We start from the raw sequence: 72,089 nt of genomic DNA, 5'->3' as shown, positions 1-72,089 counted from the left end.
CAAATGGATGCAGAGGGAAGCCCAGTCCGTGGAGGAAATGGGGGAGAAATACCACCCTCTCATGGGGCCTAGGAGTGGGGATGAGCTGCCCCTTTTCGGGGAGCCGGTGCGCGATGTCGCTGGCCAGATATCCGGCCTTCCTCAGCTTTTTTATGTGTCCCTCCATGAAGGAGGAGACCATCCACTTGCCTCCCGCTCCGGACATGACTGGAGAGGGTCGAGGTGGTAGTGCGGACTTGGGCGCTGGAGCTCGAGTGCGCAAGAATGGATAGGCAGAGGAGGAAGAAGGCATGGGTGAAAAGGTGGATCCTTATCCCCTTATATGGGTGGACGCGATTATGTGTCCCCACCAGCCTAGTAAAACTTGCTTATCTCCAAGCGCCGTAATCAAAGGCGCGGTTGGGTTACCCACGCCCGTACTGATGAGAATCCCTAAATAAGGGGACACGATCTCTGCTTCAACAAGACGTGCCAAGGAAACTGCCTCGCACAACGCGCTGAGGTGGGATAATTAAATAGATAAAGGCTTGGCCGTGGCGTGTCGCACCACGGAATACGTCAGCAGATTAGATCTGTGTTAATATTATTATTCTCTGGCAATATGTGGAAACTTATTTTGCAGAGCCGGACACTATCTTTGTGTTCAAGATCTTCTATGAAGTACTTGGAGGAGGAACCCGCCTTGCAATGCCGAAGACAATTTGCGCGCCGGACCCGTCATCATTGAAGCCTGGTTCAGGGGCTACTGAGGGAGTCCTGGATTAGGGGGTGTTCGGATAGCCGAACTATACCTTCAACCGGACTCCTGGACTATGAAGACACAAGATTGAAGACTCCGCCCCGTGTCCGGAAGGGACTTTCCTTGGCGTGGAAGGCAAGCTTGGCGATACGGATATTCAGATCTCCTACCATTGTAACCGACTTTATGTAACCCTAACCCTCTCCGGTGTCTATATAAATCGGAGGGTTTTAGTCTGTAGGACAACATACACATTAGCAATCATACCATAGGCTAGCTTCTAGGGGTTAGCCTCTCCGATCTCGTGGTAGATCAACTCTTGTAATACCCATATCATCAATATTAATCAAGCAGGACGTAGGGTTTTACCTCCATCGAGAGGGCCCGAACCTGGGTAAAACTTCATGTCCCTTGCCTCCTGTTACCATCCGGCCCAGACGCACAGTTCGGGACCCCCTACCTGAGATCCGCCGGTTTTGACACCGACAATGTCCTACAGTCAACGCGGCTCTGATACCAAGCATTGTGGCACCTCGGCTCAAAGCAACCGGTTTACCCTGTATTGCCAACCCAGAGACCTTGTCTTCTGGCAACACATAACATCTTGGTACAGAATACAACCGCTTTATTGATGCTAGCGGAACATGGTTCATATTACAACAAGTTACGAGGCCAAGCGGCACACATGGTGGGGCTAAACATATTGTACATTATTTAGTGAACATAAAGGGGCCTCGATCACGACAACTACATGACAGCGGAACGACGACGAAGCGGGACTCCATAGCACAGGGACACCGATGTGGACACGATCTAGACTCAGACATCACTTCGTTCCAACAAGACTTTCCTGAAAGCGGGCATGACACGCCAGGTCAGTACATTGAATGTACTTGCAAGCTCACAACAAGCATACACATAATGACAAACAATATCATGATAATTAACCAAGTGAATCATTAGTGCAAAATCATACTAGAAATGCAATGATCATGATCTCGTGACTCAAGTCCCTCGGACTTGCTTACCAAACGGTGATCTCTCTTGGATCACAAGTGGACCAACATCTTGGCCTTTAATCGGGTTACCTCATAACCGAACGGTGATCTTTCTCGGATCACAAACTGACCAACAACTTGGTCCTTAATCGGGTTACCTTGTAACCAAACAGTGATCTTTCTTGGATCACCGACGGACCAACAACTTGGTCCCCATCAACCAACTGGTTTCTCAACCATCCTCTTTCCAACAGTGCAAAGTTATTATCTTAGTGTGCAAAATTATTTAAACTTTAACCCATGGTGTGACCTACTTTCGAGCATGTCTGTAACCATGGACTCGGCTATCGATAGATTAAATACACTCTGCAGAGGTAGCGCACTGTACCCACACCACGGAACCCATGGCCTCGCACTCCCATTCAGGTGGACCAACGGCATTTCAACAGAACCCCTCCATTGCCATGACACTCCCCCAGCCACTCCGACTCCCCACTGGGCTAAGTCCTGGGTGGCCTCGTGTCTACCAAAGACACCAACGGCCATCGTCGTGGCAAGCAGCCACCATCATGGCAAAACATAAACGGTCCCAAACGGGTACAAGGTACCATAACAACAACGGGAACACAAGGTAATGCCTGCTTACCGGGCCAGGGTAACGCACGCCCATAACCTTACCTCGTTGGAGGCACCGACCAGAGGCATGACAACGGACCGAATAAAGGCCTTCCCATAAAGGCAAATGTGGTTGCACTGGGAAAAAATTGATTCAGTGGCACCATGACCCGATCAACGATATGTTGAAGTTGAGTTATTATCAGGTTCAACTTAAAGTAAAAGTAATAGGTGTCATGATATGCCATGAAAATACAATCATAAAGCATGCATCACTTATCATTTGAACAATAACAGGTCAATTATATCAAGCACTAACCATACATATCAGAAACTCATAACACTTTTCTGGTTATGATTATTCAGCAAACTAACCATGACAATATCTTAGCATAATTCTTTTCTCACTCAAGAAAATATTAAGCCAACTAATTCTTTGCATAAACAAATTATTTTTCATAATCAAATATAACTTCTAGTGTATTAAACTAACTTAGTTAGCCTTAATCTTCTGTAACAAACATATCAACACAAACAAGCATTCAACAGAATAAATGTATATTTATTTTAGTGATTTAAATGCATGAACTAAATTATTCATTCAAGTAGAAAAATCACAAATATTGTAATGGCACCATAAAAATGTTGATGTGGCTTGCCTTAGTGCATGTGAGGTTCACACTCCTCCTGGTGATCCTCAAGACAAGCTTCACCTTCTGAAAACGATAATAAACATAAAAAGAAAACATTAAGAAACACTTTGAAATTCACCAGAAAATCTAGACAGCAGAGAAAAATCTCATCTTTTGTGTGCTACTAGATATTTTCATAAAGAACACAATGCAAACAGAATCAATTCATTTGGACTTATGGTTAAAGAGTTGTGGCTGTTTAAAGCTCTCTGGTTAAATTTAAATTTGATTTAAATAAAAATGAATCTGGGGGTGACGTCGAAGACGTAAGCCTGCGGGGCGCCTTCACTCGTACCGCTTCAGCCACGGCCAGAGTGGCTGACAGCGGGACCCGCTAGCCAGGTGAGAGGGAGGGGGAGAAGGAAACAGAGCACGACGGGGCTCCACTAGAGCACACGCCAGTGAGGAGGGCATCTTGGCCCGAGCTAGAGGGATAGATCGAAGGAGAACACTGAGACGCACCTGCCCGTACCCGTAGATTAGTTAGGGGTGGTCGGACAGCGTCGGAAAGGACCTCTCCAGTAGCGGCAGAGAGCGGAGGTCGCCAGAGTTGGGAACGACAGCAACAAGAGGCTACACCAGTGGCACCAACCGGGTCAGACGGCACCACTGAACCACAGCAGAGGCTCTGGAAGGGTGGACCGAGCCTGGCAGGGGCTGGAGCTATGGAGACGACCCAAGGGGATCGCTGGCGAGCTCGAGCTCGGGGACGGCGGCCCGAGGCCTGCCCGGCCGGGATACGGCTTCCTACGGTCTTGTGGAGTGTGTGTGGTGAGTTGGTGATGCTCGAGACGGCTGCATTTATAAGCGAGCGAGAGGAGGGGATCGGGCTCCACCGGAGGACACCTGGACACGGTGCCCAGTGATGAACGACATAAGTGATCGAGGGGGAAGGCGACGCAGCTCACGTCACGCGCGCACTATTGGTGGGCGGCGACGAGCACATGATCGATGGGGGTGGTGACAAACACAGTGCGCGGCGCACTGTGCGGTTGGCCGGACCATGCCCGTGCTTGCTGCGGCGAGCTCCAGCGTTGGCGAGCGCCAGGAGGGAGTTAAGGGAGTAGAGACGGGGATGGTCGCGAGGTTTGGCGAGGTGCGACAGCCTGGGAAGCGAGAACGCGACGCACAGAGCGCTCGGCGGCACCCAGAGCGCATCGGTTAGCCGGCTCGCACCGTGCACATTCGTGGTCACCGCGTGCACTTCGGCATAGCGCCACGGCTGGCCCCAATTTCATGTCTGGCATGTAGTCCTTAGTGTTTGGGGTTGAGCCAATGCTTTGAGTCGAGCTCAGGTGCTGTAAGATTGAGTGTTACTTCATGGTAAGTTTCTGGACAGTAACTTCGAGAGTTAACCATGGCCAATCTACTGGGAGTTGGGAGTTGAGCTTTGGAGGTTAGCAATCATCTAGGAAGGTAGTGATGCACAAGAAATTTCAGCAGCATTGGAGCAAGTAAAATGGTAGTTGCTGTAGAAACTGCCATTTCTGTCCAGAACAGAAAATATTTTCTATAGAAAAAATATTCCAAAAAGTGATGCAATATTTTTGCTCAGGAAGGTTCTTTAGTGTCCAAATAATATTCGGGAATTTTCTCAGATTTTTGTGGGCAAGAAAAATTGGGGTTGCTTTGGAGCACAAGTGGCTAGTTAGGGTTTTAGAGGAGAAAATGAATATTTTTCATTTGAGAAAAATACTCATAATATTATTTTGAGGTTGACGAGAGAAGAAATGATGGTTAGAGAGAGAAATGAGTCACTTGGGTGAAAGTCAAAGTGGTGCCCAAGTGTTTAAGTCCAACTAAAGTGATTCAAAACTCCAAATTCAAATCAAAAACCAAATAAAAATCGGAAAACAAGAGAAGGCCAAAACCAGGCTGTCACAGAACTGGTCTACCAAACACCTTGTTGCCATCAAGCATCACTTGACACCTCTACCCCCACTTATTTACATTCGCTCAGTGTTGTATAATATGTTTAAACCATGTGATTCCTTTCGATGCATGTCTTAGTTTTCGTTCATTAGCTTTTATTTGCTCACCGTACTCTATTTTCATTCGCTCCACTGATAGATTTCGAGAGTTTTGATGTTTCTGAAAGATTTAAAACTCCAATTCACCCTCCTCTGGTAGACATACTTCATTCCTACAATTGGTATTAGAGAAAGGTTTTAGTATGTCTTCAGTGAGCTACAAGTCGCACCACAAGATCCCCATCTTCGATGGGACAGACTGTCCCTTCTGGAAGGAGAAGATGAAGATCCATCTCCATGAAATAGATGGTGATATTTGGAATGCGGTGCAAAATGGTTATGCGGTTGAAATTCCTCAGGTTCCTACTGACCACGAGAAGAAACTAATTCAGATGGATGGTCAAGCCAAATTTGAAATTTATGGTCATCTCTCTCGTGCTCAATTTCTTTGCTATCGTCAGTGTGAAACTGTGAAGGAATTGTAGGACATTCCCGAAAAGATCAATGAGGGTGTTTTGACTCGGAAGGAAGCCCGCATTGATACCCTCAGAACAAAGTTTCACTAGTTCAAGAGAATTGATAATGAAAGTTGCTAGCAAACCTTTGATCGACTAAGTGACATTGCAAATGAGCTGCAAGGTCTCGGTGCCAAAGATATCACTGATCAGGAAGTTGTTGAGAAGTTGCTCTGGTCACTAGACAGTTCATTCGACACTCTTGTTCTGATGATTCACGAATGAGCTGATTCCAACGTTCTCAACTTTGCTGATATCATGGAAAGGCTGAGCACTCACGAGGAACAAGAAGAAGAAAAGAGAGATCTCTATGGCACAAGTCACCGAAAAAGTCACGCACTCAAGGTTGTGGCTGAAACTTCTTCAAAAGGCAATGCCGAAGAAGATTTCCATGACCCTTAAACAATCAGCAAGGATCTTGCACTGATCACAAAACGGTTGCAGCACTTCCAAAAGAAAAATCAATTTAAGAGGAAATGATCTAGCAATTCTGGCAGCTCCAAGCCAGTCTTCGTCAAAACCAACTAGAGATTACATCTGCTTCCAGTGCAAAAAGCTGGGACATTTCAACTTGGACTGCCCCCTATGGGAAGCTGAAATTCGTGCTAGTAGTAGGTTTGATCCAGGAAATAGCAACCATGGAAAAGGAAAGAGCAAGAACTATGATTCAGATGACAGGAAGAAAACAAAGAAGTTCTTCAAGAAGAAGGGCAACTCCTTCTCAAAGTCCTCGTTAAGATCTTCTTCACAGAATCCCTCGAAGTCCTCGTCCAACCGCAAGAATACCTCTTGCAAGGCCATGGCTAAGTTTTATAATGCCTTAAATCCTATGTCGAAAACTATGCTAGATACTACTGCAGGAGGAACTATCATGGGTAAGCCCATTGCAGAAGTTAAAAAGTTGCTAGATGAAATGCAAGAAAACAATGCCCAATGGCATGTTGAGAGGGCTACCACCAAGAGAGTTAATGTTGTTGAGGAAAAGAATATGAAGTTAACTGCTAAGATTGATGAACCCATCTCCGTCATGAAAGGTAAAGAAGAGGTAAATGTGAATGCTATTACCGAAGAAGATGTTAATGATGTCAATTTTATTGCTTGTAGTAACTATAATCCCAACTGAAAAATAATGGGTATGCTCCTAGATTACCTTATCCTAATAATAGTGGAGCACCTAATAAGTTTAATGGGATGAACAATGGTAATAGAAATACTCTAGAGAAAACTCTGATTTTTTTATTTCTACTCAAAGTGAGAAAAATGAAATCTTTAAATCTTGAAGAATCATTATAACTTACTTGGTCAATTAAGTTGTAAGATTGCTGGACTCACTAAAGATCTGTAGGCTCTAGATGGAAGAACTAAGAGCATGGAAGCATAGGTGGCTAAAACTTCAGAGAGTCAAACTTCTATTCTAGCCAAGTTTGTAGGTAAACCAGAACCTATACTAGTTGAAGATGTCAAGATGATGAGAGGAAGCGAAGAAAATGCAAAAGAGCTTGCTCAAAGCCATGTGCCAGAATATACTTATACAGTTGCAGATTTCACGAAGATGATAGCAATGAAACACCCACTACCTTAAGTATCAAATGATGAGGTATATAATATCTTTGTCGGTCATGTTGCATCTAAGGTACATGAGTTGGATGATGAAAGAAAGAAGTTATTCAGTAAGTTACCTACTAAACAAGAAGATACCTTTGAGCCTACTATTGAGATTGAGATTAGTTTGAAAAAGTTCAACACTTTGTGTGATCTAGGTGCTAGTGTTTCCACAATCCCTAGGTCTCTCTATGACAGTCTCAGTCTTGGTCCTTTCGTTACAACTGAAGATTCAATATGGCCAATTCTACTTTTACGCAAGCAGTAGGGATTAAGCATGGTGTTATCATTCAAATTAATCATTGCCATGTTATGATTGTTCTTGTTATAGTTGATATACTTGAAGATCCCATTGCTCCTTTAATTCTTGGTAGGACATTTCTTAGGACCATAAAGACTTTTATTAATGTGTTTGAGGGAAATTCAAGATTTGACCTTCCTACAAAGGATCCTTTTATGAGACCTTTCCCCAGGAAAAATAAAATTAAGACATACACCAGAGACGACATTATTGTTACTGTTGGAAGATATGGGCTTGGTGTATTTGTGCCTAAGTGATCATCACTATGGTCGAGCTATCCGGCCAAAAACAAGCACTCCGTCGGAGGTAACCCACGCAAATAAGGTAGAAAAGTAAGTTTTCATTTTTTGTTTCAATAAGAGAGATTTGACATTTATATCGTGGAGGATAAGTTGAGAAAAGTTGTTCTATTGAGGCCTTTGTCATGTGCAAAATTATCGTGTGTCATACTAAAGTTTGAATTTCTAGAAATATGCATATACGCTGTGTTGGAACTAACCTTGCAGGAATCATCGAAAAAGTGAACTTTCATAAGAAATAGGATAAAAGATGGCCTAGCATGAGACCATGGTGGTCGTATGGGCAGTCGTATGTGTCGGCGTTCTGGTAACGGGGGTCCCCAGACTTGCCTGCCTGCGGCCTGCGGCATGGCTCAAAAGGGGGCCCAGCGCGGCCCATCTTCAGCAACACAAACCCAAGACCCTCGCGGGGCGGACGACGTGGAGCTTCCTCAGGCACGACCTCGTCAGGCTGGCTCACGAGGAGGCGGAGAGATCAAGGCGGGGTACCTCACGAGGTGCCCGTGATGCAAGCCATGACGACCGAGGGCGCCAGGCGGGTGCCAGCCCGCGCAGTGTCCTCCTTTCCTCTTTGGTGCAAAGGGGGCAAGCGCAGCCACGGAGTACCGAGGCATCAGGCAAAGGTTGCCATTTCGGTGCAACGAGACCAAGACCAGGAGGACTACGAGACGGAGGTCACCGTGGAGCCCAAGACGGCGTCATCACTAGAGCTTTGCGCAGGCGAAGACTACTTTTGTCAGGATAGCTAGTACTAGCTGTCCCCCTTCAAATTAACCCGCCATTGTTGGCTCCCTTCCCGCTCGATATGTGGGAAGAGGACCAGGGCCCCTATAAATAGGACCAGCCACCCGCTAGACAGACGGGGGAGAGGACGGACGAAGAGAGAGGACCGAGGGCAAAAGAAAGAGAAAGAGAGAGAGAGAGAGAGAGAGAGAGAGAGAGAGAGAAAGGTGACTGAGCTCCTCCCAGCAGTTCATCACCCCAGCCAAGAATAGACCCTCGCGAGGCTGTTCTTCCTTGTATTGTTCATCATCATCAGCCCAAGAGGCAATCCACCACACCACACATTGGAGTAGGGTATTACACCACAACGGTGGCCCGAACCAGTATAAACCCTCTGTCTCTTGTGTTGTTCTTTCCTTAGTTTAGATCCTAGCAAGGCGGAGCGGTGCAGGTAGGTAGGAGACGAAAGCTCCACGCGCACTCCAGTGTTCGAACCTCAAGGGTCTGCCGGAACCCGAAATCCGACATTTGGCGTGCCAGGTAGGGGTGCGCCAGGATTCGTCTTCCACCACCCCGTTCTCCTCCGACCATCACGCCCATGTCTGACGCTCGTCGGGCCCGTGCCAAGCGCCGGGCCGCGCTCGCTTCCCGCGTCGCCCAGACGGCCCCTGTCGGCGGGCGCCTTCGCCGTTCCCTGTCACCTGCCGTCAACACCGCCACCGGCCCGGCGGGGGACGAGCGCCAAGCATCGTCCCAGCATCCATCCGTGCGGCAAGATGGCCGCACCGCAACTCCCTCGCTCGCCCCAGCTGGTTCTTCATCCCGCACGCTCCGCGCGCCCAAGGAGGCTCGAGCTGTACTCATCGCGGCGAACGAGCTCCTGCGCTACCGCCCCGTCGACGACGTCTACGAAGAATGGCTCGACCGCGTCGCCGAGCTCGTCCGCGCCGCAGGGGGCTCTCCTGCGACGTCCGTTCCGCTGCACCGCACCCCGCCCCGCGCGGGCAATGAAGCTCCGGCGGCGCCCCGACCGCCTCCTCCTCAGGAAGGCGCCATGGATCCAAGGTGCGTGGCCCTTGGGCGGAACCCGCTCCGGCAGGCGCCAATGCAGCAAGAGCAGAGCTGTCAAGAAGTCCCTCGCCCGCAAGGAGCTGCCCGGGCGCTCCCTGCTCCAGCACGTCGCGACCATGCTCCTGCTCCCGCGCGTCAAGACCCCGCGCTGCACCCAGCTGCAGCGCGTGGGGACATGCAAGACCAAGCTCCCCGTCATCCAAGGCCTCCCATGGCCACAGCAGGCTGCCATGCCTTCACCGCCAAGCTACGCAGCGTCGCGTGGCCCGGCAAGTTCAAGCCAGACTTGCCTCCTCGCTACGACGGCACGGCTGACCCTGCGGAGTTCCTCCAGCTCGACGAGCTGGGCATCGAAGCTACCAACGGAGACGAGAAGGTCATGGTGAACTAGTTCCCCATGGCACTCAAGGACGGGGCCCGCACCTGGCTCCTGAACCTGGCTCCAGGCACAATCTCCTCCTGGGACGAGATGCGCACCCGCTTCATTGCCAACTTCCAAGGCACTCGCGATCGGCCACCCGTCGTAAGCGACATGCGCCGCATCAAGCAACAGCCCAGGGAGACCCTGCAGAAGTACATCCAGTGCTTCAACAATGCGCGCCTCAAGATTCCAAGGGTGACCGAGGAGGCCATCATCTCGGCCTTCTCCGATGGCGTGCCCGATGTCAAGATGAAGGAGGAGCTGGCGATGCATGAAGACCTGTGCACCTCCTTGGAGCTGTTCAACCTGGCAACCAAGTGCGCCAGGGCCGAGGAAGGGCGTCTCTCCCTCCTCGAGCTGCCTGCCGCAGACCCAGAAGAGAAGAAGCCCAAGACCAAGGATGTGAAGCGCAAGGGGGCTACCGTGCTCGCAGCAGAACCAGACACCAAGCGAGGCAGAGATCAGCCCGAACCTTCCAAGGGCGGCCGGTACTGTGTGTACCACGACCTCCACACCCACAACACCAATGAATGTCAAGAGCTCCAAGCCGTGCGAGAAGGAAGGATCGGCCGTCGCCCTGACCGCAGTGACTGGGGCTACGGCCGAGGAGGAGGAAGGAACGCAAGACGCTGGGAAGACCGTGGCCCACGCCAAGGGTGGCGCGACCAACCTCGCGAGGATCGCTGGAAAGACCCGCCTCGCGAGGGAGGCTGGAGGGATCAGCCTCGCGAGGGGGACTGGAGGGATCAGCCTCGCGAGGATCGCCCGCAAGGCAACGCAGGCCTCCCACCGCTGCCGCTGCAGCCAAGAAGAAACGAAGACCGCCACCAGGATGAGGGGGCTGGGGGCTTCCAAGAGCCGCGCGCGATCGCCTGCATCTTGGGCGGGGCACAAGCCCCAGCCTCCCAGCGCATCTTCAAGCAGTTCGCCCGCGAAGTGAACGCAGTCCTCCCCAGGCTCGAAGCCACGCGCCCTCTCAGGTGGTCGGCGTGCACCATCACGTTCAGCTCGGCAGATCAGCTCAAGTGTGCGGCTACAGCCGGAGTCCTCCCGATGCTTTGTTCCCCAATCATCAGCAACATGGTGGTCACCAAGACCCTCATCGATGGCGGGGCAGGGCTCAACGTCCTGTCCGTGGAAACATTCAACAACCTCCAAGTGCCCTACAGCCAGCTTCAGCCAACCAAGCCTTTCTCTGGTATCACCGACAGCTCCACGGTCCCGATTGGGCAGGTCCGCCACCCTGTCACCTTCGGGGCACGCGACAACTACCGCACCGAGCTCATCGACTTCGACGTCGCTCACATTCGCCTGCCGTATAACGCCATCCTTGGGTACCCAGCACTGGCCAAGTTCATGGCCGTAACTCACCACGGCTACAACGTCCTCAAGATGCCAGGAAGTGGCGGAGTCATCACGGTGCCCTGTGAAGAGAAGGACGCGGTGTGTTCCCTGGAACGAGCCTTTCAGGCCGCGTCACTGGAAGACCCGGATCGTGGAAGCAGGAGGCCTCCCGAGACCGCCCCTAAGAAGAAGACATCGTCCGGCCTGACCACTCAAGAGGCAGGCCCCTCTTGGCCCGCGCCTTCCCAGGGGGAACCTCCTTCCATCGCATAGGAAAGCGCGCCCAGCGCCCTCCTCAGGCAGGGCTCGGGGGCTCTCCCTTGGAGGGCCACCGACCTAGCTAGGGTCACGAGGGAGGCGCTTGGGCACCACATGGAGGCTTGTTTCGAAGCACGTTTCCCTCAAGAAGGGGCAAGGCAAGGAGATCCAGAACCTCAGGAGTTCATCAGCAAGGCCATTCAGGAGCTACAGGAGTCAAGAGTCATGAAAGGCAGCCGCCGCCTACCAGCAGTGGCTCCCCATCCAGGCGAGGATGGTGGGCTGCGCGTTTGCATCGACATACCAGGGCTCAACCGAGTCGCCTCTCTGGAGCGCGTCTGGCCCTCGCGAGTGGGGCGCTGCGGAGGCCCACCCCACAGCTACGTTCGCATGCCTTACAGCCTGTCGAGCGCGGCTGACGCGTACAAGCGCCTCATGAGGGGCATCACGGAGGCATGAGAGGCCAGGCGTTCCGCTGCCCTGGCAGGGATGGAGATGGCCCGTGAGGAGCCGCCAGCGCCTCCAGAGCCTCCCGAGGCCCCTGGGCCTTGGGGCTCGTCAGGATCGGCTCCCGCAGCCCACCGAGCCTGCTACATCAACGCTCCTTCGTGCTCAACATCATCAGGTGACACCTTTCTAGTTTTACTTCCAGCTGGGAGCGCCCCCCAGGGCTACATTATTCCCAGGCCGCGTGGGTCCGTCCCTGCGGCGTGTATCCCTTTTTTATTCCATGTTGTTAGCTTACCTTGTTGGGGGCGCCCCTCAGGCTGCATGATCCCCAAGTCGCTCGGGCCTGACCTAGTGATGTCCGCATTCCTAGCATTTATTTGAACGAATCCACTCCTTCGCGGCTAATGTGTTTTACCTAGTTGCCTGCTCAGCTGACGCCAACTAACGGAGCTGCTCCCAAATGGCACGACGCTTGCGCATGGGTCCGTCCCTGCAACACCGACAAACGTGGATGGCTGAGCTCTGGCCGCGGCAGCCCCGCACAGCTTCACCTCATCAAGCCTTCAGTGCCTCACTACCCCTCAGAAGCAACCAACGGCTGACTGTCAATTGTCATGGCAACCCCTTGTTTTTTCTATGGTGGACCTGCAGGACCTCCTGAAGGAGCTGCGTCAGGGAAGGCCCTTGCGGTGTCTCTTTCACCCTCGTCCGCGCGAACCGCTTGCACGTTAAAGGGGGGGTGCCCGAGCATCGCGACTCAGGGCTCCTACCGGCTCTCCAGCCCTCACCCTCTGGCCTTGACCACGGCATCGCGACCTGGCATACCAGCGACGGCTGAGACCCGCTCGAGGGCCGGGACCCGAGGACGTAGAGCAGAAATGGGAACAAAGGCGAGAGGGGAGAGACACGCGAGGACCTCGCCGAGCAACCTCGCGCCTGCCGAAGCACGGACCCGGCGACACACCAGAGAGCGGCCCCTGATCCTCGAGATAAGTCATCACCCGGAAGCGCCAGCTACCGTGGCACCATCCCCACACCTAATGCCATCCCGTGTTAGCGACGCCACTCTCCTTTCTCACCAAACGATGGCTGCTTGGGCGCCAAAGGGGACCTCCTGAGGATCGCGACTCAGGGGCTCTTACCGGACTCCGGGTCGCTCACCTCCTGGCCTTGACCATGACATCGCGACCTGGCATACCAGCGACGGCTGAAGCCGCCTTGGGACTAGGACCTGTCGGCGCAGAGCACCAAGCCCTCATGAGGTTCGAAAGGGAGGACTGAGCTAAGACGGAATGAGCAACTCACACAATTCTACGACAGGGGTTATATTAACAAAACATGATCACATGCACCTTACAAGCCCCCACGGGACGCATTTTTGATTCCTCGTAGGGAACAGATCCTAAAGGGACACAAACTACGCGTGTCCCAGCAAAAGACGCCATCATCAACAGTGGGCCGTCAAGCACCGACGCCAACCCCATCCAGATCAGGGTCGGCGGCGGCCTGACGAGCCCGCCCTGCTCCAGGAGCGGCGCCGGCTCAGGGGCTCGTAGCTATCGTCGCTCGTCTCCGGAGTCATGAAGAGCTCGCCGGAGTCGCTGGAACCTCCGACGCCTCCACCACCTGGGGAGCCGCCAAGGGAGCGGTTGGCGGGCCCAGTCCTCGTCGCGGCAGGGTCCTGGCCACCTTCCCCGGGGCAGCACTCCAGCCAGCGCCCGCTCGCATCAAAGACCTTGAAGAGCATCACCGAAGCACCATCGTAATCCAAGTGGACCGCGAAGACGCCCCTTACCCTGCAAACCCGGGCGATCTCTCTCCAGCCCCGAGTCATGTAGACCTCGCCCGGGACAACGACCGCGACCTCTGCCTCGGTCGCGAGGGTGCTGCAGCCGGTGTGCTGCAGCTAGAGCTCCAGGGGCTCCCCATGCGGGATGATGGAGGCGAAGAAGGGAGGAAGGCGGATCCACGACTGAAGAGGAATGGCGACGTGAAGCACGAACTCTCGGGAGGAGCCCTCGGTGTGGACCCTAGGAGGGACGACCCACACCTTCGTGACCCGCCGATGCCGACGGCGGCACCGCCCGTGGCGGTCAGCATCAGCTCCTTCAGGGCCCTCGACGTGGGCGAACAATGGAAGCGGGAACCCCGGCGGTGCCCGCTCGCACAAAGGCCTCGACACCACCTGAAGGGCCCCCTCGTCCGAGCCATGGGGGGCGAGCCGTTTCTTCGGTGGGAGTGGGTCTGGTTCCTCTCGGGGAGCCTTTCCCTTCTCTGCCATCGAGAACCGGCGGATCGGAGCCATCGCAGCAAGACGGAGCAAGGATCGGGAAGAAGGAGAAGCAAGGAGGGATGGACTGGAAGGGCGCACGCTGTTCCGTACTTATGGCCGGCGGAGGCCAACCGCCTACCTCCACGATCGCAGGTAATCATGACCCACTTTTCATGCAGGGACTTGTCCAATCCGTGCAGTTGCCAAGGCGCCATGGGGAAGTGGAGGCGCCCACGTCCAATCAACCGCCACGCGGCGCCCAAGGCTGCAGACTGTTAGGGCCCGTGACGCTTCGCTCTTGCCCTTCCGCCTCCCTGCACGACCAAGTCCTGGCGCGCCTTGGGCCCGGGGGCTACTGTCGGCGTTCTGGGAACGGGGATCCCCAGACTTGCCTGCTTGTGGCCTGCGGCGTGGCTCAAAAGGGGCCCCAGCGCGGCCCATCTTCATCAACACAAACCCAAGACCGTCGCGAGGGGCCAAGCCTCGCGGGGTGGACGACGCGGAGCTTCCTCAGGCACGGCCTCGTCAGGCTGGCTCACGAGGAGGCGGAGAGATCAAGGCGGGTTACCTCACGAGGTGCCCATGATGCAAGCCATGACGACCGAGGGCGCCAGGCGGGTGCCAGCCCGCGCAGTGTCCTCCTTTCCTCTTTGGTGCAAAGGGGGCAAGCGCAGCCACGGAGTACCGAGGCATCAGGCAAAGGTTGCCATTTCGGTGCAACGAGACCAAGACCAGGAGGACTACGAGATGGAGGTCACCGTGGAGCCCAAGACGGCGTCATCACCAGAGCTTTGCGCAGGCGAAGACTACTTTTGTCAGGATAGCTAGTACTAGCTGTCCCCCTTCAAATTAGCCCGCCATTGTTGGCTCCCTTACCGCTCGATATGTGGGAAGAGGACCAGGGCCCCTATAAATAGGACCAGCCACCCGCTAGACAGAGGGGGGAGAGGACGGACGGAGAGAGAGGACCGAGGGCAAAAGAAAGAGAAAGAGAGAGAGAGAGAGAGAGAGAGAGAGAGAAAGGTGACTGAGCTCCTCCCAGCAGTTCATCGCCCCAACCAAGAACAGACCCTCGCGAGGTTGTTCTTCCTTGTATTGTTCATCATCATCAGCCCAAGAGGCAATCCACCACACCACACACTGGAGTAGGGTATTACACCACAACGGTGGCCCGAACCAGTATAAACCCTGTGTCTCTTGTGTTGTTCTTTCCTTAGTTTAGATCCTAGCAAGGCGGAGGGGTGCAGGTAGGTAGGAGACGAAAGCTCCACGCGCACTCCAGTGTTCGAACCTCAAGGGTCTGCCGGAACCCGAAATCCGACAGTATGGTGCGTGGGTGGCACCAACGGAAATCAACTAGAGGCAATAGAGTCATCGGCAACGTATCATATGAGCAAAGCCGCTCATATGGATAGTCATATGAAGATTCGACAGGAATAGAGAAGAAGTCCAAAGCAAACAATGGCATCCCATATGAGCATCAACACTAGTATGGATGCTCGTATGACACCTTCAACCAGAAGATTAAATCAACAGAACAAAAGACGAAATTCTATATGAGTGTGCCTTCTGACATGACTGGTCGTATGAGGTAAGCATATACACAACTATGGCTTTAGTGTGAATGATGACATTCCATACAAGTGTTTGCGCTCGTATGAGTGCTCGTATGACACCCTCGAGGCCACAAGGATCCCGAGGCAAGAGGTAATTCACCCCCAACTCACCTAGTTCTTCTTCCTCCTCCTCCAAATCCTAACATAACTTTGCCCGATCTCCCTACTCGTTCGATTTCAGTTCAAACCCTTCCGCTTCGATTTGCGATATGTTTCTCCTTCGATCCCCAACTTATTTCTCGTAAATCCATGTTCCATGTACCTAGCATTTCCATGTTCAGGGTGTGCATACTTTTGATCCAAATTTTGATTTTTGTTTGCATTAGTTGATGTTCTTAGAGGAGTATGATGTTGTAATTGATGTAGGAACACTATTATATCATTCTACTGGACTGAAAATTTATTTTATAGAGATGTTTACAAGGAGGTCCACATGTGTCACTCGCGGTGATGCACCGGGCTCATCTACGAATGCCACACAAAGGCAACTCGTTTTCACGTAGGGGTCATCTTCATCGACCGTGAGACCATGAAGAAGTACAAGAAGCTTCACACAAGGAAGGTGAAGGCTACCAAGTGATCTTGCGAGGCCACAATAGCCAAGTTGGGCATCCGTAACGATTTCAAATTATTATGTGATAATGTCAGGTTGCATCATTTTGTTTACCAGGAATGTGAGACATATGAACGATTGTTTCTTGAGTTTCCTAGTACTCTCGCGCATAATGTTGGTATTTGCCAAATGTTGATGAGGAAGAATGGATAACTTTCCACCTCATGGACCAAGACTTCAACATCACTCTAGATGAGTGTTGTAATTAGTCTGGCTTTACCAACAACCATGATGTCATCTATCATGTTTACGATTTTCTTGAACCACACTCGAGGCAATCCTTCTATCCGATGAGTCACCATGGTACAAAGGGCCAATTCCAAACAACGTTGTTAGAACAAGTTGATGAAAGCAGAACTCGCCACCGACGAAGAAGAGGAGCATCCCCAAGATGAGCAACCACAAGAAGCATACACCTCCTACATGGATATTTATAGTATTCAAGGCTCCATCAATAATATGAGCAACCTCGCTGAGTCCCTACAAAGCATGTTTGTCTACATGAGCACCAGCTTCTCCATCTAGAGCCAAGGATGGGCTCCTAACGATGCCGCCACCACAATGATCTCACCGGTTTGGGGTTGCAAAAGCTTAAACTTGGGGAAGGTCACTACCATGTCTACATCAAGATGTGGCGGTGTTATTTTCGATAAGATGTAATGAGGTTGTACTTCAGCTCGTTGAGCTTGAAACACTCGTGTTGGTTTGTTCCAACACTTCGCTTTTTATTTGCTTTCATTTTTCTTTTTGCCGTTTGTGATTTTTTGTACTCAAAGTTAGCTTTCAAAAATCCAAAAAACCAAAAATACAATAAGTTTTGCTTTGTTATTTTTTTCCTTTGGATGTTGTTTGCATTCTTGTTTATAATTCAGAGGAGTTGATATATGCCTAACAACAAGGAATGCAATCTTAAGGAAGAGAAGTGTGTACATTCATGGTCGTGAGGGTATGTCCTATGACTCTTGTCTTTTGCGCTTGAATTACTTTGATGTGTTGAAGTGGGAGTGAGTCTTGATAGTTAAAAGAAAGGTTTTGTTCTAGTAGATGAAATAATTTTGTAGCCTTTCTTCTGTTTAATCTAGATAACCAAGACTTGTCATGGGATTGTTTTTGAAAATAAAGTCATGTTAAGAAGGAATAACCATGCACAAGAGAAAGTCTTCAGAGACTTGGGTGTTGAGGAATTTGTAGACAACATGTTGTTAGAGATACTCAACCCCGTACTGTTAATTTTAATATACTCAATAGCACTTGTGGATTAGGTTGTCTACAGGAACCTAGTCGAAAGGTGAAAGAGATTATGCCAAAAATATCTTTTGTATTTCTTGCATGGTGCTTCAACTTCTCGCTGGTGCTATGGCCTTGCTACTTTATCCACATATACGTGTGTAAATCTGGCTTTGACACCTTTCCTGATGTTATGCTGAGAACTCCTCTGGCCAATAGACGATCCACCAGAGTTTTGGCTACGAGTTTGTTACCATACGTAGTGGCAAAACTACATCAAATGTTATTCAACTTTCTCTTGAATGTGTGTATATGTGGTAAATAACGGGTACTGACCGCAAGAACTCGAGAGAGATAACATATTGGTCCATAGTACCCAAAGTTAAGGCATTGTGAAACCTTATGCATGATCACTTATTTGGCATAATCCCGTCACGTGACAACAACAATTTCAGCAAACAATGATTGAAACAAAGTGCTTGAGAGCCTTGATGATGAGTCACTCGTGGGTGTGTTAGAGAGTTACTCTAGAATCATGTTGTATTTACATACCTTTCACTCCCTAATTTATGTTTTCATTGCTCAAATAAATAAAACATGTTCCATGCATTCCCGGCAAGTAAGTGTTAACTAGAGGAAATAGAATTAAGTGCTACCATGTTATTTTATCTAGCTAAGCAATGAATATATATTGACCATCTTTGCTTCACTAACACTTGCATAATAACCATGCCACCGCTACAGCTATACTAAGTTTTCAGGTTAAGAAGTGGAGGGCTATCCAGGCATGCCGATTGTAAGTGAACCAAAACCTTCTTGTTATTTTGGTTTAGACAATTGAGTTCCTTATGATTCAGAATTCTTTTTATGTTGCTTGAGGACGATCATTGTCACTTTGGGGTATAGGGTTTGTAACAATAATAGGTGCATACATCTTGTAGACACGATCAAGAACACAAATATATTCATGAAAGCATAATAGGTTCAGATCTGAAATCATGGCACTCGGGCCCTAGTGACAAGCATTAAGCATAGCAAAGTCATAACAGCATCAATCTTAGAATATAGTGGATACTAGGGATGAAGCCCTAACAAATATGACAACGATTACATAAGAAATCTCATCCAAATCCCATCTACCTCCATATGCCTATAGAATATTACACACACATGGATTTGAGCATCATGAAATTATTGATGGAGAAGGGTTGGTGATGACGGTGATGATGAATCCCTCTCTTCGGAGCCAGAAACGGACTCTAGATTAGGGCTCCCGACGAAGAACAGGAGGTGACGGTGGCTCCATATCGTAAAATGTGATGAAATTTTTCTGTGAATATTTCTGGAGGATATGTGAATTTATAGCGCTAAAGTCAGGTCAAGGTGGTGGCCAGGGCCCCCACATGGGCAGGTGGCGCGCCCTGGGAGTTGGTCATGCTACCTGGCCGTGTGGCGTCCTAGTGCCCCCTTCGGTACTTCCTTGCTCCAAAAATCTTTATTTATTCCAAAATAAAGTTCCAAAAAATCCCGTCCAATTTCAAGCACTTCTATTTCTGCACAAAAACAACATCATGATAGTTATGATGAAAACAACGTCAGTTCAGGTTAGTTTCATTCAATTCATGCAAATTTGAGGCTAAAACAATAACTCAAGTGTTTGGAAAAGTAGATGTGTTGGAGACGTATCATCGAACACCCTCGCCCTCCTCCTTCCGCCTGCACCTCTCTCCCGGCATTCCAGGGCTCCTAGCAACCCTCCTTTGGTTGCTCATGCCTCTCCCCTCCCCACATATGCGGGTGTCCATGCTATGAAGGTGGTCGACGAAAGTGGCGGGTTGTAGAGGTGGATGAAGGCGACGCACCAACAACGCTTGGCCGAGGAGTGGCAGTGGGGCGGGGTTGGGCCACGGTAGTGTGACCACGGGACCTAGAATTTTCCTCTCCCCAAGAACTATATGTATAGCATGGTCTCTATATTGATTCTAGGTGGATGTCTTTAGAGGAGTCGCAAAAAAGGTTATGAATAGAGTGGTTTTATGTCTATTTAGCAGTTTTTAGAGGGTATGGTAAAGGTTTTTTGGGGGGGCGTGTAGTTCTATTTTTTGTGAAAATGATCTACATATATTTGTAAAGGTTCACTACAAACACAAAGCATGATAACCCTCAAGTATAGGGGATCGCAACAGCTTTCGAGGGTAGAGTATTCAACCCAAATTTATTGATTCGACTCAAGGGGAGCCAAAGAATATTCTCAAGTATTAGCAGCTGAGTTGTCAATTCAACCACACCTGGAAACTTAGTATCTGCAGCAAAGTGTTTAGTAGCAAAGTAATATGATAGTGGTGATAGCAGCAACAAAAGTAAAGACATCAAAAGTAATGTTTTTGGTATTTTGTAGTGATTGTAACAGTAGCAGCGGAAAAGTAAATAAGCGTAAACCAGTATATGGAAAACTCGTAGGCACCGGATCAGCGATGGTTAATTATGCCGGATGCGGTTCATCATGTAACAGTCATAACATAGGGTGACACAGAACTAGCTCCAGTTCATCAATGTAATGTAGCCATGTATTCCGTATATAGTCATACGTGCTTATGGAAAAGAACTTGCATGCCATCTTTTGTCCTACCCTCCCGTGGCAGCGGGGTCCAATTGGAAACTTAGGGATATTAAGGCCTCCTTTTAATAGAGAACCGGAACAAAGCATTAGCACATAGTGAATACATGAACTCCGCAAACTATGGTCATCACCGGGAGTGGTCCCGATTATTGTCACTTCAGGGTTGCCGGATCATAACACATAGTAGGTGACTATAGACTTGCAAGATAGGATCTAGAACTCACATATATTCATGAAAACATAATAGTTTCTGATCTGAAATCATGGCACTCGGGCCCTAGTGACAAGCATTAAGCATAGCAAAGTCATAGCAACATTAATCTTAGAACATAATGGATACTAGGGATCAAACCCTAACAAAACTAACTCGATTACATGATAAATCTCATCCAACCCATCACCGTCCAGCAAGCCTACGATGGAATTACTCACGCACGGCGGTGAGCATCATGAAATTGGTGATGGAGGATGGTTGATGATGACGACGGTGATGAATCCCCCTCTCCGGAGCCCCAAACAGAATCCAGATCAGCCCTCCCGAGATGTCTTAGGGCTTGGCGGTGGCTCCGTATCGTAAAACGCGATGATTTCTTCTCTCTTAATTTTTTCTCTCTGAAAGCAAATATATAGAGTTGGAGTTGGCGTCGGAGGGTTTCCAGGGGGCCCACGAGGTAGGGGGGCGCGCCCTAGGGGGGGGGGCGCCCGCCACCCTCGTGGAAAGGGTGTGGGCCCCCTGGTCTTCATATTTGCCGAGTATTTTTTATTGTTTTTTCTAAGACCTCCCGTGGATTTTCAGGTCATTCCGAGAACATTTGTTTTCTGCACATAAAACAACATCATGGTAATTCTGCTGAAAACAACGTCAGTCGGGGATAGTTCCATTCAAATCATACAAGATAGAGTCCAAAACAAGGGCAAAAGTGTTTGGAAAAGTAGATACGACGGAGACGTATCAACTCCCCCAAGCTTAAACCCTTTCTTGTCATCAAGCAATTCAGTTGACAAACTGAAAGAAAGAAAGAAAAACTTTTACAAACTCTGTTTGCTCTTGTTATTGTAACTATGTCAAGCCAGCATTCAAGTTTTCAGCATAGATCATAACTAACCACATTTGCAATAATTCTCAGGTCTCATAATTACTCATATCAATAGCATAATCAACTAGCAAGCCATAATAATAAATCTTGGATGACAACACTTTATAAAAACAATCATAATATGATATAACAAGATGTATCTCGCTAGCCCTTTCTGAGACCGCAAAACATAAATGCAGAGCACCTTTAAAGATCAAGGACTGACTAGACATTGTAATTCATGGTAAAAGAGATCCAATCATAGTCATACCCAACATAAATTAATATTGATGAATGAAAATGACAGTTGTGCTCTCCAGCTAGTGCTTTTTAATAAGAGGGTGATGACTCAACATAAAAGTAAATGGATAAGCCCTTCGCAGAGGGAAGCAGGGATTTGTAGAGGTGCCAGAGCTCGGTTTTGAAATAGAGATAAATTGTATTTTGAGCGGTATACTTCCATTGTCAACGTAGCAACTAAGAGATGGAGATATCTTCCATGCTAAGCACATTATAGGCGGTTCCCAAACAGAATGGTAAAGTTTATACTCCCCCTCCACCAACAAGCATCAATCCATGGCTTGCTCGAAACAACGAGTGCCTCCAACATACATCAGGTCCCAGGGGGAGTTTTGTTTGCAATTATTTTGATTTAGTTTGCATAAAGCATGGGACTGGGTATCCCGGTGACCAGCCATTTTCTCGTGAGTGAGGAGCGGAGTCCACTCCTCTTGAGAATAACCCGCCTAACACGGAAGATAAGGACATCCTTTGTTGATACATGAGCTATTCGAGCATACAAAACATAATGTTTATTTGAAGGTATAGAGTTTGGCACATACAAATTTACTTGGAACAACAGGTAGATACCGCATATAGGAAGGTATGGTGGACTCATCTGGAACAACTTTGGGGTTTAAGGGATTGGATGCACAAGCAGTATTCCCGCTTAGTACAGGTGAAGGCTAGCAAAAGACTGGGAAGCGACCAACTAGAGAGCGACAACAGCCATGTACATGCATTAAAATTAATAAACATTGGATGCAAGCATGAGTAGGATATAATCCACCATGAACATAAATATCGTGAAGGCTATGTTGATTTTGTTTCAACTACATGCGTGAACATGTGCCAAGTCAAGTCACTTAAATCATTCAAAGGAGGATACCACCCCATGATACCACATCATAACCATCTTAATAGCATGCTGGCACACAAGGTAAATCATTATAACTCATAGCTAATCAAGCATGGCACAAGTAACTCTAATCTCTAATTGTCATTGCATGTTTATTCATAATAAGCTGAATCAAGAACGCGGGACTCATCATATTTACAAAAACAAAAGAGGTCGAGTTCATACCAGCTTTTCTCATCTCAGTCATTCCATCATATATCATCATAATTGCCTTTCACTTGCACGACTGAACGGTGTGAATAATAATAAGAGTGCATGTGCATTGGACTAAGCTGGAATCTGCGAGCATTCAATAAACAGGAGAAGACAAGGCAATATGGGCTCTTGGGTTAAATCAAACAATAATGCATATAAGAGCCACTTCAATAATTTAATTATGGTCTTCTCCTACTGACCCCCAAAGAAAAGAAAAGAAATAAAACTATTTACATGGGAAAGCTCCCAACAAGTAAAAGAAGAATTGGAAATATTTTTGGCTTTTCTTTTTAATTATTACTACTACAACAGCAAAATAATACTACTACTAATTTTTTTGGTTTTTCTTAAGGTTTAACAATCACACAAGAAGAAAGTAGGAAAAAGGAAATAAACTAGCATGGATATTACAGTGAAAAAGTATGAGCACCGACATCTAGCAATGAGTGTGTGAACATAAATGTAATGTCGGTGAGAAATACGTACTCCCCCAAGCTTAGGCTTTTGGCCTAAGTTGGTCTATGGCCACGACTGGCCTGGCGGATGTCCATAATAATAGTTGTTGGGGTCGTACTGTGACGAGGAGGAATAGTTGGGATCATACTGATGTACAACGGTTATCGCCCGCTGAGCTGCAGCGTGGAGTCGAGCCGCCTCTGCTCTCCTCTCGTACTCTTCTACCTCCTCTCTGGTAATAACATATCTTCCTTTTGCCTGTGAATCAAAGAAGGCAGGAGCAGGGAGAGTAATACGGAAAACACGTCGTTTATAAAAAATTAAGCGGTATAAGAGAGGTGATTCAGACCTCTCGACAAACTGGTGCGAGGCCATAGTGTCATAATCTAAATATGCAGGGGGCAGCTCCATATCACCCTCACGAATGTCTATTTCAAGAAAATGAGCTAAGCGAGTTGCATAAATTCCTCCAAAGAAATATCCATTATGTCTATTATGATGCAACCTATGAGCTACACTGGCTCCCATATGATAAGATTGGTCTCCTAACACAGCACTCCTAAGAATGCTGAGATTAGGGACACACATGTGACATGCTTCATCCTTAGCATTTATGCATCTACCGATGAAAAGAGAAAAATAATGTATAGCAGGAAAGTGAATGCTCCCTATGGTAGCCTGCGTTATATCTCTGGATTCCCCCACAGTTATACTAGCAAGAAAGTTTCTAAATTCAGATTTAGGGGGATCCCTAATACTGCCCCATGATGGAAGTTCACAAACAGAAGTGAAATCCTCTAGGTCCATGGTATAAGATTTGTCATAAAGATCAAACATGACTGAAGGAGAATTAAGTGAAGATGAATACTCAAACCTCCTCACAAATGAACTTGTGAGATCATGATACTGGGGCATTTGTTAGCCTCAAAATCCTCAAGACCAGCATTGCGCAAATATGCTTTGAATTATTCTTTAATTCCCGCACAGTCCATAAAATTTTCCGACGGCCATTCGCAAGGCCGTACTGGAGCGTCTCTTGGTGGATCCTCGTCAGCATCGCGCAAAGCAATCCTGGGTCCTTGCTTCTTAGAGGAACCACCTTGGAACATCTTCCTAAGCATAATGTCTTTCTCTGAAAAATTCTGAAATTTTTAGTAACTTCAAAATAAAAGTAAACCAAACTCAATAAAACTGATAGCAACTACTCCTACAAGTGCCTAGAGGCTATATCAAGCATTAGAACTACTTAGAACCATATAAATTTGACATGCAAGCTCAAGAACATGGTCACCTATGCAGCACAAATTTGCAAAGAATAAAGCACTAGAACAAAAACTAATTGGACCAATGGAGGAGTCACATACCAAGGAACAATCTCCCCAAGCAGTTTTGCGAGAGGTGCTTTGAGCAAGGAGATCGAAAATCACATCAAAAGTGGCTGGAACTCGTGCTTGAGTTGGTTTTTCAGGTCTGTGTGAGACAGAGGAAGAAGATGGGTGCTGGAATAAGTGGAGGAGGGCCACCATGGGCCCACGAGGCAGGGGGCGCGCCCTATAGGGGGGGCGCGCCCACCACCCTCGTGGCCAGGTGGCAGCTCCTCCTGCGGTGATTTTTGCACAGTAAATCCTCAAATATTCTCGAAAAAATCATATTAAATTGGCATGGCATTCTGAGGACTTTTATTTTCGGGATATTTTTATATTGCACGGATAATCAGATAACAGGCAGAAAAATACTATTTTTACTTTATTTAATATGAATAACAGAAAATATAGAGAGGGTACAGAAGTTTGTGCTTCTAGTTTCATCCTTCTCATGCTCGTCAAAAAGAATCCACTAACAAGGTTGATCAAGTCTTGTTAACAAACTCATTCCGATAATCATGAAGCCGGAGAAATTTTGAATAACACTAAGTTACCTCAACGAGGATATGCACATCCCCAATAATAAGAATATCATATTTCTTCTTGGCACTAGGAAGAGGAAATTCAAAACCTCCAAATATAATCGATGGAATTTTTCCAATAGAGTTGATACTATGAACTTGAGGTTGTTTCCTCGGAAAGTGTACCGTATGCTCATTACCATTAACATGAAAAGTGACATTGCCTTTGTTGCAATCAATAATAGCCCCTGCAGTATTAAGAAAAGGTCTTCCAAGAATAATAGACATACTATCATCCTCGGGAATATCAAGAATAACAAAGTCCGTTAAAATAGTAACGTTTGCAACCACAACAGGCACATCCTCACAAATACCGACAGGTATAGCAGTTGATTTATCAGCCATTTGCAAAGATATTTCAGTAGGTGACAGCTTATTCAAGTCAAGTCTACGATATAAAGAGAGAGGCATAACACTAACACCGGCTCCAAGATCACATAAAGCAGTTTTAATATAATTTATTTTAATGGAGCAAGGTATAGTAGGTACTCTGGGATATCCAAGTTTCTTTGGTGTTCCACCCTTAAAAGTATAATTAGCAAGCATGGTGGAAATTTCAGCTTCCGGTATCTTTCTTTTATTAGTAATGATATCTTTCATATATTTAGCATAAGGATTTGTTTTGAGCACATCAGTTAATCACATACGCGAAAAGATAGGCCTAATCATTTCAGCAAAGCGCTCAAAATCCTCATCATCCTTTTTCGTGGATGGTTTTGGAGGAAAAGGCATGGGTTTCTGAAACCAAGGTTCTCTTTCTTTACCATGTTTCCTAGGAACAAAGTCTCTTTTATCATAATGTTGATTATTTGATTGTGGGTTATCAAGATCAACAGCAAGTTCAATTTCTACATCATTATCATTACTAGGTTGAGCATCATCATGAGTATCAGCATTAATATTTTCATTAGGTTCATGTTCATTACCAGATTGTGTTTTAGCATCAGACATAGATATATCATTTGGATTATCAGGTGGTTCAGTAATAGGTTCACTAGAAGTTTGCACAGTTCTATCATTTTTCTTTTTCTTCTTTTTGGAAGAACTAGGAACATCAATATTATTTCTCTGAGAATCTTGCTCAATTCTCTTAGGGTGGCCTTCAGGATACAAAGGTTCCTGAGTCATTCTACCAGTTCTAGTAGCCACTCTAACAGCATAATCATTTTTCTTACTATTCATTTCATCAAGCACTTCTTTTTGAGCCTTAAGTACTTGTTCTACTTCAGTGGTGACCATGGAAGCATGTTTGCTAATAAGTTTAAGTTCACCTTTAATATCAGCCATATAATCACCGAAGTGTCTAATCATATAAGCATTTTATTTTAATTGTCTACCAAAATAAGCATCGAAGTCATCTTGCTTATACATAAAGTTATCAAACTCATCCAAGCACTGACTAGCAATTTTAGTAGGAGGAACTTCAGCTTTATCATATCTATAGAGAGAATTTACCTTTACTACCTATGTCGGGATATCGGGATCGGGAGGTTCTTCAGTAAATAAATGATTGAGATCATATGTTTCTTCAACAGGCGGTGAATTAAGACCATGTATTTATTCAATAGGAGGTAAATTCTTAACATCTGCATCTTTAATACCTTTTTCTTTCATAGATTTCTTTGCCTCTTGCATATCTTCGGGACTGAGAAATAGAACACCTCTTTTCTTCGGAGTTGGTTTAGGAATAGGCTCAGTAATTGGAGCAGGAGTTGGCTCAGGAGCTGGCTCAGGAAGTGCCCAATTATTTTCATTTGTCAACATATTATTCAATAGAATTTTAGCTTCATCCGGTGTTCTTTCCCTGAAAAGAGAACCAGCACAACTATCCAGGTAATCTCTGGAAGCATCGGTTAGTCCATTATAAAAGATATCAAGTATTTCGGGTTTCTTAAGAGGATGATCAGGCAAAGCATTAAGTAACTTGAGAAGCCTCCCCCAAGCTTGTGGGAGACTCTCTTCTTTAATTTGCACAAAGTTGTATATTTCCCTTAAAGCAGCTTGTTTCTTATGAGCAGGGAAATATTTAGCAGAGAAGTAATAAATCATATCCTGGGGACTACGCACACAACCAGGATGAAGAAAATTAAACCATATCTTAGCATCACCCTTTAATGAGAACGGAAATATTTTGAGTAAATAGAGGTAACGTGGTCTCTCATTACTAGTGAACAGGGCAGCTATATCATTTAACTTAGTAAGATGTGCCACAACTGTTTCAGATTCATAGCCATAAAATGGATCAGATTCAACCAAAGTAATTATATCAGGATCAACAGAGAATTCGTAATCTTTATCAGGAACACATATAGGTGAAGTAGGAAAAGCAGGGTCAGGTCTCATTCTATCTCTAAGTGATTCTTTGTTCCATTTAATTAATAATCTCTTAAGCTCATATCTATCTTTGCAAGCGAAAATAGCAGCACAAGATTCTCTATCAAAAAGATAACCTTTAGGAATAACAGGCATGTTTTCATCATCACTATCATCATCGTATTCAGATTCAATAATTTCTTTTTCTCTAGCCCTAGCAATTTGTTCATCAAGAAATTCACCAATGGGCATAGTAGTATCAAACATAGAAGCAGTTTCATCATAAGTATCATGCATAGCAGAAGTGGCATCATCAATAACATGCGACATATCAGAACGAATAGCAGAAGCAGGCGTAGGTGTCGCAAACTTACTCATAACAGAAGGTGAATCAAGTGCAGAGCTAGATGGCAGTTCCTTACCTCCCCTCGTAGTTGAGGGATAGATCTTGGTTTTTGGATCTCTCAAGTTATCCATAGTGTCCAGCAGATATAAATCCCAAGTGACTCAAAGAATAGAGCTATGCTCCCCGGCAATGGCGCCAAAAATTTGTCTTGATAACCCTCAAGTATAGAGGATCGCAACAGCTTTCGAGGGTAGAGTATTCAACCCAAATTTATTGATTCGACACAAGGGGAGCCAAAGAATATTCTCAAGTATTAGTAGTTGAGTTGTCAATTCAACCACACCTGGAAACTTAGTATCTGCAGCAAAGTGTTTAGTAGCAAAGTAATATGATAGTGGTGGTAGCGGCAACAAAAGTAAAGACAGCAAAAGTAATGTTTTTGGTATTTTGTAGTGATTGTAACAGTAGCAGCGGAAAAGTAAATAAGCGTAAACTAGTATATGGAAAACTCGTAGGCACCGAATCAGCGATGGATAATTATGCCGGATGCGGTTCATCATGTAACAGTCATAACATAGGGTGACACAGAACTAGCTCCAGTTCATCAATGTAATGTAGCCATGTATTCCGTATATAGTCATACATGCTTATGGAAAAGAACTTGCATGACATCTTTTGTCCTACCCTCCCGTGGCAGCGGGGTCCTGTTGGAAACTTAGGGATATTAAGGCCTCCTTTTAATAGAGAACCGGAACAAAGCATTAGCACATAGTGAATACATGAACTCCTCAAACTATGGTCATCACCGGGAGTGGTCCCGATTGTTGTCACTTCGGGGTTGCCGGATCATAACACATAATAGGTGACTATAGACTTGCAAGATAGGATCTAGAACTCACATATATTCATGAAAACATAATAGGTTCAGATCTGAAATCATGGCACTCGGGCCCTAGTGACAAGCATTAAGCATAGCAAAGTCATAGCAACATCAATCTCAGAACATAATGGATACTAGGGATCCAACCCTAACAAAACTAACACGATTACATGATAAATCTCATCCAACCCATCACCGTCCAACAAGCCTACGATGGAATTACTCATGCACGGCGGTGAGCATCATGAAATTGGTGATGGAGGATGGTTGATGATGATGACGGCGATGAATCCCCCTCTCCAGAGCCCCGAACGGACTCCGGATCAGCCCTCCCGAGAGGTTTTAGGGCTTGGCGGCGGCTCCGTATCGTAAAACGCGATGATTTCTTCTCTCTTATTTTTTTCTCCGAAAGCAAATATATAGAGTTGGAGTTGGCGTCAGAGGGTTTCCAGGGGGCCCACGAGAATATTTGTTTTCTGCACATAAAACAACATCATGGTAATTCTGCTGAAAACAGCGTCAGTCCGGGTTAGTTCCATTCAAATCATAGAAGATAGAGTCCAAAACAAGGGCAAAAGTGTTTGGAAAAGTTGATACGACGGAGACGTGTCAAAGCACCGCAAGTGTAATAAACATTACATCGAGATCTAACCATTGAATGACCATTTTCGCCACCGGAACGAGTTGCCGATGCACTGATGTCGTCACTGCCATACCAGAGCTGGCTTGACCTTGTCGATAACAACGGAGAAGTATGCACGCAAGTGCCCTAAGGATCAGTGCTCCAGAGCCACTATTGTCGTCGTGAACCCTTGAATTGATCTGAAGAACTTGATATCAAATATTGTTGTCCAATACGCATGATGAGATACCTCTAATTTCGTCGCTCCAAGGAACTCGCAGGAATCTACGCCAAAGATCTGTCAAATCTAGCCTGATGGATGAACTCGAGGAGGATCGGAACCCAGAAGACGATAGATAAACACCACCATCCACTCGAGCTCGTCCATGCGAATACCAAAACCCTGACATATCTACTAGTCTTAGCGAGGCACCTAGATTTCCCTCCACGACATCAATTACCAGAGAGGAGGCAATCCACGAGCTTGCGGGCGTAGATCGAGGGTGGAAGCTTTTTCCCCAGCCAATCGCCTTGGGAGATGGAAAAGAAAGAGTCGTGAATTCAAGGTCCACTAAAGTTGCTATAAGATATTACTTATTTAATTTTTTATTAATTGATAATAACTCGATATTTTCATAGATTTTAGGCCAACTACAACACTAGACCCCAAATCATCCACGGACGTCCGTTTGGCGCGAAAGTCGGCCCACTGGGAATACCCAAATGGACAAAGTGGCCGAGAGATGTCCATTTTTGTCCGGCCCAACTCTAAACCCGAAGCAAATTCGAGCCACTGATGCGTCTGAAATAGATAGAAGCGGACGCTCTGGTTGCTCTCTTCGTCCGCACGTGTTCGCCCCTGAACCCGAAATTAGCAACCCACTCACAGCCCTGACGACCTCATCAAACTTGTCATTCCCCGTGCCAGTTGTGGACCTCCGCCAGCCGTGACCTGCTCCACCCGCCGCCGCCCGCCATGATGAGCCAAAGTAGAAACATCGCGTACCCGCCCACCGCGACCTACGCTCTACCCGCCGCCCTCCGCAACCTGCACTCCGGCAGGCCGCCCGCCCACCATGATGAGCTAGAGCAGGAATGTCGCGTACCCGGCTGCCGTAGGGCCCTCCTTCCATGAGAAACACTGGAGTGTGGCTGGGACGCGCTGCTCCTCCCCATCTGCAACCACCTCTGCCTCGCCGTCCTCGTCCCAGGCGCGCGCCGGCGTGGGGCAGGGTCGGCCTTGTTGCAACCGCAGACACGGCCCCCGCCGGCGCCACTGAGGGGCAACCGGAGGCAGCTCCTACTCCGAGACCTCCCTATGGAGCGGGGTGAGCTGGTGGTGCTGCGGCGAGCGGGGTAGGCACAACATGGGCGAGCTACAGTACGAGCGAGGCCACCGACATGGGAGAGCTGCACATCGAGTTGTGCGAGCATGGCAGTGCTGCCACGAGCGGGGCGGGCAGCGCTGGCATCGACGAGAGCATGGGGAGTGGGCGAGCACCAGGCGGGGCGGGAGGAGCGCAGGCATTATGCAGCACCGCCCAACTCATACGTTTGGGGGCGACAATAGGACTTGACCTTAGAGCATCTCCAGCCGCGCCTGAGGGAGTCCTGGATTAGGGGGTCCTCGGATAGCCGGACTATATGCTTGGGTCAGACTGTTGGATTATGAAGATACAAGATTGAAGACTTTGTCCCGTGTCCGGGTGGGACTCTCCTTTGCGTGGAAGGCAAGCTTGGCAATTCGGATATGTAGATCTCCTCCCTTGTAACCGACTCTGTGTAACCCTAGCCCCCTCCGGTGTCTATATAAACCGGAGGGTTTAGTCCGTAGGACAACAACAATCGTAACCATAGGCTAGCTTCTAGGGTTTAGCCTCTACGATCTCGTGGTAGATCAACTCTTGTAATACTCATATCATCAAGATCAATCAAGAAGGACGTAGGGTATTACCTCCATCGAGAGGGCCCGAACCTGGGTAAACATTGTGTCCCTGCCTTCTGTTACCATTCGCCTTAGACGCACAGTTCGGGACCCCCTACCCGAGATCCGCCGGTTTTGACACCAACATTGGTGCTTTCATTGAGAGTTCCACTGTGCCGCCACGATAAGGCTTGATGGCTCGTCTTGTTGTCAAGGACAACATTACCTCGGGTGGAGCCCTGGCTGTAGGCCAAACTCTCTGACTGGGCGGCTTCGTCATGACTGCCCCTCCGGCCGTCGCGCCGACGATGACTTCTCGGGTCAACAAAAACAGCCTCCACGTCGGCTCGGTATTCGCCGAAAAGATGGATCCAATAGAGCTCTCTTCCTTGAACGAGCTCTTGGATCGCATCGCCTCCCTGGGAGTTCCTACTGACAATGATCGGATCGGGGTTAAACCCGACCAAAGGGAGATTAACTCTCCGCCGGTCACCCATCAGATAACGGTGGTGGAGGAGCAATGTAGTGATTCTTCCTCTATTCTAAGGACAAACTATGTCCGAATTTCCGAGCTCTCCGAGTCGGATACCTGTCCACAGGAGGACACGGCCCAAGCTTTGAACCTATAATTAGACAGTGGGCCAGGACTATTGGGAAACATCCCGGAGCCCGAAGTGTTAAGCTCGGAAACTCCTCCGCCCCTGGGCCTCAGATCGGGTCAGGGTTCGGACCTAAATCCGCCCACCCACCCAGACTCAAGTGATCTTTCCCACATTAGACAAGAGCCCCAAGAGACAGTACATCACTATTGGGACAGATTCCTCCTTGTAATGAGCAAGGTCAAGGACTATCGCGAGAAAGACACAATTTCATTCTTTCGCAAAAATTGCACGGACAAGGGAATACTCAACGCAATAAGTCGCCGTGACATAGCACACTTCGCTGACTTGGCGGCCATAGTACGGAAGTACTGTGCGATGGAAAGCGCCTGGAAAACCCAAACAAACTTCTAGGACCCTCCAGCTCTCACTAACCCCCCCCCGCCCGAACTAAAAGGGTGTTGAGGGAGTCCTGGATTAGGGGGTATCCGGATAGCCGGATTATATCCCTCGGCCGGACTGTTGGACTATGAAGGTACAACATTGAAGACTTTGTCTCGTGTTCGGATGGGACTCTACTTGGCGTGGAAGGCAAGCTAGGCAATACGGATATGTATATCTCCTCCTTTGTAACCGACCTTGTGTAACCCTAGCTCCCTCCGGTGTCTATATAAACCGGAGGGTTTTAGTCCGTAGGACAACATACAATCATACCATAGGCTAGCTTCTAGGGTTTAGCCTCTTGGTAGATCAACTCTTGTAATACTCATATCATCAAGAATAAATCAAGCAGGACGTAGGGTTTTACCTCCATCAAGAGGGCCCGAACCTGGGTAAAACATCGTGTCCCCTGCCTCCTGTTACCATCCGCCTTAGACGCACAGTTCGGGACCCCCTACCCGAGATCCGCCGGTTTTGACACCGACATTGGTGCTTTCATTGAGAGTTCCTCTGTGACGTCGCCGTAAGGAAGGATGCCTCATCTCGTTGTTAAAAACAACATTACCGCCGGGGGAGCTCTGGCTGTCGGCCAAACTCTCCGGCTAGGCAGTTTCGTCATGACCGCCTGTTCGGCCGCTGCACCGACGATGACTTCTCGGGTCATCAAAAACAGCCTCCACGTCGGCTCGGAATTCGCCGAGCAGATGGATCCAATGGAGCTCTCTCCCTAAACGAACTCTTGGATCGCATCGCCGCCTTGGGAGTCGCTACGGACTATGATCGGATTGGGCTTAAACCTGATCGAAGGGAGATTAACTCTCCACCGGTCACCCATCATGTTGCGGTGGTGGAGGAACAATGCGGCGATTCTTCCTCTATCTTGAGGACTAACTATGTCCGAATTCCTGAGCTCTCCGAGCCGGATACCCGTTTACGGGAGGACATCACCCAAACCCTGAACCTAGAGTCAGGCAGCGGGCCAGACTCATCGGGCAACATACCGGAATCCGAACTTCCAAGATCGGAAACCCCTCGGCCCCTGGGTCTCAGATCGGGTAGGGGTCCGGACTCAAATCCACCCACCCACCCAGACATAAACGATCTTTCCCACATCAGGCAAGAGCCCCATGAAACAGTACATCATTATTGGGCCAGATTCCTCCTTGTGATGAACAAGGTTAAGGACTGCCGCGAGGAAGACGCAGTCTCACTTTTCTGCAATAACTGCACGGACAAGGGAATCCTTAACGCCATAAGTCGCCGTGACATATCACGCTTCGCCGACTTGGCGTCCATAGTACGAAAGTACTGTGCGATGGAAAGTGCCTGGAAAACCGAAACGAAATTTTGGGATAATCCGGCTCCGAATATGCACCCAGTCCGAGGTAAAAGGGTGCACTATCATAAGACACCCGAGTTCATTACAAAGAAACAAAAACCCTCTACAGGGCACGGAACCGTATTGGAGGGATGGCTTAACGGACCCTGCAAAATTCATAAGCACAGCGGATACAATACCAACCACAGCCTTAGAGCATGTTGGATACTCCGGCAGGTGGCCAAAAGTGGTGAGGATCTTCTTATCCCAAATACCACAGAGCACCATCCCGTGGATAACAATACGGTTTAACAGTCTTTGAGACCTTCGTCAAATAATAGGCGCAAGCCGCAGCATTGCCGAAATCTGCCACGTAGCTGCAATAAATCCATGGAGTGAAGGAGTGACATGGCTATTACCCTCAATGCCAGTGATGAACCTAAATTCCAAACAGCCAGAGCACCAGCCGCACTAGTCCTCAGTCCAATCATGGACGGCTTTCGACTCACCAAAGTACTCATGGACGGCGGCAGCGGATTAAACCTCATCTATGAGGAAACTCTTCAAAAAATGGAAATAGACTGGAACCGCATTGAGCAAAGTAGCACAACCTTCAGAGGAATCATACCCAGTTGGGAAGCACGATGCGCTCGGAAAATCACACTAGATGTGGTATTCGGTACACCAGAGAACTATAGGTCTGAAGAAATCACATTTCAAGTGGCCCCGTTCAGCAGTGGATACCACGCCCTTTTAGGACATGAGGCATTCACGATCTTCCAAGCTGTACCCCATTATGGGTACATGAAGCTCAAAATGCCTGGGCCCAACGGAATCATCACTCTCGCTAGTGATCCGGACACGGCACTCCGCGCCAAAAACAAAACAGCCGCACTGGCCCTCGAGGCATTATTCGAAGCCCTCTCGGCAGAGGAATTAACCACGCTACGCTCCATGGTGGACAGGGACGACGTGATACTCGACAAGAGATCCAAGTCCACCTCTTTTAAACCAGCGGATGAAATAGTCAAATTCCAAGTCCACCCAACGGACCCTACAAAAACAGCCTCCATCAGGGCACAGTTAAACCCGTCGTGGATGCCGCACTATGAGAGTTCCTGTGCGAGAATTGGGACATATTCGCCTGGCATCCCTCAGACATGCCAGGAATCCCACACAGACTGGCCGAGGATAGCCTCAATATCCTAAAGGGATTCAAGCCGGTCAAGCAGGCTCTTCGGCGTTTCTCCGAACCTAAGAGACAGGCCATGGGAGAGGAACTAGCCAAGTTATTGGAGGTCGGATTCATCAGAGAAATAAAACACCCGGACTGGTTAGCAAACCTGGTGATGGTACCAAAGAAGGATAAATCCTGGCGCCTTTGTGTCAATTTCAAGGACCTCAATAAAGCTTGCCCAAAGGATCCCTTCCCCCTCCCCCGCATTGATCAAATTATTGATGCTACCGCAGGACACGAGTCATTGTGTTTCCTCGACGCATACTCCGGTTACCACCAAATCAAGATGGCGGAGTCCGACCAAGCCGCAACGGCATTCATCACACCATACGGTCACTTCTGTTTCAACACAATGCCTTTTGGGCTCAAAAACGCCGGCACAACATATCAGCGCATGATTCAGACATGTCTGGAGAAACAAATCGGCAAAACAGTAGAGGCATATGTAGATGATGTGGTCGTCAAAACTAAACACATCGACCCTCTGATAGACGACTTGAGGCTCACATTCGACAACCTCCGAACATACGACATCAAGCTCAATCTGGAAAAATGCGTTTTCAGCGTACTAGCCGGAAAGCTCCTGGGTTTCATTGTCTCCAGTAGAGGTATTGAAGCTAATCCGGCCAAAATCCGAGCTTTGTCACAGTTGGCTACCCCAACAGACCTCAAACAAATCCAGAAGTTAACTGGATGTGTGGCGGCTCTAAGCCGCTTTATCTCGCGCTTAGGAGAAAAGGCATTACCCCTTTATCGCCTCCTTCGGCGCACCGAACACTTTGAGTGGACGAACGCTGCCACAGCCGGATTGGAAGAAATAAAAGCCATACTGGCAACCAACCCAATCCTGGCCGCGCCAAACATTGGCGAACCAATGCTATTATACATCGCGGCAACTCATCAAGTTGTAAGCGCAGTGCTCGTCGTCGAACGAGAAGCGAACGAACATAAATTCCCTCTTCAAAAGACGGTATATTATGTCTCCACTGTCCTCACTCCATGCAAATCACGGTACCCACATTATCAAATGATAGCCTATGCGGTATTCATGGCATCCCGGAAACTGCGACACTACTTTCAAGAGTGTTCGATTACAGTAGCCTCGGAGGTGCCACTCAATGATATTATAAACAACCGCGACTCCACGGGCCAGATTGCCAAATGGGCCATTGAGCTCCTCCCATTTGACATAACATACAAACCCCGGCGAGCCATTAAATCGCAAGTATTGGCCGACTTTGTCACCGAATGGACGGAAGCCGAACTCCCTAAAGAGTACGGCGCATACTCCAATTGGATTATGCACTTCGACGGCCCCAAAATGCTGGCTGGACTGGGGGCTGGAGTCGTCCTGACGTCCCCAACCGGAGATACAGTTCAATATGTACTGCAGATACTGTACACAGACTCCAACAATGCAGCCGAATACGAAGCCTTGTTACATGGTCTTCAGATGGCAGTTTCCATGGGCATTCAGCGCCTGGAGGTGCGTGGGGGTTCAAACCTCGCAATATCCCAAATAAATGGAGACTTTGATGCCAAGGATCCGAAGATGGCGGCCTATCGTAACGCCGTTCTAAAGATGTCAGCTTGGTTCGAGGGGCTCGAATTTCACCATGTGGCTCGGGAAAACAATCAGGCGGCGGATATCCTCGCCCGCATCAGCGCAAAACGTGATGCGGTCCCCCCAACATCTTTTTAGAGAGGTTGTTTAAACCATCCATGGTATGGGAGGGGTACACCGGCAATATTAGTCCGGTCCCGACCACAACACTCGATACCGAACACTCTGACATAACCGGAGGCTCTGCCACCGAAATAACAGCTTCATCCCATGTAATAATGGCCATCATAGCCCCATGGGCAGAACCATTCCTGGCCTACCTAACTAGGAAGGAACTTCCGGAGGACCAAAATGAGGCACGCTGCATAGTGCGGCGATCTAAGGCCTACAGGGTCCATGAGGGAGAATTGTATAAAAAAAGCACTACCGGAGTCCTTCAAAGGTGCATCTCCGAAGAGGAAGGGCGGAACCTTTTGGCAGAAATTCATGCCGGACTCGGCGGCCACCACGCCGCAGCCCGGGCTCTTGTAAGCAAGGCCTTCCGTACAGGATTCTATTGGTCGACGGCCTGGGCAGATGCACAGGACTTGGTCCAACGCTGCGCCGGTTGCCAGCTTTTTGCAAATCAAAGCCACATGCCACCCACCACCCTCCAAACAATCCCCATTACATGGCCCTTCGCGGTCCGGGGGCTTGACATGGTTGGACCCCTTAAAGGGGGAACCCACAAGAAAAAATACTTACTGGTCATGGTGGATAAATTCACCAAATGGATAGAAGCCAAACCTGTTAAAACAGCCGAATCTGGACCGGTGATAGACTTCATATACAGGGTTGTACACCGTTATGGCGTCCCCCACAGCATCATCACTGACAACAGCACAAACTTCACGGCCGATGAGGTAAAACTTTGGTGCAGCAAAATGGGCATCAAGCTTGATTATGCTTTAGTCTATCATCCACAAACCAACGACCAAGTTGAGCGAGCAAACGGCCTTATAATGAGCGGCATTAAACCCAGATTAGTGCGGTCCTTAACGGAGTCTAACACGCACTGGGTAGAGGAGCTCGACTCCGTACTCTGGGGGCTGCGGACCACGCCGAATCATAGTACCGGATATACACCCTTCTTTATGGTGTACGGTGCAGAGGCAGTCTTCCCCTGTGACATAATTCATGACTCACCTCGAGTGCGCATGTACGAAGAAAGAGAAGCCGAGCTCGATCGGCAGGATAGTCTGGACACCCTGGAGGAGGAGCGCGACGTGGCAAAAGCCCGTTCCGCATTTTATCAGCAACAGGCTCGCAGATACCAAAGCAGAGAAGTACGGGCCAAAACTTGTAACGTTGGCGAACTAGTTCTACGCCTGCCGGATAAGAAAAAGAACTAGCTCGAGCCCAAATGGGAAGGTCCCTTCATTATCAACCAAGTTCTGACTGGTGGAGCATACCGTCTGCGGGATGCATCGACTAATCGACTCGAGCCGAACCCATGGAACGCGGCCAGGCTCTGAACATTCTATGCCTAGCGCCAGACTCTATGTTCGTCTCCTTCCTCTGTCCATTTTTTGCATTATCTGTCTTGTTTTTCTTTCTTTATTTCTTTTATTCTTTCTCAAGGCCTTCAAGGGCCAACTTGTGCCTCGCTTGCACATTATAGATGCGCTAGCCGCGGTCATCATACCTGGGGGCTTCTTTCACAGAAGCTTAATTATTTATCTGGGCCTCATGCCCCACACATGTGTTATACTTCCGCGTGTACATTTTTTCGCCATTATATGCATCGATATGACTTAAGTTTTGGCCAAGCTGGGTTGCCTGGCTCTTGTATTTCTGCCCTACGTTCCTGTTAATTCGGCTAGGGCATAAGGGGAGCACCTCTGCGATTGTTACTGTCGGGTCACCCGGATGTGTACCTCAGACTGGGTGAAGCCGAAAGCTAGCATTCTTAAGGGAATATTCGGTCGGTGAACAAAAGATGATTTTTATTTATTTTCCATATGTGCCCCCAGATGTTTTTTCCTGCGTTTCCTATCGCAGTCCAGACATGCACTTTAGGGCATGCGTACCCAGGGAAAGGAACCCTTAACGGAACTATTCTCCCTGGAAGATGTTTCTTACTACCCATGTAATATAACATAACTAGTTGGGCACTTGTCTGTTCAAGCACTAATGACCCCTACGTCTGGTCTCCACTCATAACCCGGTTCTTATATAACTGAGCGGGTATTTGGATACACTCCGGACTATCGGGTCCCGAGGTTGAAGCGAAAAGGTCCACCATGACAAATGATCTACAATCCGGCTAGAAGGCATTATACATGTCACTTTAATTACATAGTCATGCAGACTGACTAAATTCCTCTTCTATACCATCCAACAGGCGGTCTAGCCTACAATCCTGTTGGGAATACTTTGCGGCTAATTCTACTTGCCCATAAACTAAGCTAACGGGAATCTCCTTCCCGTCGGGCCCCACAGGTCCGACCTCGCCCATGTGATTTGGGTCAGCCTTGGTATACCGCGTCTTCACCATGGCCCAGGCTTCCCTGGCACCTTGACGGCAGGCCGATATCTTCCATAATCGGAAGCGCCGCCGTGCTCGCTTGAGCTTCTCTGTAAGCTCTGCAATGCCTTCTGGCAAGGAGACGGATGGCCATAGGGCCTGGGCAACACCTTGCATCACCTGCCGAACTTGTTCGTGCAGTTGTGAGAGCTCGGATAGAAGATCACCCGCAGACCCGGGCATTTCCTCCGCGGGACGACCCGTCAGCATACCTACAGACATAACGCTGTTAGTCGGCTTCTTCGCCGAACTCCTTCAAAAGGATTCGTTCAAGCACTTACTGAAAATGCCGCGTCGAAGCCGCTTATTCTCCTTCTTGGAGTCTGCAAGCTGGGCTCGAACGTCTTTTAGTTCCACGCTCAGCTTGGTATTGGCATCTTGGAGATTGTTTTTCTCCCGCCTGACCTCAGTCAGCACGCGTTCGCCAGCCTGTAGCTGTTGCACGACATGCTGGTCCTCCAGATTTTTTCCGGATTCATCTGCAACATCTATTGTTAGATCTGCAGCGACGCCGCACACTATATGGTAACCATCATTCTTTAAAATGTTACCAGTGGGGGACTTTTTCGGTTCCTTCAATGCGGCAACAGCGGCCCGCAGTTGGGTCTTGCATTCCTCCAGCTCCTGTGACAGCCGAGTATTCTTCTCTGTAAGAACCTACACAATAAAGATAATCCTTAAATCTGTTCTGCTAACTGTTTCAAGTCTCAGGGGCTACTGATACATATAATCGTTAGATTTACTTACCCATACATCCTTTACATACCGGTCCGTGTCTCTGGCTAGACCATCTTGAGCAGCACGGAGGTACGCCTGTCCAGAATTGAAGGCATCAAATGCCTCTGGTGAGAAACAAGCGTCGCGGAGTACGGCCCGGCGGCGCCTATGATTCATGGCGCTTTCCACTTCTGAATTTGTGGCGGATAATCTATCCGCAACCTCTGTAGGAGGATTATCCTGCGCCCGCCCCATGTCGGCTTCCACCTCTATGTCCGGTCCTGGCGCCCGACTGGTGGAAGCGTGATTGGCAACATCGCCGACCATATTCCAGCGAGCGTTTTTTTGTTAAAGAAACACGGGCGTCATTACATTTCGAGAAAGACGACAACCACGGAGCGGGGTTTCCGTTATACCTTTGGGCTGGCATCTCCGTCCTGACCGCCTTCCTTTTTGGCCTACCTGGCCTCGGTGCCTCTTATTGGCGAATTACTGCGGGTTCGGCAGGGCGTCCCGAATGCCTTCCCTGTAAAACCGCCATATGTATATGGTAGGTGAAGTGTCTAAAAGGGGATCCTAGTTTTTGGAGTTGGGATTTTTGGTTTTTCTTACGTGCAATGCAGGAAGCAGTCCGGGATAGTCGGCCGTAATGGCCACCATGGCATCATCGCAGCTTAGCTGATAGAACTGCCAGTCTATCGGCTCCACGAATACGACCGGATCTTCTTCGAGTCCGGAGTCGAGGGCCCGGTCAGGGTCCTCCGGTTGTGGAGAGGGGCTACTGACCTCCTTTATGGCTTTTCGCAGTTCCTGCCGCATAATGGCAAGGTGAATACTTACGACAAAGAATACGGGAAGAATGGGAGTAAGGGGATATAACTTACCCAGCTTGGAGGATTGTACATGGAGAATCCATCCCGTGGCTTGATGCGGATGAAGTCCTCTTCCTCTCCCTTGAACAATTCAGACAGAATTTTTGCTAAAGCGGCAGCATTGTCCGGACCCTTACGCCCGCAGCGGGTGGCATCATGCACCCCGTTAAAACACCACAAGGGATGCCCACGGTATTGAAGTGGTTGCACTCCCTGCATTATGCAAATCGACATAACTTCGATTACTGTGAATCCTGATTGAGCCAGTGCTTTAATCCGGTTCATTAGGTAAAGGACTTCTCCATTGTCTTCCTCCTGGGGGCTCCATGGGTGCCAACTTCGGCGTTTCTTCAGAGGAGCATTGCTGAATTCAGGAAGACCCCGCCAAACAGGGTCCGGAAGGGGGACGTCCTCCATATAAAACCATTCCGAAGGCCAGTCTTCGGACGACTTCTTCGGGGTACCGGACAGGTATCCGGTTCCGGCGATGCGCCATATTTCGGCTCCGCCCACTTGATAAAGTGACCCCCTCTGTGTGCGAGGGACGAGGCAAAATAGCCTTTTCCACGGCTCGAAATGAGCCTCGCAGCCCAGGAACAACTCGCAGAGAGCAACATAGCCGGCGATGTGTAGAATGGAGGCAGGGGTGAAATTGTGTAGTTGGAGGCCGTAGAACTCCAGGAGCCCACGGAGGAACGTATAAATTGGAAATCCGAGTCCCCTCAATAAATAAGGAATAAGGCAGACCCGCTCCCCCATAGAGGGACAGGGAAAGCTCTCCGCTTGCTCCCTGCCATTGTAGGTGGCAAGCCCGGCTCGAACGGGCACCATGTATGCTGGAGGGAGAAATCCCTTAGTCTGCAGTTCAATTAATTGACTGTGTGGGACTGAACACCTCTCCCAATCACTGGGCTTAGGGCTACGGGGGCGGGAGGAGGAGCTGCGGAGGTCGGCCATGCTGGAATGGATCTTTCCGATGTGCTCTGTGATGGATTCTCGCTGGGGGAGGATGGTATGGATCGGATCTGAAAATCCCCTTCCTTTTAATAGACAATTTATTTATCTGGCTAGGGGCGCGAATGTAAAAACGCCCTGGCGCCCCGTATTCATTCGACGCGTGGGAGATAGCCCTTATTGGGCATAGAAGCCAAGAGGTCCAATCATTTATGGGACCGGACACTGCTTCGCAAACTGTCAAGATATGGAGAAGAACCCGCCTTGCAATGCCGAAGACAACACTTCGCGCTGGACTGATCGTCATTGAAGCCTGGTTCGGGGGCTACTGAGGGAGTCCTGGATTAGGGGTATCCGGATAGCCGGGTTATATCCCTCGGCCGGAGTGTTGGACTATGAAGGAACAAGATTGTAGACTTCGTCTCGTGTCCGAATGGGACTCTACTTGGCATGGAAGGCAAGCTAGGCAATACGGATATGTATATGTCCTCCTTTGTAACCGACCTTGTGTAACCCTAGCCCCCTCCGGTGTCTATATAAACCGGAGGGTTTTAGTCCGTAGGACAACATATAATCATACCATAGGCTAGCTTCTAGGGTTTCCCTCTCCGATCTCGTGGTAGATCAACTCTTGTAATACTCATGTCATCAAGAATAAATCAAGCAGGACGTAGGGTTTTACCTCCATCAAGAGGGCTCGAACCAAGGTAAAACATCGTGTCCCCTACCTCCTGTTACCATCTGCCTTAGACGCACAGTTCGGGGGCCCCTACCTGAGATCCGCCGGTTTTGACACCGACAAGGTGTACTCTCGTAAGTCACCCGATCCAATTACAAAGAAACCAAAGCCCACTACAGGCCGTGGAACTGTATTGGAGGGATGGCTCAATGGGCCATGCAAAATTCACAGTACAGCGGATACCATGCCAACACATAGCCTTAGAGCATGTTGGATACTCCGATAGGTGGCCTACAGCGGTGAGGATATCCTCACCAACAATACAACAGAGCACCATCATGTGGAAAGTAACAATACAGTATTGACAGTCTTCAAGACCTTCGCCTCAAATAATAGGCACAAGCGAACACTCCGCAGCCTTGCCGAAGTCTGCCACGTTGCAGCAATAAATCCATGGAACGACACAGCCATAACATTCAATGCCAGTGACGAACCTCAATTCCGAACAGCCCAAGCGCCAGTCGCTTTGGTCCTTAGTCCAATTGTGGACGGCTTCCGGCTTACTAAAGTGCTCGTGGACGGCGGCAGCGGATTAAACCTCATCTACGAGGAAACTCTTAGCAAGATGGAAATAGACAAGAGCCGCATTGAGCAAAGCGGCATGACCTTCAGAGGAATCATCCCTAGTCGGGAGGGATGATGTGTGGGAAAAATCACACTAGACGTGGTATTCAGCACGCCAAAGAATTATAGGTCCATAGAAATCACATTCCAAGTGGCCCCGTTCAGTAGCGGATACCATGCCCTTTTAGGGCGGGAGGCATTCGCGATCTTCCAAGCTATACCCCATTACGTGAAGCTCAAAATGCCCGGGCCCAATGGAATAATCACTCTGGCTAGTGATCTGGACGTAGCACTCCGCACCGAAAATAAAACCGTCGCGCTAGCCCTCGAGGCGTTATCCGAAGACCTTGCGGCCGAAGAACTAACTGCGCTGCACTCCAAAGTGGACAGGGACGACGTGATACTCGACAAAAGACCCAAGTCTACCTCTTTTAAACCAGCAGACGAAATAGTCAAATTCCAGGTCCATCCAACGGACCCTACAAAAACAGCATCCATTGGGGCACAGCTGAACCCCACAACAGACGCCTCACTACGGGAGTTCTTGCGCGAGAATTGCGACATCTTCGCCTCGCAACCTTCAGACATGCCAGGAATCCCACACAGGCTGGCCGAGCATAGCCTTGATATTCTAAAGGGGTTCAAGCCGGTCAAGCAGACTCTGCGGTGTTTCTCTGAGCCTAAGCGACAAGCCATGGGAGAAGATCTAGCCAAGTTACTCGAGGCTGGATTCATTTGAGAAATAAAACATCTAGACTGGCTAGCAAACCTGGTGATGGTACCAAAGAAGGACAAATCCTGGCGCCTATGTGTTGATTTCAAGGACCTTAACAAGGCTTGCCCCAAGGATCCCTTCCCCCTCCCCTGCATCGATCAGATTATCGATGCTACCACAGGACACGACTCATTGTGGTTCCCGATCAAGCCGCAACGGCATTCATCACTCCATACAGCCCCTTCTGTTTTAACACCATGCCTTTCGGGCTCAAAAACGCCGGTGCAACCTATCAACGCATGATTCAGACATGCCTGGAAACACAAATCGGCAAAACAGTGGAGGCATACGTAGATGATGTGGTCATTAAAACAAGACACGTCGAATCCTTAATAGACGACTTGAGGCTCACGTTCGACAATCTTCGAACATATGACATCAAGCTCAATCTGGAAAAATGCGTTTTCGGCGTGCCCGCCGGAAAGCTCTTGGGATTCATCATATCCAATAGAGGAATTGAAGCAAATCCGGCTAAAATCTGAGCTTTGTCACTGTTGGCTATCCCAACAAACCTCAAGCAAATCCAGAAGTTAACTGGATGCGTGGCTGCCTTAAGCCGCTTTATCTCCCGATTAGGAGAAAATGCACTACCTCTTTATCGCCTTCTTCGACGCACCGAACACTTCGAGTGGACGGATGCGGCCACGGCCGGATTGGAAGAAATAAAAGCCGTATTGGCCACCAACCCAATCTTGGCCACGCCAAATGTCGGCGAACCAATGTGTCGGATTTCGGGTTCCGGTAGACCCATAAGGTTCGAACTCTGGGGTGCACACGGGATCTTTCCACTACCGACTCGCGCTTCTATGGCTCGCAAGAAATCTAGGCTGGAAAGAAGAACACACGGAGGACACGAGGTTTATACTGGTTCGGGCCACCGATGTGGTGTAATACCCTACTCCAGTGTGTGGTGTGGTGGATTGCCTCAGGGGCTGATGATGAACAATACAGGGGGAAGAACGACCACGCGAGAGGTGTTCTTGAGCTGGTGTGGTATGTTCTACTTGGTCCGGGATCCCCTTCCCTCTATGGTGGCTAGTCCTACTTATAGAGGCACTGGTCCTCTTCCCAAAATGTGAGCGGGAAGGGCGCCAACAATTGGCCATTTTGAAGGGGAACATCCCGTACAAGTTATCCTAACCAAAGGTGGTCTTCGGATGCCAAAAGCACTGGTGATGACGCCGTCTTGGGCTCCACGATGACCTCCGTCCTGCTGCTCTGCTGGTCTTGGTCTTGTTGCACCGGAATGGTAACCTTTGCCCGATGCCTTGGAATGTTGAAAGAGCAACTATCCCTAGGTGGTTTTGGTAATTCCTAACAACATATAGCTCATTGAGCTAATGCTATTCCAAGATTAATATTTCAGGAAAATCTCAATGAATGGAATGGCATGGATGAGGAATGTGGACCCCTCAAAATATTAAGGATAAAAAGATTGGCTCAAGCTCAAAGCTCAAGACTCTACATTTTATATTTTTAGTGATCCAAGATCACATTGAGTCTATAGGAAAAGTCAATACTATCAAGGAGGGATGAGGTGTTGTTTAAGGAGGTTCTTGCTTCATAGTGCTTAGTGATATGCTCCAAAACCCTCAACTACCTTCCCACATCCACATATGACCTAAACCAAAAGTCAAACTCGGCCCTACCGATTCTTTCTATCCGGCGCCACCGAGTTTCAAATGTCATAGCCACTATCACAAACCCTAGGCAAATCGGTCTCACCGATAGGGATTTCGGTCACACCGAGATGGGGTTGTGATCTCTCTGTTCCCCTTTGTAACATTTCGGTCCTACCGAGATGAGTGATTGGTCCCACCGAGATTGCAATGTAAACTCTCTGTTTCTCTTTCGCAACATTTCGGTCCCACCGAAATGAGCGATCGGTGCCACCGAGTTTACCTGACCAACTCTCTGGTTAGCTTATTACCAAAATCGGTCCCACCGATTTTGTGTAATCGGTCAAACCGAGATTACGTTATGCCCTAACCCTAACCATATCGGTCCTACCGAGTTGCATCCCAGTCCCACCGAAAATCCTAACGGTCACTAGGTTTGCTAAATCGGTCCGACCGAGTTTTTCACTTCGGTCTCACCGAGATTGGTAAATTATGTGTAACGGTTAGTTTTTGTGTGGAGTCTATATATACCCCTCCACCCACTCTTCATTCAAGGAGAGAGCCATCAGAACATACCTACACTTCCAACCTATATTTTCTAAGAGAGAACCACCTACACCTGTGTTGAGACCAAGATATTCCATTCCTACCATATGAATCTTGATCTCTAGCCTTCCCCAAGTTGCTTTCCACTCAAATCATCTTTTCACCAAATCCATATCCTGTGAAAGAGAGTTGAGTGTTGGGGAGACTATCATTTGAAGCACAAGAGCAAGGAGTTCACCATCAACACACCATTTGTTACTTCTTGGAGAGTGGTGTCTCCTAGATTGTCTAGGTGTCACTTGGGAGCCTCCGATAAAGATTGTGGAGTTGAACCAAGGAGTTTGTAAGGGCAAGGAGATCGCCTACTTCGTGAAGATCTACCGCTAGTGAGGCAAGTCCTTCGTGGGCGATGGCCATGATGGGATAGACAAGGTTGCTTCTTCGTGGACCCTTCAGGGGTGGAGCCCTCCGTGGACTCGCGCAACCGTTACCCTCCGTCGGTTGAAGTCTCCATCAACGTGGGTGTACGATAGCACCACCTATCGAAAACACGACAAAAACATCTGTGTCTCTAATTGCATTTGAATTCTCCAAACCCTTCCCTTTACATTCTTGCAAGTTGCATGCTTTACTATCCGCTGCTCATAGACTCTTTGCGTACTTGCTTGAATTGTGTTAAGATTGCTTGACGTGTGCTAAGATAGCTAAAGTCTGCCAAAGACTAAAATTGGGAAAAGGATAGATTTTTATTTGGTCAAGTAGTCTAATCACCCCCCTCTAGACATACTTTCGATCCTACAAGTGGTATCAGAGCTTTGGTCTCCATTTGCTTTGATTTCCTTAGCTTTTGGTGGTCATAGCCTTGGTTTCACAACCTAGGAGAGTATGGCGTCTAGCGAGGGAAATTATCACCATAGAGGTCCTTAATTTGATGGTACATATTTTGCTAGTTGGAAGCATAAGATGAAAATGCATATTCTTGGACATAACCCCGCCGTTTGGGCTATTGTGTGTGTTGGCTTGCAAGGTGAATTCTTCGATGGGAGAGAACCGAATCTTGAAGCTACTGCAGATGAGTTGAAGATGCTACAATACAATGCTCAAGCTTGTGATATCCTCTTCAACGGATTGTGCCCCGAGGAATTCAACAAAATCAGCCGTCTTGAGAATGCAAAGGAAATTTGGGATACTTTGATTGATATGCATGAAGGTACCGACTCCGTCAATGAATCCAAGTTGGATGTGCTTCAAAGTCAACTTGACAAGTTCAAAATGAAGGATGGTGAAGGTGTTGCTGAAATGTACTCTAGGCTTGCTCTTATCACAAATGAGATTGTCGGCTTAGGAAGTGAAGAGATGACCGACAAATTCATCATCAAGAAGATCCTAAGAGCCTTGGATGGAAAATACGAAACCGTATGCACATTGATCCATATGATGCCAAATTACAAAGATCTCAAGCCAACGGATGTCATTGGAAGAATTGTTGCTCATGAGATGTCACTCAAGGATAAGGAGGAGCTCCATAACAAGTCAAGTGGTGCTTACAAAGCCTCATGCGAAGCTCCCACATCATCAAGTGAGAAACAAACCTTCAATGAAGAATTGAGCCTAATGGTGAAGAACTTCAACAAGTTCTACAAGAGTAGAAGCAAGGAAATAAGTTCCAAGTCAAGGTCCTACAATGACAAAAGATCTTCTAGTCGAGAGCAAAACTGCTACAATTGTGGAAGACCCGGACACTACTCCAATGAGTGTACGGCTCCCCACAAGAGAAGAGAAGATTCTCCCAAAAGAAGAAGTAGAAGAGAAGAATCACCATCAAGGGAGAGAAGGAGTAGGGATGATCGATATGAACGAAGACACTCTCGGAGAAGCAAGGATTCGGAAAGGAAGGACAAGTCATCAAGGAGCTACGCAAAACAAAGACATCAAGCTCATGTTGGTGAATGGGTATCCGGTTCTGACTCCGACAATTCCGAGAGAAGCTATCACTCCGACTCTGAATATACTCAAGATGAAGGTGTTGCGGACTAACACTTGTGTCAACCAATTCCTATGACATATTTGATTCACCAAATGAAGGAATTGGAAGATGCTTCATGGCCAAAGGTCCAAAGGTATCACACCCCAAGTATGTTGATTTCAATAGTGATGAAGATGACTTGTTAGGTGATGATGAGTTACTTGTTGACAACTATAGTGATGAATACTATAATGAAACGAATGACAATGATAAGGAGAAGATTGAGTCTCTAACTAAAGAACTAAACACTCTTAAGTTAGCTCATGAAACTATCTTAGGAGATCATCGAGAACTTTTAAGGACTCATGAGAAATTACATTTTTAGAAGCTCAATCTTGAGCAAGAGCACGAGTTCTTAAAGGCAATCAATGATGATCTTCACAAGAAAAGTTCTTCTTACATTGCCAAGCGTTTACTCTTATCCACTTACATGCCTCAAGTCAAGTCTAGTAACAAGAACAAGAAAGATTCTTCTTCTAGTAGTAACAATAATCGTGCTAAATCCAATGTTGTTGCTTCTAGTAGTTCTCTTGATTCCACTAATGGCTCTCTTAGCCAAGTTACACTTGAGCAAGAAAATAGCTTATTGAAGGGAATTATAGAGAAAGGTGTTTACAAGAGCCTTGCCGGGAGTAAGCAATTCGAGGAAATTGTACGCAAGCAAGGAAGGCACCGGAAGAATCAAGGTATTGGTTTTGAACGAAAGTTCAATGCCAATGGAGTTGAGTGGGAAGAAGATCAATACCCCAAGACAAAGTTTGTTCCTCAACAAGAGAAGTATGATCCTACTTCATCCAAAGGGACACAAGCTCAAGATGATCTTCCACCACAAGACCACAAGCAAAAAGTCAAGGACAAGCTTCAAGAGGAAATTGATGCATTTGAAGAAGCTCCTAAGGCCTTGGTCAAGTGGGTTCCCAAGACTACAACAAGTTCCACTTCATCAAGTACAACTATAACTCCGAGGATTCCCATCAAGATGGTGTGGATCCCGAAGAAGAAGAACTAGAGAGTTCTTGAGAGTGACTCCGCCAATATACTTCACTCTTATCATTTTGGCAAGAACAAGTACAATCAACTTCCACATCTTGCACTAGTTCAAGGAGTCACAAACCCTCTTGTTGGTAAGACAAGGGACAAGGTAATCTAAAGCTTTCATAGACATCATCTTGTGTGTGCATCACTCTATGTCTATGGATATCCTTGTTTGTTCCTTGTGGGACTAACCCGTGTAGGTATTGAAAGTGCAACTCACTCCAAAGGATAGCTTCAAATGATCTACATCAACATAGAGCATCCACATCTTCAACACCTACATGAAGTCATCATCGACAAAACCCAAGGTTAGTTCATCCCTCTTAGGGGGGGTCTCACATCTAGGGGGAGCTTTACTCTAACAATTGAGATAAAGCAACTCTAATGGTGTGAACACAACAACGCTTTATGTAAAAGTGGTAGCCCCACTTGTGCTTAAACGATGAGTTTGACCTATGATCAAATGTTCTCATTTGACTCCTAAGTCAATATACTCATATATAGATGACCTATTCATCGCCAATTGCTTGATAGATGCTAGAATTGTTTGTGCATGCTTTGCCACATATTTCATTTGCCATTTTATTGTGTGAGCATGTTGGTGGCATAATTTAATTATTCGAGGACATCCACTTGTTGTTTTCATTGATTAGTTTCCTTTTCTTTTGGCCAAGTGGATGGACAAGAATGCCTAAGAACCTTCTCTAGCTATCTATGATTTTCTCGTCTCAAACTCTATTCATGCTGCATCGCAAAATTTGATCAAGTCAGATTCGAACCACTCTGTGTGAGGAGCACTCGGAGTCCCCGATTCGTCATAGACTTAAACTTCCAAAACTTCTTTGTGCGTTTCGGTCTGACCGATTCACCCATTTCGGTCATACTGAGATCACTAAGTCGATCTAGGTTTTCTACCTCGGTGCAACCGATTCGAACCTTTCGGTCACACCGAGTTTCAGTAACTGCTTGCAGTTATGAATCTCGGTGCCACCGAGTTGTTCCACTCGGTCACACCGACAGGGTCGGGCTATATATACCCACGGGTCAAATTTTGGAAAACTTTCCGAACCTCCTCGACCCGTGCTTAGCCCGATCTGCCTCCAGGGTCTCCGGATCGTCTTCCTCATCGCCAGCCGCCTCCTGCCGCTGGTCTCCGCTGCCGTCAATGGTAATCATCCCCGCCGTTACCGCCGTAGCGAGTTCATCGCCGAACTTGGGTATGAACTCGATCACTGTGCTGTTCTTTCTCCGATTCCCCAGGACATTGCTTTGCCATGTATCTTGCCACGATTGAGATCATTCTATCCAGTCAAAACACTCCATAGTTTAGTCGTGAATTGAAAATTTAGGGTTAGGTTTCCGCCGAAACTATCTCGGACCCACCGAGGTGTGGAACTCGGTACCACCGAGTCGGCTCAGGCCATTGCACATGTGGTTCTCGGTCTGACCAAGAATTGCAAATTAGTGTGACCGAGTTCAGGACTTTGTGAAACCATAGCAGTCTCGGTGCCACCGAACTGTGACTCGGTCTGACCGAGTTCACTAGTTTAGGTTCCAACAGTTGCTTCAGTATCGCCGAGTTTACAAATCGGTTGATCCAAAATGCTTTCTGTGGAAAACTAAAACTAAGTTTTTGACTCATTCTTTTGCAAAAACCTTTGCATTTTGTGATGCTCATCCACTCTATCTCATCTATATCTATTCACAGGGTCTGCTGTCAGTGTTTGCAATATGTCTGATCAGAGTGATAGCCAGAACAGGTCAGAGGAGCAGGTTCACCTGAGTGAGGGCACTAGTCCCTCTAGCAGTTCAGATGATGGTAGCAGGAGCACCCCAAGCAACTTACCCAAAGCTGCCACCAGGGCCAGAAAGAAGAAGACCTCTGAATCTGAGGATGAAGACTATGTGGCAGTTGAGGATGAGGCCACTTCGAAGAAGAAAGTGGTTAAGAAGGAGTATAGCACTGCTGCTGCCACCAAGCTAGGCATGAAGCAAAAGGTTCTTGCAAAGAGAATTCCAATGTCTAAGGCCAGAGCATCTACTCAAGTCCCTTTGGAATCTGAACCCAAAGAGGCTGCTGCAGAAGGGAATAAGAGGAAGGAGAGGGTCAAAAAGACCACTGCTAGAGTGCTTGGAAGATCCTCTATCATGAGAGATTCTGAAGAGGAAGAAGAATAAGATGCTGCACCAGCACCCAAAGCTCAGAAGCTTATGGGTGATGCCATCAGGGCAGGGGCTGTTCCATCTAAGCCTAACACTGCTCCAAAGGCTGCAGCTCCAGCTCCAAAGCCAAAACCAAAGAGGAGCACCAGGAACATCCCTGCTGAGGAAAAGAACAAGGCCCTAGTGCCTGAAGCTGAAATGGAAGAAGAAGATGATGAGTCACATGTCTTGAGGAAGCTGAAGCCAAAAATCCCAGATCACAATGATGCTCATCCAGTTGCTGAGAACATGAAGATCAGGAAGGACTCAGGTCTGAGGCTATGGAGAGAGTCAGATCCATATGCGACCAGGAGGAGGACTGCTGTGGATTACAGGTTCCATACAAAGGAACAACAGGACTTCTATGAGACCATCTTGCTTGACAAGAAGCCCATAGTGTGTGACATGAGATGGGTCGACTGGGACTACATCAAGGAGGATGAGGATCACTATCCAGGTGTACATGACAGTTTCAAGGCTTGTGGAGTCGATGAGTTTGTGGCTCAGAAGCTCACAAAATGGAATGATGAGCCCATCATGCAGTTCTACTCCACAGCTCATTTCTACCCAGATGGAAGGATTGTCTGGATGTCTGAAGGTACGAGGTACCAGTCCACGATTGCTGAATGGGCGAAGTTGATCAATGACCCAAAAGAGAGTCAAGATGACTTGGATGTCTATGCTAACAGGAAGAAGGATCACAACACAATGGCACACATGTACAAGGAGATCCCAGATGCTGCTCTTGAGACACATAAGTTCGGATATGTACATTACCTTCTGTTAGGCTTGCCAACCATCAACTGGATCCTCAGGCACACTCTCTTGCCAAAGTCAGGTGATCACAAGATGATCAGAGGCCATGCAATTAACTTGCTTCACATCTTTGATGTCCCACAAAAGTTCAAAGTCATGAGCCTAATAGTTGAAACTATCAATAGGACAGCTGTAGATCAGAAGAGGAGTTGTGGGTATGCCCCACAGATCCAGGAGCTGATCAACTCCAAGATGGGCACTGGTACATATCTGCTGGACAAGGAGCACATGCCTATTTATCCAGACTTCAAGGACAACACTGTGGTTATAAATGAGGATGAACCATCTTCTGTGCACGCACAAGCCAAGAAGGAGAAGGCAAAAGCTGAAAAGGCTGCAAGGATGCCAACTACTAAAGAAGCATCTCAGTATCTCCTGAAGAGCAAGCAAGATCAGCTTGGCTACCTGATTGCATCCACTCTGAGGATTGAGAAGGGACTGGCCACCCTGACTCAAAACCAGGAGAGCCTGGAAAGAATCGTGGAGCAAAAATTCTATGACTTGGATGTGAATGTAACTGAGATTCAGTCTGTTGTGGAGCAACTTCAAGATGATATGCAGGAGAGGAAGGGCAAGACAACCACTGATGCATTTGCTAGAGTGCCTAGAGCTCAGAGGTCTGCTGCAGTGCCTGTTCCAGACACCAGAGTCACGTCATCTGCACCAGCTACAGCTTCTGTGCCACCAGCTCCAGCACCTACCCCATCAGCTCCATCTACTTCGACTGAAGCCTTCATTCTTGGAGTTATCCGGACACCACCACCTGAAGACCAAGCCTGAGAGACGATTTAGTGCTATGCATTTTCTAGAAACTTTTTGGTAACTTGTTGCCAAAGGAGGAGAAAAATGTATAGATCATAGGCTTCGAGAGAGAGCGTTGCTTTTTATTCTCTCTTGCTTTGGTGGTTGAACTTTATTTGCTTTGCTTGTTTGGGATACCTTTTGTCTATGTGATACTTGGATGATCATGTGTTTGATCATATGCTACCTTAATGCTTGTTGGATGATATTATCATTTTATCCCTATTTGATCATTCACTTTGCTTGGTGATGAGTGCATGTATTTAATTATTATCATTTTGAGCACTCCACCAAGATGTATGTGACATGGAAGAGTAACCCATGAGCCTAATTCTCTGTGCATTTCCAGTCCAAAGCAAATCATAAACTATGCACAAATTTAGGGGGAGCTCTTGCCTTTCACATACTTCTCAAAGTGACAATGTTTTTCACTCTTATTATCATTTGTCGAAGCTTTGATCTATATGTTGTCATCAATTACCAAAAAGGGGGAGATTGAAAGAGCAACTATCCCTAGGTGGTTTTGGTAATTCCTAACAACATATAGCTCATTGAGCTAATGCTATTCCAAGATTAATATTTCAGGAAAAGCTCATTGAATGGCATGGCATGGATGAGGAATGTGGACCCCTCCTAATATTAAGGACAAAAAGATTGGCTCAAGCTCAAAGCTCAAGACTCTACATTTTATATTTTTAGTGATCCAAGATCACATTGAGTCTATAGGAAAAGCCAATACTATCAAGGAGGGATGAGGTGTTGTTTAATGAGGTTCTTGCTTCATAGTGCTTAGTGATATGCTCCAAAACCCTCAACTACCTTCCCACATCCACATATGACCTAAACCAAAAGTCAAACTCGGCCCTACCGATTCTTTCTATCCGGAGCCACTGAGTTTCAAATGTCATAGCCACTGTCACAAACCCTAGGCAAATCAGTCTCACTGATAGGGATTTTGGTCACACCGAGATGGGGTTGTAATCTCTCGGTTTCCCTTCATAACGTTTCGGTCCTACCGAGATGAGCGATCGGTCCCACCGAGATTGCAATGTAAACTCTCTGTTTCTCTTTCGTAACATTTCGGTCCCACCGAAATGAGCGATCGGTCCCACCGAGTTTACCTGACCAACTCTCTGGTTAGCTTATTACCAAAATCGGTCCCACCGAGTTTGTGTAGTCGGTCACACCGAGATTACGTTATGCCCTAAACCTAACCATATCGGTCCTACCAAGTTGCATCTCAGTCCCACCGAAAATCCTAACGGTCACTAGGTTTTCTAAATTGGTCCGACCGAGTTTTTCACTTCGGTCTCACCGAGATTGGTAAATTATGTGTAACGGTTAGTTTTTGTGTGGAGGCTATATATACCCCTGCACCCACTCTTCATTCGAGGAGAGAGCCATCAGAACATACCTACACTTCCAACCTATATTTTCTGAGAGAACCACCTACACTTGTGTTGAGACCAAGATATTCCATTCCTACCATATGAATCTTGATCTCTAGCCTTCCCCAAGTTGCTTTCCACTCAAATCATCTTTCCACCAAATCAATATCCTGTGAGATAGAGTTGAGTGTTGGGGAGACTATCATTTGAAGCACAAGAGCAATGAGTTCATCATAAACACACCATTTGTTACTTCTTGGAGAGTGGTGTCTCCTAGATTGGCTAGGTGTCACTTGGGAGCCTCCGACAAAGATTGTGGTGTTGAACCAAGGAGTTTGTAAGGGCAAGGAGATCGCCTACTTCGTGAAGATCTACCGCTAGTGAGGCAAGTCCTTCGTGGGCGATGGCCATGATGGGATAGACAAGGTTGCTTCTTCATGGACCCTTCGTGGGTGGAGCCCTCCGTGGACTCGCGCAATCGTTACCCACCGTGGGTTGAAGTCTCCATCAACGTGGATGTACGATAGCACCATCTATCGGAACCACGACAAAAACATCCGTGTCTCCAATTGCGTTTGAATTCTCCAAACCCTTCCCTTTACATTCTTGCAAGTTGCATGCTTTACTTTCCGCTGCTCATAGACTCTTTGAATACTTGCTTGAATTGTGTTAAGATTGCTTGACGTGTGCTAAGATAGCTAAAATCTGCCAAAGACTAAAATTGGGAAAAGGATAGATTTTTATTTGGTCAAGTAGTCTAATCACCCCCTCTAGACATACTTTCGATCCTACAACTATGCTTGTTCCCTTTGCACCGAAGGGGAAACAAGGACACTGCACAGGCCGGTGCCTGCCTGGCGCCCGCCTGATATCGATCGTCATGGCTTGCGTCACGGGCTCCTCGTGAGGTACCCCTGCCTTGATCTCTCCACCTCCTCGCGAGCCTGCCTGATGAGGCTGCTCCTGAGGAAGCTTCCTGTCGTCCGCCCCGCAGGGCTTGGTCCCTCGCGAGGGTCTTGAGTTTGAGCTGATGAAGCTGGGACGCACTGGGCCCCCACTCAAGCCACGCCGCAGGCCGCAGGCAGGTAAGTCTGGGGACCCCCGTTCCCAGAATGCCGACAGTAGCCCCCGGGCCCGAGGCGCGCCCGGGCTGGGCCTAGCAGAGAAGCAAGCGAAGGGGCGAACGCGAAGCGCCGCGGGCCGCAATAGCCTGCGGCCTTGGGCGCCGCGTGGCGACAGATTGGTCGTGGGTGTATGCTCTTCCCCACGACGCCTCGGAAACCGCACGACTTGGCAAGTCCCTGCATGCAGAGAAATGGGTCATGATTACCTCGATCGTGGTGGTCGGCGGTTGGCCTTCTCCAGCTATAAGTATGGGACTGTGCGAGCCTCGTTAGCGTATCCCTTCCTGCTACTCCTTTTCTTATTCTTGGCTACTCGTCATTCCCATGGCTCCACCGAAGAGATTCTCGGCCGCGGAGAAAGGAAAAGCTTGCTCGGCAGGGCCAGACTTCCCACCGACCAAGCGCGGCCGGGGCCGCCCTCACAAGCACCCCGCGGTCCCCGTAGTGGCTTCCCGTGGCCATGGAGGCGGTTCCTTGCGTGATGGTGAGCGCCCGGTTGCCGATGGGAGGCATGTCGTGGCCGCGGGGCCCCCCAGGCCGCGCTTTCGCTCGGCGTAGGTGCTGCCGGAGTTCGTCGTGTGGTTGGCGGACCCGTCCAGCACCTAGCTCCAGCTCCGCCGTTTCTTCGTAGGTGAACTACCGGCCGGCGCTCGGGGCGGCCTCTGGCTTCAGGCAGATGGTTGCTGCAGCAGGGCCTCCTGGGCTTCGCTGGAGGTCTCCACTTCTGGGGATGCGGTCCTGACCTGCGGCTGGCAAACGTTTGCCCGTGCGCGCGGCCTGAGCCAGCGGTGCACCCTGCACTTCAAATTCGATGGCGACGCCACCCTCTACGTGAGGGTGTTCGGGGAAGACGGTCGCCGCGTTGGGTGCTGCCCCGAAGACGATGACCGCGGCCGCCTGCCCAGCCCCGGTGCTGACCAGGATGAAGACGGCGGCGACGCTTGGGGCTCGCCAAGCTTTGGCGACTCCTTCTCAGGCAGCAACTCCTCCAGCGGTGGCCGCGACCAGCCCCCGCGCCATCGCGCCCGCCTGGGTGAAGGTAGCAGGTCAGCCCGTCGTCGCGCCCCGGTGAAGAGAGAGGAGGGATGCGCCTGAGCCCCCAGAGGGAGCTCGAGCTTTCGCCGCAAGTTGGTGCCGAGCAAGTCATGCCCATTTTGTTTTTCTTCTTTCCCTGCGCAGAAAAAGAAGGTAGTATAGGGCCCTACGGGGGCGTGTTAGAACTGTTGCTGTTAATCATTGTGCTGCTTCCGCTATTTCTGCGTTATGTTTCCGCGCCGCATGCCCATGTGCGGGGATTATTTAGCTCAGTGGGGCTTGACGCGGTCCTCGCCTCCTGAGGCTGATGCCTCGCCGTGCGCTTCATGTCCTACAAGGATTAGCAGGAGGAGTAGCCTTCGGTCTGGTTGCGAGGGCAATCGGCCCAGGTCCCACGCTCGTGTCGCGATGCCCGTGGGGCACGAACTAGGAGGGGTGCTCCCGCAGCGGACCCGGACAGGAAAGCTTCAAACGATCAGGGAAGAAAACACTCGCGAGGGCGCCCGTGAACCTCCCTCGCGAGATTTGCAAGAGAAAACGAGGCAAGTGAGTGAAAAGGACAAAGAATCACAAGCCTGGGACGGCAACAGCTCCAGTAAAACTTCAAACAGGAACGAACAAGCCAACTGCAGAAAGCAAATGAAAAAGCCGCGTCCGGCACCTATTCTAGTCTTCGACGTCTTCTCACCAGCATGGAGCTAAGTGTTGCCACTAGGCGTGGGCGGGAGCCCCCGAGGCCAGAGGGCGGCACTCCGGAGACTCCGGGGCGTGTACAGCCCCACTCATTATTACGTGAGAGTGTCACGGGCGGCGAGCTTCACAGGCAATGGCCTTCTTCACAGGCACCGGGCCTTTCCCAAAACGCGGCAGCTTCACAGGCATTGGCCTTCTTCACAGGCACCGGGCCTTTCCCAAAACATGGCAGCTTCACAGGCGTTGGCCTTCTTCACAGGCACCGGGCCTTTCCCAAAATGCGGCAGCTTCACACGCATTGGCCTTCTTCACAAGCACCAGGCCTTTCCCAAAATGCGGCAGCTTCACAGGCATTGGCCTTCTTCACAGGCACCGGGCCTTTCCATAGGCGCTAGGCCTCGCTCAGGGATAGAACCTCCGGAGGTGTTGAATGTTCCACGCGTTCTGGACGGGTACCCCCTCCGGGGTCTCCAAGCGCGCGGAGCCAGGCCTGGAAACATGAACAAAATTAAATGGGCCCTCCCACATGGGAGAGAGCTTGTGTAGCCCCTCTCTGGAGAGAACCCGTTTGAGCACGAGGTCCCCTACCTCAAGAGTTCTGGGGCGGATGTTGCGGCAGTGGTATCGCCGCAGCGCCTGTTGATACCTTGCCCCTCGTAGCGCGGCTTCTCGACGACGTTCCTCCCCCAGCACGAGATCTGTCCCCCGCATGGCGTCCTGTTGCGTCTCGTCGAATGCCATGACCCGCGCGGAGCGACGCCTGACCTCGTGAGGGAGGACAGCTTTTTCTCCGTAGATGAGGAAGAACGGGGTCTCACCAGTCGGCTTGGCCATGGTTGTGCGGATAGACCACATCACGGACTGGAGCTCGTCGTACCAGCCCCTGCCGCAAGCCTCCAGCTTCTTCTTGAAGGTCCAGGCTTTTAGGCCCCTCAGGACCTCCGCGTTGGCTCGCTCGTCCTGGCCGTTGCTCCGGGGGTGCGCCACCGAGGCGTAACATATATGCGTTCCAAGGTTAGCATAGTACGTTTTGAAGATATTACTGGTGAATTGCGAATCGTTGTCGGTGATGATGTGGTTAGGCACCCCAAACCGGCTCACGAGACCCTTGATGAACTTGACTGCGGAGCCTGCTGGGATGGTGCGGACAGCTTCAACCTCAGCCCACTTGGTGAACTTGTCCACAACAACGTAGAGGTAGCGATAGCCCCCTGGCGCACGAGGGAACGGGCCCAGAATGTCTAGCCCCCAAACCGCGAACGGCCACGAGAGGGGTATAGTCTGTAGACCCCCCGCCGGCTGATGGATCTGCCTAGTGTGGAACTGGCAGGCCTCGCAAGCCTTCACCAGCTCAACAGCGTCGCTGAGTGCTGTGAGCCAGTAGAATCCACTTCAGAACGCCTTGCCGACGAGGGTTCGCGACGATGAGTGGTGCCCATAGTCTCCGCCGTGTATGTCCGCCAGCAGCTCCTTCCCTTGCTCTCTGGAGATGCAACGTAGGGACACGTCATTTGGTCGCTTCCGGTAGAGCTCCCCATCCTTGATGCAGTAAGCCGTGGCCTGCCGCGCTACACACTCTGCCTCCTCCTTGCTCTCAGGAAGTGTCCCTTGCATCAAGTAGTTCTTGAGCTTTGCGATCCAACACCCTTCCTGAGGCTCTAACGCTAGGAGCAGGCATTCCCCTAAAGCCAGACAGCAGGCCGGAGCTCCCGAGGTAGGCGGCTGAGGGAGCTCCTCCCTTGGTTGCACCATGCTCGATAGTGACGGTGCCGCCGAGGGTTTGAAGAGCCGCTCCTCGAAGACGCCAGGCTCCTGAGGTAGCCGCCTGGATGCCCTCTTGGCAATGTCATCAGCCTCTTGATTGGTGCCGCGAGGCACATGCTGCAACTCTAGCCCCCAGAACTGCTTCTCCATCTTGCTAACCTCAGCAAGGTAGGCTTCCATGTGCTCATCCTTTGGTTCATATATCTTGTTGGAGAAGTTGACGAGGAGCTGCGAATCGCCCTTGATGATGAGGCGCTTTACCCCTAAGGCGATTGCGGCTTTCAAGCCTGCTATCAGGCCTTCGTACTCTGCTATGTTGTTGGAGACCTTTTCCTCGTGCTGGAAACAGAGTTTCACGGCGTAGTAGAGTTTGTCCTGAGTGGGGGATACGAGCACTGCGCCAGCTCCCGCGCCGTGTCGGGAGAATGCCCCATCGAAGTACATAACCCAGCCGTCTGGTGCCTCACTTCCCGGGGAAAGTGATCGGTCCTCGCCTGCCTCGAGACCCGGTGCTTCTGCCCATTCTGCCACGAAATCCGCAAGTGCGGCTCCCTTGATGTCTCTGGTCGTACTGAATTCTAGCTGAAATGCCTGTAGTTCGATGTTCCATTCAGCGACTCTTCCAGCTGAGTTGGGGCTCCTGAGTACCCTTTCCAAGGGGTATGCTGAGACGACTTTGATGGGATGGCCTTGGAAATAGTGCCGTGGCTTGCGTGAGGCCACTAATAGCGTGAGGAGGAGTTTTTGAGGCATGGGGTACCGCGCCCTTGCGTCCCGTAGCACCATGCTGACGAAGTACACGGGATGCTCGATGAGGTTGAGGGTGCGGGCGCAGCTTGCATCCTCCAGAGGTCGAGGCGTCTCCTGAGATGGTGGAGCCCCCAGTGCTTGGTCGCTTGAAGAGGCCTCTCCTGCCCCGTGTGCGTTCTCCTGCTGTGGCTGTTCCACTCCGGCTGCGGTCGTGGTCCTCGCGAGGCCCTCTTGGCTTTGCTTTGCATCAGCCCGGATGGTGGCTACGGCCTTGGTTCGACGCTCCTCCCTGACCGCCACCAGGGATGCACTAGCGGAGTAGGGGGTGGCCGCAAGGTAGAGCACTAGGGGCTCCCGCGGACGCGGAGCTACCATCACTGGTGGGCTGGTAAGGTACCTCTTGAGATCTTGGAATGCCTTGTCGGCCTCTTCAGTCCATTCGAAGGGGCCCTTCTTATTCATCAACTTGAAGAAGGGCAGTGCTCATTCCCCCAGCTTGGAGATGAAGCGCCCTAGCACGGTTACATGCCCGGTGAGCTTCTACATCTCTCTGAGGGTCCTTGGCGGGCTCATGTCTTTGACTGCTTTGACCTTCTCTGGGTTGGCCTCGATGCCCCTGTGGGACACGAGAAAACCCAGGAGCTTGCCCGAGGGGACCCCAAATACGCACTTCTCCGAGTTGAGCCGTAGGTCCACTTCGTTGAGGCTCGCAAAGGTTTCTTCCAGGTCTTGTATCAGGGTTTTTGCCTCCCAGGACTTCACCACAATGTCGTCGACATAAGCTTCAGCGTTCCTCCCGAGCTGTCGGCCTAAGGCGATGTGCATCAGCCGCTGAAATGTTGCGCCTGCGTTGTGCAACCCAAATGGCATGCACGTGTAGCAGTACACTCTACATGGGGTCAGGAAAGCCGTTTTTTCCACGTCTTCTACCGCCATCTTGATCTGGTGATAGCCTGAGAAGGCATCTAGGAAGCACAATAGGTCACACTCTGTAGTAGAGTCGACTATCTGGTCAATGCGGGGGAGCGGAAATGGATCCTGTGGGCAGGCTTTGTTGAGGTTGGTGAAGTCGACACACATGCGTTCCTTTCCTCCCTTTTTCGGCACAACGACTGGATTAGCAAGCCAATCTGGGTAACGGACCTCACGGATAACTCCTGCCGCTTCTAGCTTCCGGGTCTCCTGAATGATGAAAGCTTGTTTCTCAGTGGACTGTCGCCTCGCCTTCTGCTTCACGGGGCGCACGTTGGGGCACACGTTAAGGTGATGCTCAATCACACCCCTCGGGACCCCTGCTAACTGATCAAGTTCCCATGCGAACACGTTCTTGTTCGCACGCAGGAACCTCACCAGGGCCTTCTCCTGCTCGGGCTCGAGGTTGGCTCCTATGGTGAAGGTAGCGTCAGTGGACCCGTCCTCGTCGACCGGTACCTACTTGGTTTCTGCCTTGTCTTGGGTGAACAGCTGCTTCTTTTTAGCCGGTGCAGCCCCCTTGGGCTCAAGGGCGTCGATGCTGGTGGGCTGCGCCACCGCGGCCGCCCTGAAGGCAAGCTTGAGCACCTGCAGCTCATCCCTTGTGTCTCCTGACACGGTAAGGACGCCGCTGCTTCCGGGCATCTTCATGAGGTTGTACGTCGGGTGAGTTGCTGCCATGAACCGGGCCAAGGCCGGATAGCGGAGGATGGCGTTGTAGGGGAGGCCGATCGGGGCGATGTCAAAGTCGATCAGCTCTGTGTGAAAGTTGCCATGGGTGCCGAAGGTCACCGGGAGGCGGATTTGTCCCAAGGCGGCGGTGGAACCGACTCCGACACCCGAGAAAGGCCTGCTAGGCAGAAGCCAGTCTAGCGACACGTGGAGGAGGCTGAAGGCCTCCACCGAGAGCATGTTGAGGCCGGCACCGCCGTCAATGAGGGTCCTAGTGACGGCCACCTGGCAGATGGTGGAGGTGCACAGCATCGGGAGCGCGCCCGAACCGATGGGGTTGATGGGGTGATCATCCGAGTCGAAGGTTAGATTGGCCTCGGGCGCCACCCAGCCCGGGGGGGCTTCTTGACGCTTGGAAGCAGTGCTGATCCAGCGGGTGAACGACTTGACGTGGCGGCTCGAGGGTGGTGCCTGTGAGCCACCCAGGAGAGCTGCGATGACGGGCGGCACTGGTGCGGCATAACGGGCGAGGAAGAGGTCGCGCAGCTCCTCCCAGGAGGTCCCAGAAGCCATCGGCAGGTGGAGGAGCCATGCGCGCGGGTCACCGGCGAGGGCCATGGGGAACCAGTTGGCCATCACTCGGTCGTCGCCCTCGGCTTTGAGGACGGCCTCCTCATACGCCAGCAGGAAAACCAGCGGATCCGTCACGCCGTTGTAGCGCGGCGGCATCTCAGGCTTGAATTTGTGCAGCCACTGCACCTGTCGCAAAGGTGGGGGCCAAGGCTCGGAGCCCCCCGGCCCCAGTGCCGACATCGGTTGCCGGACCGGGCGGCGTGTTGTCCGCCATGGGGGCGAAACGCGATGTTGGTGGAGAGCGGGTCGTCGAGAGGGAGAACTCCGGCGCACCCCTACCTAGCGCGCCAAATGTTGGATTTCGGGTTCTGGCAGACCCTTAAGGTTCGAACTCTGGGGTGCGCACGGTGATCTTTCCACTACCGACTCGCGCTTCTATGGCTCGCAAGAAATCTAGGCTGGAAAGAAGAACACACAGAGGACACGAGATTTATACTGGTTCGGGCCACCGATGTGGTGTAATACCCTACTCCAGTGTGTGGTGTGGTGGATTGCCTCAGGGGCTGATGATGAACAATACAGGGGGAAGAACGGCCTCGCGAGAGGTGTTCTTGAGCTGGTGTGGTATGTTCTACTTGGTCCGGGATCCCCTTCCCTCTATGGTGGCTAGTCCTACTTATAGAGGCCTTGGTCCTCTTCCCAAAATGTGAGCGGGAAGGGCGCCAACAATTGGCCATTTTGAAGGGGAACATCCAGTACAAGTTATCCTGACCAAAGGTGGTCTTCGGCTACCAAAAGCACTGGTGATGACGCCGTCTTGGGCTCCACAATGACCTCCGTCCTGCCGCTCTACTGGTCTTGGTCTCGTTGCACCGGAATGGTAGCCTTTGCCCGATGCCTTGGACTGTGCTTGTTCCCTTTGCATCGAAGGGGAAACAAGGACACTACACAGGCCGGTGCCCGCCTGGTGCCCGCCTGATCTCGATCGTCATGGCTAGCGTCACGGGCTCCTCGCGAGGTGCCCCTGCCTTGATCTCTCCGCCTCCTCGCGAGCCTGCCTGATGAGGCTGCTCCTGAGGAAGCTTCCTGTCGTCTGCCCCGCAGGGCTTGGTCCCTCACGAGGGACTTGAGTTTGAGCCGATGAAGCTGGCCGCACTGGGCCCCCACTCGAGCCACGCCGCAGGCTGCAGGCACGCAAGTCTAGGGACCCCCGTTCCCAGAACGCCGAGACAATGCTGTTATATATAGCGGCAACACACCAAGTTCTAAGCGCAGTGCTCGTCGTCGAATGACAGACGGACAGACATAAGTTCCTGCTTCAAAAGCCGGTATACTACGTATCCACCGTCCTCACTCCATGCAAATCACGGTACCCACATTATCAAAAGATAGCATACGCGGTCTTCATGGCATCCCGGAAACTACGACACTACTTCCAAGAGTGTTCAATTATGGTGGCCTCCGAAGTACCACTCAACGACATAATAAATAACCGCGATGCCACGGGCTGGATTGCCAAATGGGCTATCGAACTCCTCCCATTCGACATATAAACCACAGCGAGCCATTAAGTCGCAAGTACTGGCTGATTTCGTCGCCGAATGGACGGAAGCCGAACTCCCTAAAGAGTACGGCGCGTACTCCAATTGGATCATGCACTTTGACGGCTCTAAGATGCTGGCTGGTCTGGGGGCAGGCGTCATCCTGACATCCCCCACCGTAGATACAGTCCAATATGTACTCCAAATATTATACACAGACTCCAACAATGCAGCAGAATATGAGGCCCTGTTGCATGGTCTCCCGATGGCAGTCTCCATGGGCATCCAATGCCTACAGGTGCGTGGGGATTCGAACCTCGCAATATCTCAAATAAATGGAGACTTTGACGCCAAGGACCCAAAAATGGCGGCTTACCGCAATGCCGTCCTCAAAATGCTAGCTCGGTTCGAGGGGCTTGAATTCCACCATGTGGCCCGGGAAAACAATCAAGCGGTGGATATCCTCGCCCGCATCGGTGCTAAGCGCGACCCTGTCCCACCTAACATCTTCTTGGAAAGGCTGTTTAAGCCATCCGTGGTATGGGAAGGAGAGACCGGCAACAACAGTCCAGACCTGACCACAACGCCAGATACCGAACACTCCGACGTAATCGGAGGCTCTGCCACTGAAATAACGCCTTCGGCCCACATGATTATGGCTATCATTGCCCCATGGACAGAACCCTTCTTGGCTTACCTAACTAGGCAAGAACTCCCTGATGACCCAAATGAGGCACATTGCATTGTGCGGCGGTCTAAAGCCTACAAGGTCCACGAGGGAGAGCTTTATAAGAAAAGTGTTACTGGAGTACTTCAAAGGTGCATCTCTGAAGAGGAAGGACGACAGCTTTTGGCAGAAATTCATGCTGGACTTGGCGGCCACCACGCCGCAGCTCGGGCCCTTGTAATCAAGGCCTTCCGTACAGGTTTTTACTGGCCGACGGACCGAGCAGACGCACATGACCTCGTTCAACGTTGCGTCGGTTGCCAGCTTTTTGCAAACCAAAGCCATATGGCACCTACCGCTCTCCAAACAATCCCCATCACTTGGCCCTTTGCGGTCTGGGGGCTTGACATGGTCGGACCCCTTAAAGGGGGAAGCCACAAGAAAAAAATACCTATTGGTCATGGTGGATAAATTCACCAAATGGATAGAAGCCAAACCAGTTAAAACGGCCGAGTCTGGACCAGTGATAGACTTCATATCCGGGGTTGTACACTGTTACGGCGTCCCCCACAACATCATCACCGACAACGGCTCGAACTTTACAGCCGAAGATGTAAAAACTTGGTGTAGCAAAATGGACATTAAGCTCGATTATGCCTCTGTCTATCACCCACAAACTAACGGTCAGGTCGAGCGAGCAAATGGTCTTATCATGAGCGGCATTAAACCCAGATTAGTGCGATCCTTGAAGGAATCAGATACGCACTGGGTGGAGGAGCTTGACTCCGTACTATGGGGGTTGCGGACCACGCCGAATCGTACTACCGGATACACACCGTTCTTTATGGTGTACAGCGCAGAGGCGGTACTGCCGTGCGACATTATTCATGACTCACCTCGAGTGCGCATGTATGAAGAGAAAGAAGCCGATCTTGATCAGCAGGACAGTTTGGACGCCCTGGAGGAGGAGCGTGATGTGGCAAAAGCCCGCTGCGCATTCTATCGGCAACAGGCTCGGTGATATCAAAGCAGAGAAGTACGGGCCAAAACTTATAACATTGGCGAACTCGTTCTACGCCTACCGGAGAAGAAAAAGGACAAGCTCAAGCCCAAATGGGAAGGTCCCTTCGTTATTGACAAATTTCTGACTGGTGGAGCATACCGTCTGCGGGATGCATCGGACAACCGACTCGAGCCAAACCCATGGAACACAGCCAGACTCCGAAGGTTCTACGCCTAGTGCCGGACCCTGTGTTCGTCTCCTTACCTCCGTAAATTTTTATATATCTGTATTCTTTCTTTTCCTTCTTTCTTTCTTCCCTTTTTCTTCACGGCCTTAAAAGGTTAAAATGTGTCTTGACTACACAATCTTGACACGCTAGGCGTGGTCATTTACCTGGGGGCTTCTTATACAGAAGCTTAATACAACTATGTTCCGGGCTCTATGCCGCCGCACATGTGTTACTTTTCCACATGTACCTTTTCTTCGCCATTATATGCATCGATATGACTTAAGTTTTGGCCAAGATGGGTTGCCTGGCTCTTTTATTTATGCCCTACATTCCCGTTAATTCGGCTAGGGCATAAGGGGAGCACCTCTGCGATTGTTACTATCGGGTCAGCCGGATGTGCACCACAGACTGGGTGAAGCCGAAAGCTAGCGTTCTTAAGGGAATATTCGGTCGATGAACAAAAGATGACTTTAAATTATTGCAATACATGCCCCCAAATGTTAATATCCCACGTCTCTTCTCGCAGTTCGGACATGCACATTAATGCATCCGTACCCAGGGAAAGGAACCCTTAACGGAACTATTCTCCCTGGAAGATGTTTCTTACTATCCATGTAATATAACATAGCTAGTTGGGTACTTGTCTGTTCAAGCACTAATGACCCCTACGCCTGGTTTCCACGCGTACCCCGGTTTTTACATAACTGAGCGCGTATTCGGATACACTCTGGACTGTCGGGTCCGGAGGTCAAAGCGAAAAGGTCCGCCATGACAAATGATTTACAATCCGGCTAGGGACAAAATATGTCACTTGAAGTACACAGTCACTTAGAATGACTAAATTCTCCTTCTATACCATCCAACAGGCTGTCTATCCTACAATCCTGTTGAGAATACTTTGCGGCTAATTTCACCTAGTCATACACCAAACTGACGGAGATCTCTTTCCCATCAGACCCCACAGGTCCGACCTCGGCCATGTGGTTCGGTCAGTCTTGGTATATTGCGTCTTCACCATGGCCCAGGCTTCCCTCGCACCTTGTCGGCAGGCTGATATCTTCCATAATCGGAAGCGCTGCCGCGCTCCCTTGAGCATCTCTACAAGCTCCCCCATGCCTCTTGGTAGGGAGGCGGACGGCCACAAGGCTTGGGCAATGCCCTGCATCACCTGCCGAACTTGTTCGTGCAGTTGTGAGAGCTCTGGCAGAAGATCACCCGTAGACCCGGGCATCTCCTCTGCGGGACGACCCGTCAGCATACCTACAGGAATAACTCTATTAGACGGTTTCTTCGCCGAACTCTATAAAAGTTCGTTCAAGCACTTACTAAAAATTCTGCGTCGAAGCCTCTTATTCTCCTTTATGGAGTCAGCCAGCTGGGCCCGAACGTCTTTCAGTTTAACGCCTAGAGGGGTATTGGCATCTTGGAGATCATTTTTCTCCTGCCTAACCTGCGTCAGCACACACTCGCCAGCCTCTAGCTGTCGTTGAGCATGTTGCTCATCCCCTCGCACGACCTCTGGATTCACTCCGGGGTCATCTGCAGAATCTATTGTTAGATTTTCATACATGTCGAATACTAACCAATACACATCCTTGTTTTCGATAGAAGCAAGTATTACCAGATGGGGCCTTCACGGGCTCCTTCATTCTGGCAACTGCGGCCCGCAACTGGGCTTTGCACTCCTCTAGCTCTTGAGACAACTGGGTATTCTTCTCAGTAAGAGCCTACACAAATAATGATCCTTAAATCAGGTGTGTCAACTATTTCAAGTCTCATGGGCTACTGGTATATATAATTATCAGATTTTCTTAGCCATATATCCTTTATGTACTGGTCCGTGGCTCTGGCAAGACCATTTTTAGCAGCTCGGATGTACGTGTCTCCTGAGTTGAAGGCATCAAATGCCTCTTCGGAGAAACCAGGGTCACGGAGTACGGCCCGGCGGCGCCTGTGATTCATGGCACTCTCCACTTCGGAATCTGTAGCGGACAGCCTATCCGCATCCTTTGTAGGAGGAACATCCAGTGTTGTCCCCACGTTAGCGTCTGCCCCTAAGTCTGGCTCTGGAGTCCGGCTGGTGGAGGCATGGCCGGCAGGCTCTCCGGGCACGGTCCGGCGAGCATTTTTTCTGCCAGGAACCATGGACGTTATTATATTTAAAAGACGACAAACCACGGAGCAGGGTTTTTTCATACCTCTACGACAGCGTCTCAGTCCTGGCCGCCTTCCTTTTAAGCCTATCCGGTTTCGGTGCCCATTGCTGGTGAGTCACTGCGGGTTCGGCATGGCGTCCCGAGGGCCTTCCCTGTAGGGCACCATATGTGTGTGATAGGTGAAGTGCAAAAAAGGGATCCTTCTCGGAAGTTGGGACTCCGGTTTTACTTACGTGCGATGCAGGGAGCAGGCCCAGATAATCGGCTATGATAGCCACCAAGGCACCGTCGCAGCTCAACTGATAGAACGTCCTGTCGATGAGTTCCACGAATATGTCCAGATCTTCTTCGAGTCTGGGGTCGAGGGCCCGGTCAGGGTCCTCTGGCTGTGGAGACGGGCTATGGACCTCCCTCACGGCTTTTCGCAGTTCCTGCTATGAAATAGCGAGGTAAATACTTATAATGAAGAACGCGGGAAGATCTGGAGTAAAAGGTAGCAGCTCACCTAGTTTGGGGGGTTGTACATGGAGAATCCATCCCGTGTCTTAATGCGGATGAACTCCTCTTCCTCTCCTTTGTATAAATCGGACAGTACTTTCGCTAGAGCGGCGGCGGAGTCTGGACCTTTACGGCCGCAGCGGGTGGCATCGTCTTCTCCATTGAAGTGCCACATGGGTTGCCCCGATACTGAAGTGGCTGCACCCCCCGCATTATACATATTGACACAACCTCGATTATTGTCAGTCCTGATTTGGCCAGCATTTCTATCATGCCCATCAGGTAAAGGACCTCTCTGTTATCTTCCTCCTGGGGGCTCCGAGGACACCAGCTGCGGCGTTTCTTCAAAGGGGCATTATTGAACTCAGGAAGGCCCATCCGAATAGGGTCCAGAAGGGGGACGTCCTCCATATAAAACCACTCCGAAGGCCAGTCTTCGGATGTCTTCTTCGGGGTACCGGACAGGTATCCAGTCCCGGCGATGCGCCATATTTCAGCTCCGCCTACTTGATATATTGACTCCTTCTGTGTGCGGAGTACGAGGAAGAATCGCCTTTTCCATAGCTCGAAATGAGCTTCGCAGCCTAGAAACAACTCGCAAAATGTGACGTAGCCAGCGATGTGCAATATGGAGGCGGGAGTAAAGTTATGCAGCTGGAGGCCGTAGAACTCCAGGAGCCCGCGGAGGAACGGATGGATTGGAAATCCGAGTCCCCTCAATAGGTAAGGGACAAGGCATGCTCGTTCCCCCATGGACGGGTTGGGGAAGCTCTCCACTTGCTCCCTGCATTTATAAGTGGCTAGTCCGGCTCGGACGGGGACCATATACGTAGGAGGGAGAAACCCCTGGGTCTGTAACTCTACTAATTGGTTGTGAGGGACGGAACACTTCTCCCAATTGCCTGGCTTAGCGCCACGGGAGCGAGAGGAGGAGCTGTGATGGCCGGCCATGATAGGATGAGCTTTTCCGGGCGCGCTCCGATGGATACTCGCCGGGAGGATGGTGTGATCTGATCTGAGGATCCCTGGCTCTTTAAATAGGTGATTTGCTCATAGGGTTAGGGTGGCAAATGTAAAAATGCCCCGACTTCTCACATTCGCTCGACACGTGGAAGATAGCCATTATTAAAGCGCAGAAGCCGAGGAGTGCCACATTTATGGGAAGCCGGACACTATTCGTACTCAGGATTTGGAGGAGAACCCGCCTTGCAATGCCGAAGACAATCTGCGCGCCGGACTCATCGTCATTGAAGCCTGGTTCGGGGGCTACTGAGGGAGTCCTGGATTAGGGGGTCCTCGGACAGCCGGACTATATGCTTGGGCCGGACTGTTGGATTATGAAGATACAAGATTGAAGACTTTGTCCCGTGTCCGGGTATGTAGATCTCCTCCCTTGTAACCGACTCTGTGTAACCCTAGCCCCCTCCGATGTCTATATAAATCGGAGGATTTAGTCCATAGGACAACAACAATCGTAACCATAGGCTAGCTTCTAGGGTTTAGTCTCTACGATCTCGTGGTAGATCAACTTTTGTAATACTCATATCATCAAGATCAATCAAGCAGGACGTAGGGTATTACCTCCATCGAGAGGGCCCGAACCTGGGTAAACATCGTGTCCCCTGCCTTTTGTTACCATCCACCTTAGACGCACAGTTCGGGACCCCCTACCCGAGATCCGCCGGTTTTGACCCCGACAGCGCCCCCAACAAGCCCCAAGGCCTTTTTTAGCGCTGGCGCATGCCCCTAGGAGCCCATTTTTCGCCGGTTAGGCCTGAAACTGGCGCCGATGGACCCAGGCCGAACCTGGCGCGCTGGGGGCGCCCGGGGGCGCCGGAGCAATCGTTTTGGCGCGAAAGAATGGCGGGCCCACCGAGTCAGCGACCCCCGCGCCTCGTCGTCCTCGTCACCTCGTTTTCCCGTGGGGAATCAATGCCAAGGCTGCCGCCGGTCAGCCTTCCATTTATTCCTCACAGGTGGCGTAGTGCGGCGACGCGCCCCCTCCTGCCATGCATACACACTCTGCCTGTCGGAGGAGGAGCAGGCCCTCCCAGAGTACGATGCCGAAAACCATGAGTCGTGGGCGGCCTACTTCGAACGCCGGCAGGCGGAGCGGCTCGCCTCCATCAGCAACGCGCCGGTGGTAAGGGGGCGCAAGAACAGCGACCGCCGCCGCCTGTGGTGGGGCGCCCCCGACCACACACTCCACGCCATCCTCGAGTACCTCGAGGGCGGCAACGATCCATCGCTCGAATACTCGGCGGCCCTGGCACCCCGCCGGAGTGGCGGCCCGTGGCTGCCGAGGCGAATGTTGGGCGGGTCCTCCTCCTCCTCCCACTCCTCCGGGTCGCCGGCGCCCATCAGCATCAAGGCAGAGCCCGTGGAAACACCGCTCGGTCAGCGCACCCATGGCGCCACCCTCACCATCAACGAGGGTGCAGTGCCTCCTCAGCTCCTACGTCCCGCCTCATCAAGCCCAAGACGGATCCGGGGCTCGCCCCCGTGAAGAGCGAGCACGCTGACATGACCGCACTCGACGAAGAGGCCGCCCTAAAGTGGGCGCGGGAGGATAGGGCGCAGCTGGAAATGGAGCGCCAGCGCCGTGCCCTAGAGCAGATCGCTGCATGGCGCCGTGACCGCAATGAGGGAGACGTCGTTGTCCTCGAGGACAGCGACGACGAGGCGCCGCCACCGGCCAAACCAGTCCGCCAGGGCGACCCCGGGCAGGGGTCCAGCAGGGATGGCCATATGAAGGAGGAGGACGACGACGGCGACTACGCCGCCTTCAACAAGTTCTTTTTAGTAGATTTTATGTTTTCTATATGTAAAAAAACAGTGGAACGCCTAAATATCGCCGAATCTATGTCGTGTTTGCCGAATTTTGGCCGAATGTCTTTTTAAAAATATTTACAAAAAGAGCGTCTGGAGGCGACCTGGGGCGGCGGCTGAGAACCCAATCACCCACACGCCGAAAATATCGCCGGTTCGCCCTCAAGCGGCATTTTTTCTAGCTCTTGGGGGGGGGGCTGGAGATGCTCTTAGTCACCTAAAATTAAAAATCACATAAATTCAATATTATACTCCCTCCATTTTTTGTTTGCTAACACAGTATAGACACAGACGCTCATAATTACACACATACACTCACCCCATGAATGCACGTATGCGCACTCTACCCCTATAAGCATCTCTGAAACTGAGCCGACACATTATTTTGAGATTGGCGAAGTCACCAGAGACATATTCGTAGTCGACGGAAATGTCTCCTCCCACTGAACGCACATTGCAGAAAGCATTGTTAAGGAAACCGTTAACTGATAGCTGCTCGGTTGATTGGCGAGTAGGGGATCAATAGGCTGCTTTATCAGTTTATTGGCTACTCGATGACCCTACAAGTAGGGATTAATCGGCAAGTTAATTCATTAATCAGACGAATTCGTGAACTGGGCGAACGACCTGAAATAAATCCAGAAATTCTATTATAGTATGGATGAATAAACAAACGAAATAAATATAACTTAGGGAGTGTTTGTTTTCAAGGACTTTTTTGTGTAGGGACTAGAAAAAGTTCCTCTTAGAGACTTTTTTATCAAACAAGAGAGACTTTTTAGGGACTAAACTAGGCATTTGGAACTAAATGAAGAAGACTCTCAAGAAGAGTCTTTTTGGGATTTTTTGGTCCTTTTCCAACAATACCCCTCCATGCACCCATTGGCCCACCACCCCATGGTGTTGTTTGATTGTTATTTTTCTATATATTAGGGGCAACATGGTCATTTAATAACCTCTAGGAAGGGATTAGGGATTTTTTAGTCTCTGGAAACAAACAGGGATGGACTTTTTAGGGACAAGGGTCTTTTTAGTTGGGACTAGAAAAAGTATTAGGACTAGAGAACCAAACACCACCTTAGATCTAGACATCTAATTTTAGAATTGAACAACTAATAATTAATTAAAATAATATTGCAGCCGAAGGAGCTGTGCCAGGACATATGCAATTACCTATCGCACAAACAGACAATCACGTGTTTTCGCTGCTTCCAATTTTCACCACACATGAATACATCAGACATTCACGGCAATTTAGTTACACTTTGCACGTTTGCACGCAATGTGTAACTCACGTTAAACACAACAACCAGTTTCCTTCACACATTGCTCATATTTCCCACCGTAACTGGAAGAAAAAATTAGAGAGGTGCCTGATCAGGCTTGCAAAACCTCTACGCAACTGAATCAGGTTTTTCTTGTTCTACTTTTTTGACGGTATACAACAAGAGTTGTGTTTTCTGGTGACATTACATTTCTTAAAGATTTTGGGGATCTTAGATA

Source organism: Triticum urartu, chromosome 5 (genome assembly GCF_003073215.2).
Source record: "Triticum urartu cultivar G1812 chromosome 5, Tu2.1, whole genome shotgun sequence".
NCBI classification, from domain to species: Eukaryota; Viridiplantae; Streptophyta; class Magnoliopsida; order Poales; family Poaceae; genus Triticum; species Triticum urartu.
This window is presented reverse-complemented; position numbering follows the sequence as displayed.